This window comes from Silene latifolia, chromosome 2 (assembly GCF_048544455.1).
Source record: "Silene latifolia isolate original U9 population chromosome 2, ASM4854445v1, whole genome shotgun sequence".
In the NCBI taxonomy this organism is placed as follows: Eukaryota; Viridiplantae; Streptophyta; class Magnoliopsida; order Caryophyllales; family Caryophyllaceae; genus Silene; species Silene latifolia.
This window is the reverse complement of record NC_133527.1, coordinates 9,360,750-9,432,838: the sequence shown is the minus strand read 5'-3', so window position 1 is coordinate 9,432,838 and position 72,089 is coordinate 9,360,750. Positions and strand designations below refer to the sequence as shown.

Sequence of the window (72,089 nt, the reverse complement as noted above, 5' to 3'; positions counted from 1 at the left end):
TACGGTTTTGTGTGCTTTTGGTGAGGATTTTTAACTGTTCTTGGCTACGTATTTAGAGGAGAGTATGGAAGGATCTTGAGGTCGAGTCGAATGTCGGGTTTAAATTGTGCTCTGTTTCGTGCCAAAATAATGACGGGAATTGAGCTAAAACAAACGACTTTTACAAAACTTGACATTATGAAATAAATCAAATGAAACAACAACAAAACACATTTATTTATTCAAGATGGTCATTTTAAAAGATAAAAAATGATGTTTCAAAAGTAAATTCAAAGGAATAAATTCTAAATCAATTTAATTAATCAAATGAAAATACTTATTTATTCCGAATATCAATTCGAACCGCTCTCCATGAACCTCCTAGTCGATTTTTGAACCTCTCACACACGTATGAGTCCGATCATCATTTGCTGTTGGTCGGGAGATATAAATACAAGTACCATGTTTTATTCATATTTTATGACTTAGATAATTTTCCACCTTGGTTTAATTTAATCGTATTATGTTACAAAAAGTCCGGGTTGCTACGAATTTATTTGTATATATCATGATGTAAAGGTGTTGTACAACAATTTATTTGAGGTTTGTACTTCATGAGTTCATGTCAATAATGGCATTACTACGAGAAACAAAGTATAATTATCAACAGCAAGTATTTATATGTATATATTATCATTTACATTTGAACATTATAATGTCTTATTGTACAAAATAAATAAAAAAATTCAACAATCTATTTCCATATTATAATCCTATTAGTAAAAGAGATAAAAATATATATTTGTTTCACAATGAAGACTAATCCAAAGCAAGGTTTAGGAATTAATGGGGAAACTCCGAAGCAGAAGGGTCTCAATAGTAATACCGGGTCCAAACCCCATAAGGACACCGTACTCCAATCCATCACCGGTAGTATTTTTTCCTTCCTTAATCGACCTCTTCCTTGTTTCATCCATCACAAAAAACACGGTTGCAGTCGACATATTCCCAAACTCACTTAGCACGTGTCGACTCAAGTCGAACTTATCTTTGTCAAGTCCGAGTTTTTCTTCTACTTGGTCTAGGATGGCAGGCCCACCAGGGTGAACTACCCAAAACACGGAGTTCCAATCATTAATGCCAAGTGGACTAAGGGATTTAATCACGGGTAGTTCGACTTTATTGGCAATAAGACTCGGGTTATCCCTAGCTAAGACTAAGGATACCCCAACTTGTTTAAGTTGTCCTCCGATAGCCCTCTCAGTGTCTGGAATAGTGGATTGTATTGCCGAGACCAATTCAAAAATGGGCCGCTCGCCAGCGGCCCAATCTGGCTCCGAACCAACTATAGCTGCACCCGCACCATCACCAAATAGGGCTTGTCCAATCATCGAGCCAATATCAGTTTGGGTGGGCCCACGAAAAAAGGCCAAAGTCATATCAGCGCAAACAACTAAAACTCGAGCTCCTCTGTTGTTTTCTGCGATGTCTTTGGCCAAACGAAGGACTGTACCTCCCGCATAGCACCCGAGCTGGAAGAGCATGAAACGTTGCACGTGTGGGCCGAGGCCCAATAACTTGGCAAACTGGTAGTCATACCCGGGCATGATTGCTCCGGATAAAGTTGAGAAGATGACGTGGGTGATTTTTGATATGGGTTGGCCCCACTCTTTGATCGCTTCTAAGGCGGCTTCTTTTGCCAATTTAGGTACTTCAATTGCGAGTATGTCTTGGCGTGCGTCCATAGTAAAGGCGTTATAGTTCACCAGTTCCGGGTTTTTCTTCAAAAACTCTTCGGTTTGGTAAAAATATCGCTTTTTGATTGTTGTTTTTTCGCCTGTTATTATAGCTTGTTTAATTAGTGTTATATGATCAAAAGTATAACAAGGTAAATGTAGTAGCTCCAAATACAATAAAAAATATTGTTTTTTGATTGGCATATGCTAGTCAAAACTATCAATTAAATCTGATCAAAAGTAATACCAAGGTAAATGTAGTAGCTCCAAAAAAAACGAAGATCATATTTGGAGCTACTACATTTACCTTGTTGTACTTGTGATCATATAACACTAATTAAACAAGCTACAATAACAGGCGAATAAATTAACAACAATCAAAAAGCGATATTTTTGTACAAAATCTGTTGATTGGCATATACTAGCCAAAACTATCAATTAAATGTCGTTTATATTTTGTTTATCTAATTTGTTTATGCTATTAATAATTTATTGAGTACCAAATTTGGCTTAAAGTTCAGATATTTTTCAATAAGAAATATTTAGAAATACGGTGTAAATGGCGTCTTGAAGTTGAAATTAAGTACCTTTTTTTTTCATGTTATTTCACTTTTGGAGGCCAAACTTAGAAACGCTTAATCAAAGTTATATTGAATGCTAGAAGAATTATGTATATTTATATTATTATTCAAAAACCCTTCACAAAAGAGATTTTAACGAAATAAAAGTTATATACACATACACTTGAAAAAATCAACCCACTCGAAACTGACTCAAAGCTAAAATTGCAAAACCGGAACATGACTCGCTCGAATCCGACCTAAAACCACACTGCTCGAAACTGACCAGGTCAGAAATGAGTTGAAAATTCGAGATAGCTAGTTTGAAATCGCATTTAATATTATCTATAATAAAAGAAAATATGAACAATAGATTTTGCAAATCACTTTTCGAGTGAAATTTACCAATATAATCGTTTTTAATTACTAATCCGACTCGATTCAAATGATCGGATACAAACAATTGTGCCCGGAAATGACCAAACAACTATACACCGAACATGTCCAAAATCCGATATGATCCTATAAAGCCCAATCTAATCCAAATATATACTCCATAATAATGTAATACAGATAAAATGACCTACTCAAAATAACTCAACTAACCGCGAACCATTAATCCCGTTTACCAAGTCTTACACATAGGTGTGGTGAAAACGTGTAGTGAAAAACTCAATCATCACTCAACATAGAGAGCGCATGTTCTAAAAATCTATGCGACGAAGTCTCGATGACCGATTGACCGTTGCTCAACGACTTTTACCAGAAAAACCTAATTTCTCTATTCTCTAATCAGTACTTATAATTACAATTAATAATTTGTTGACTTTTTGTACCTACCACCAAACTCAAATATTGTGATCATGGATAAATAACACGTGTAGCAAGCACGTGAGATATTTCCATTTTATGTTGTCCGTATTCTCCATGAAATCATTGTTCAAAAATGTTTTTAACATTTTTCAATTTTCGTATGGGTAAACTAATTTAGTTGGTAATGTCAAAAATAGTGGTATTCCGTATTTATTTATAACCGGGTTATGAAACCTGTTACATTATAACTGTCCTTATACCGATTTTTTTGCCAAAATACGTGCTTTTCACTAATTATTTAACGAATGGGTCGAGTTTGAAATTAATTACCCAAAATGGGTCAACGTCATACCCGAAGCTAGGTTTGTATCTAAGTCGCCATCTCGGTCAGCGACCATGCCCAAAGTGAAACCAAACCTGAGTTTTGCTGTTAATATCATTCAGATTCAAATCGCCATCTCGGCTGGCGAACTCGCCAAGCACCTTGGCAACTAAAAAAGTCCAGTATTTGAGCCAACTTTATTTTGATGAAATTTTGAATGTCTCAGATGCAAATCGCCATGGGGGCTGGCGACTGAATTTTTTTTTTTTTTTTTTTGAGTACTGATACAGTGGGAAGGGAAGGGGATCCCAAATATGACTTCGAACATAATCACCAACTGACCTGGCGACTTGAACCATTTACATTAGCTTCGTCTACACCGAGCCTACGTGGACCCATTTTCGAATTAATTTGAGATTCATATCGTTAAATAATTAGTGAAAAACGCCCATTTTAAAAACGGATTCCCTTATACCTCTCTTTACACACAAAAAAAAAAATCTATTTACCATTTCCCCGTAGATGTGTTATTGTGTTTGTGTAAACAAATCACACATACGGTATTGTTTTAGTTTGCGCTCGTATCAATTTAAACCCGTCTCATTCTAACTTCCTTGTACACCAGTCTCAAATGAGACTTTACGTTACCATAATCTTATCACAAATCAATATCGAAAGCAAAAAAAAAAAAAAACAAAAAAAAAACTTATTGTAAAGCATAATAATGTTGTTATAAGAGTAGTAAAACGAACGTACATATATGGTTAAACTTGATTTTGAGACCGGGCATAGTATTTTCGCCGTTCGCGTCCGCTATGCAAAAACAAAAATCAGGATAATCTTTTTGTAAAATTAGATTAGGAGGGTTGGCAGTTCCTAAGGCTAAGATGGTTGCTAAACCTTTGGGTTTTTGAGAGATTTTGTTTCCATTAATTGATCCCATCTTTTTGTGTTTTATTATTATGAGGAATGTTTGCCACAATTTTGATGAAATGGAACAAGGGTTTATATATATATACACTTACGTTTTAATAAGTCGTACCTTATCTTTCAGTTGTTTTTTATAAAAAAACTATTTCGTCCATTTTCTTTAGTCTTCTATTTTGAATTTTCGTCTTTCTCTTACACCAATTCTTCTATTCTTCTATGCAAGGGTTTCATATAACAGTGATTATGCTTGGTAGAGTTTCCATCTGTCTAAGTTTAACCCGACCCGTTTTTAAGAGTCACGAGCAGTAAATATTGACCCACGACCCGATCCATTCAAAATCGAAATGATCCGTTAATTTATGGTTGATACGCAATTCGATCTGCTTGAATTGATGAGGTTGTTGCGGTGCCAACCCAAGTAGCACATTGAAGGAGAAGAAGGAGTTCTACCTAGTTTATAAGAGATCAACCACTCCTTTAGTATTTTGGGAAGGAGCCCCAAAACAAATCCGTGCGGGATCGGCCCAATAAAGCGTGATAGATTTTATAAAGGGAGGGTTCATAAAGGTAATTGTATTATTGATTTATTGTGTCGATCTCATGAGAATACATGACGATATATATAATAGACGACGATACTCTAAACCCTAGACGGTAGCCGTCGTAACTCATAACCTAACCCTAATGATAGTCGGCCCTAATGGGCCTAATATCCTAATACATACCCTCCCGCAATCGTAAAGGCAGTACATAGTACTAACTTTACGATTGGAGAATTACAATAAAATCAAGATAAAATTAAAATAAGAAAAATCAATCTTCATCGACTTCTTCGTCTTCATTATCCATCTCCGTCTTCGCAAGGTTGGTAAAATAAACGAGTATTAAGACTCGTTAGAAATTTCTTCGAACAAGAACGTAAAGTTTTTCGGACTTGTCGAATATCAAATAATTTGTTAGGAACACTAATCGGACCTAAACAAATTTCAGTAAAACGGAAAATTATTCGTTAATTTCAATATTTGGAGAACGCTAAGTTTTTCGAACGCCAAATAAATTTAAACCACCATCATGGTGATTATAAGTGCGTAACTCGCCAGTCAATTTCATACCACCTTAAACGAATTTGAAATTTTTTAATCAAAATTCAAAATAAATTATTTTTGAAATCGTTCGATGCCACGATCAGGGATACTCTAGCCATGATAAACAATTGGCTAAAATCAAGATGAGAAGTAGAAGAAGACACCAAGGTATCGTCAAATTAGGGGATTTTTTTTTTTTTTTTTAAAGCTAAACGAATTGTTGTCAAATCCTGCCGGTGAGCGCCATAAGTTTTCGCTCACCGGCAAGAATGCGGAAGCGGTTTTCTAGAGTCCTCAAGAAAGAGGCTCTGATACCATGATAGATTTTATAAAGGGAGGGTTCATAAAGGTAATTGTATTATTGATTTATTGTGTCGATCTCATGAGAATACATGACGATATATATAATAGACGACGATACTCTAAACCCTAGACGGTAGCCGTCGTAACTCATAACCTAACCCTAATGATAGTCGGCCCTAATGGGCCTAATATCCTAATAAAGCGGACAATATTATACTAATATGACGGTGTGGTGGATGTCGTTGTCCCAACAAGTGGTATCAGAGCCGATGGTTCGGCCGAGTCCAGTGTGTGGTGGAGCCCAAGGTAGTAGATTGTCGCGCCCTCAGTGTGATCTCGCGATTGGAGATCTGTGAATGCCTTGTGTCGAAAGTCTTCCTGATAATGTGGTGATCGATTGTATGGTGGAGCCCAAGGTAGTGGATTTCCTTTGCCAATATGGATGAGCGCCCTCGGTGTGACCTCGCGATTGGAAATCTTTGGATCTTCCTGATAATGTAGTGATTAGGCGGCGGGTCCTGTTGGGTGATAACGGCGGTGCAAGATGGACAAATAATGGAGAAGATAGAAGAGGAGTTCTATCCTACCTAGTTATAAGAGACCCACCACTCCTTTAGTATCAGGCCTTTTGGGAAGGAACTCAAAAACAATTCCGTGCGGGCTCGGCTTAACACGGACAATATCATATTAATGTGACGGTGTGGTGGATGCAGCAGTCCCAAAAGAGGCAATTATTAGTTTATATCAAATGTAAATATTAAACATACGAAAATGAAAAAAAATGACTTAATATTAGTATCCATTTCAACTTAATTTTACAAATCATAAATATCATTATATAATATTAATATTTAAAATTCTACTTAAAATAATAATTAGAAATTATTAGTTGTAATACTTTATATTTCAAATTCAATTAAAAAATCAATATAAGTGATTTAAATAATGAATATGATTAAATAATAAAATAGATCATAAAGTAAATTAATTTTTGTAATTTATTTAATATAAGTGTTGTAAATAATATGATTAAATATTAAATTTGATTATATTTTTAACAAATATTTTCATTTGTTGCTATTATTAATACTAATTGTCTACCAAATAGGAACTAAAAGGTTAATTGTGTTTTTGATGTTGATCAGGAGTATCCCCTACTGACAGTTGGAGCATTCTTTTTCGAGGTACTGAAAATCAATTTAATGGGTTGACATCTTCCAAGTTTAGCTTTTTTATTCATAAAAGTCAGAAATCGAACCCCTAACCACTTAGTTAAAAGATAAGAGATCTTACCACTTACACTAGCCAATTTTAATTATTAAAGGGTAATCATAACTCATCTTTGAAATAGATGGAGGGTAAAGAATGACCGTGTATATTTGTTGGACTAATTGACTTATTCCTTCAATCTACGCAAATTCCCCCTTGTGACGAGTACTATTCCGTCACAAACATTGTTTACATTTGCGACGGGCTAAATGTGACCAGTTTATGAGAAAATGTGCCATTTTTTATAGGTGACATTTTATGAACAGTACTTGAGTGGTTACATTTAATCAAAAAGTGGTCACATTTGCCCGTCGCAAATTGTGACCGTCACAAGGGAGAATTGTTGTTCAATCTATTTACAAAACCATTTGATGTAAAACCACTTGGTATTTTAAATCAATCAATTTACGTGGTAAAGTTGACTTTATTTTGAATTAATCAATTTATCTCTTGAATGGTAGTTACCAAAAAAAAAAAAAAAAAAAAATCTGAGTGCAGGCGTTCAACCCAAAACTTTATCACAAATTATAGTGTACGACAGTCTCACACCGTGAGATGATCCATTTTTGTAGAATAAACATATATTTAAAACTAATAAATAATTTGTCTTTTTACATAATAGGATTATCTTATAATGTAAAACCGTCTTACCCTATAAGGCCCTGTTCTTTCGGTTGAAACGAGCTAAATTGAATTGAATGGAGTTGAACTGAATTGAATTAAACTGAATGGAGCTCAGCTGAAGTAAATCGAGTTAAAGTAAGAGTTAATTTAGTGAAAAAATAAGCTGAACAGAACTGACTGAAGCTGAACTAAGCCGAACATAATAGAATTGGGCTGAACTAAAAGTAGCTGAAATTAAGGCAGGAAGAACCGGACCTAATTACTGAAACCTTATCGACATAGTTAGTCCTTGTTGTCAAAATACAATAGCCACTTAATGAATTTGATCCTTAAATTCAAATGTGTTACGTGTGAGGTGGCTTACAATGTGAAATCGTAAATTACATAAATAACTTATTTTCTGAGTAGTTTATTGACTTACAAGTTTATTAACGTATTCAGTTTAACAAAATAGTAAGAACAGAAATAAGTCAAATAGTACTATAGAAGGCAAGTCTAAGTTTTAGATTAGCTAGTAGACTTGCTTAACCTTCAACCGTTCAACGTGCTATTTTTCAAACTCCATGATACGATTACGTACATAGTACTCCTATTATCCTAAAATTCAAGTTAAAATTCATATCCTTTTAGGCACCAAAAGTCCAAAACCAAGAAAGAACTAAGAAAGAGGAATAAAAGCCGAGAGGTTGGAAAAAGACAAGAGGATAGTTTTGTTTGCCTTTGGTAGTTTTAGGTTGTAGTTGTATTTGCTACCTAGGTTTAGTATAGCCCATAACGGACACGTAGTGATAGTAGTGTGATATGGCCTTCTCTAAAATGTAGAATACGGGAATCGTTATTTTTAAATTTGATAAAAACATATATTTTATAATTGAAAAGTACAATTTTTTTAAAAAGTATTTTATATTAAATTTAAATAAAAATTCAAATTATGAATGGTAGTATATGCTAAATAATTAAAAAAAGGATATTCTACAGTGTACCCTCGAGTTTTTCGATTTTCTACGGTGTACCCCTATAATTTTGAAATTTTATGGTGTACCCCTGAACTCTACACAATAATCTATACCATGACCTTATTTTTTGTCTTTAATATGCAAGTTTCTTAATTGACTTATTAAATCGTTTATTTAACATTCCAATTACTCGATAACCTAATCATCTACTTTTTAATTCGTTGGTTACCCATTAACCCACCAAACAGTATACGAATTTAACTGAAAATTCTCCAAATCTCCATTATCATTTCATGAATCATAACTAAGATTCTTAATAGTAGTTTGTGCTTATTAAAAGTGATTTGTGATACTTTTCACATAGCATGATGATACAAACATTCACGAGTTAGAATAAAGGTCAAATTACGGTTGTTTGATAGTGATAAAGTTAACGGAGAGTTAAATAAGGTCATGATAGAGAAATAAGTAAGAAATTTAGGGGTACGCCATAGAATTTCAAAATTGTAGGGATACACCGTAGAAAACCAAAAAATTCGAAGATTAAAAATAACTCATATTTCATCATGTATAGACATAAATCATGTATGTAAAAGATAAACATGATTTATCATGCGAAAAGTCTTTAAATTACATTGTATGATACTGTCTTCGAGTGTTTGAAAAGCGTCCACACTTTAAAAATATTTCAGAGTAATACCGTGCGTGTCTGACACGGTATCAGATACATACACACTAAATAATAAAAGTGTCCGTGCTACCTAATATAGGCATCACCCCATAGCACCCTAGCATTACCCATGATAAAATAGGTCAAATGAGTACTTTTGTGTCTAACAAGGTGTTACAAAATGATTATCAATTTTAATATGACTTGTTCATAATTAGAAAGCATTAAGTTTTTCCCTCCAAAAAAAGAAAAGAAATCATTAAAGTTTATCTTGAATCAAAGGTTAGTATAAAAGTCATTATAAAGACCAAATCAAAATTGCAAATTTGCCATCCATCAAGATCATACATTAGTTATTGTCCACTATCCATAGTAATCCGTCAGCACCGAAAATGAGCTGCATTCTTTGCCCATGCAAATTTTAAGTAGTTGGTATGAAGTTTTATGTTCCATCCATATTCTCAGATTACTATCCACACAAGTTTTTTTTTTTTTTTTTTTTTTTTTTTGGTTGGGATGCTGACAATAATGGTACAAACTTAATTAATTAGACCTGTTAAACAGGTCGTTCAATTCGATTTCGGATCAGGTTAAATCGGTTCAATTTAAATTGGGTTGATCCTAGGTTCGGTCGATTCAATTTGATTTTGATCGGGTTCATTTCGGTTAGCAACTTTAATTGGTTTTTGCTATTTCGAGTCAAGTACGGTTTGGACCGGGTCAATATCAATTTGTTGAGTTTCAGGTCATAGTTTTCTTGAGCTAAGGGTAAGAAATAAAATTAGTTTAATAATGTGTTTAATAATGTATCTTATACTTTTCAATTTGAATAATGTACTTAATAGATAAAAAAATTAATGGAAAAAAAAAACCTACGGAGTAAAATATAAGTGTTTTTATGAGAAAATAAATATTTCTAATCCAGGTCAATCGGTTCAGTTCTTATCAGTTTAGATATATTCAGATTCGGGTATTATTCTGTCATTATTGAATTAAGTTTGGTTTTGGTACGATTCAGATTGAGTCGGGTTTCAGGTACTATTGATTACTCATATCGGATGTTCGTTCGATTATCAATTGAGATATTTTCAGTCGATTTTTCAGATTCGGTTTATTTTGCCAAGTCTATACAAAATAAAGCAACAAACCATGTACAATAATGTTCATCCTTTCGACTCAAGTTTTTTACTCCCACCAACGCAGATTATATTTCAGAATTTCTTATTTTAGATAGCTCAGGTTAAGACTTTTTTTGGTAAAACTAAAAAAAAAGGTAGTTAAGACTTTTTCATAATTTATTCAATTGTAAGTATTTATATTACAATATAAATTGACCAATGTCTTATTGTAAAAAATTAAATAATTCAACAATCTATTTCCAAAGAATAATCCTATTAGTGATTCAGATAAAAATATACGGAGTACTACGTATTTATTTGACGACCAAGATTATTGATACGAAGTGAGGATTATGAATCAATGGGGAAACTGCGAAGCACAACGGTCTCAATAGTTATACCGGGTCCTAACCCAATAAGGACACCATACTCCAATCCTTCACCAGTACTACTCTTTCCTTCCTTGATCGACCTCTTCCTTGTTTCATCCATCACAAAAAACACGGTTGCACTCGACATATTCCCAAACTCACTTAACACATGTCGACTGGAGCGGAACTTATTCGTGTCAAGCCCGAGTTTTTTTTCTACTTGGTCTAGGATGGCAGGCCCACCAGGGTGAACTACCCAAAACACGGAATTCCAATCAGTAATACCAAGTGGACTAAGGGCTTCAATCACGGGTATTTCGACCTTATTAGCAATAAGACTCGGGTTATCCTTAGCTAAAACTAAGGATACCCCAACTTGTTTAAGTTGTCCTCCGATAGCCCTTTCAGTGTCTGGAATAGTGGATTGTGATGCCGAGACCAATTCAAAAATGGGCTGCTCACCCGCATACCAATCTGGGTCTGAACCAACTATAGCAGCACCCGCACCATCACCAAATAGGGCTTGTCCAATCATCGAGCCAATGTCAGTTCGGGTGGGCCCACGAAAAAACGCCAAGGTCATATCAGCACACACTACTAAAACTCGAGCTCTTTTGTTGTTCTCCACGATGTCTTTTGCCAAACGAAGGGCCGTTCCCCCGGAGTAGCACCCGAGCTGGAAAAGCATGAAACGTTGCACGTGTGGGCCGAGGCCCAGTAACTTGGCAAGCTGATAGTCGTACCCGGGCATGATTGCTCCGGACAAAGTTGAGAAGATAATGTGGGTGATTTTCGATATGGGTTGGCCCCACTCTTTGATCGCTTTCAAGGCGGCTTCTTTTGCCAATTTAGGTACTTCGATTGAAAGTATCTCTTGGCGTGCGTCCATTGTAAAGGCGTCGTAGTTCACTAGTTCTGGGTTTTTCTTCAAAAACTCTTCTGTTTGGTAAAAATATCGCTTTTTGATCGTCGTTTTTTCACCTGTTGAAGCATGTTTAATTAGTGTTATATATAGGATCAAAAATACATCAAGGTAAATGTAGTAGCTATGAATACAATGATCCCTAGATCGCGCAAAATGAAATTGAGTAATTATTAGCAATGTTTTCACAAATTTTAGTATAAAACGGTCTCACATCGTTAGAGGATTTATTTTTTTGTAAAAAAGCTGGTTCATTTATTGCTAATAAACGGTTATTTTTTTACCCAATAACCACTAGAATGCTTTATAGACCGTTGCTCAACAACTTATACCAGAAAAACCGAATTCCTCTAACCGTTAACTTTGTACCCACCAAACTCAATAACACGTGAAGCAAGCACGTGAGATCGATATTTCCATTTATGTTGTTCATATTCATATTCCTCTATGAAATCATTGTAAAAAAGTCTCAAATTTTCCAATTGGCAAATTCTCATTTTTAACGGAAAATTATACTCGTACCCTTTTCATGATAAAAACTAAAAAGTAACCATTATTCGATAAATAAGAATTTAAAAATGGTTACGGAGTACTTTTTACACTAAAATGGTCACATTCTGCCATCATAATTATAACCGCCACAGGTTAACATAATTTTATCACAAATCATTATCGAAAGCAAGAAAAATAAAAATAAACTTATTTGCAAAGCATAATAAGTTTATTAAAAGAGTAAGACGAACATACATATATGGTTAAACTTGATTTTGAGATCAGGCATAGTATTTTCGCCGTTAGCGTCTGCTACACAAAAACAAAAATCAGGATAATCTTCTTGTAAAATTTGATTAGGAGGGTTGGCCGTTCCTAAAGCTAAGATGTTTGCTAAACCTTTGGGTTTTTGAGAGATTTTGATTCCACTAAGAGATCCCATCTTTTTTTTTTTATTATGAGGAATGTTTGCTACAAGTTTGATGAAATGGAACAAGGGTTTATATGTATATATATACACTCGCGTTTTAATAGTCGTACGTACCTATTCTTTCAATTTTTAATAAAAAAATTGATTGCATTTCTTTAGTATGCTTCTTGGAATTTTCGTGTCTTTCTTTACTCTAATTAATTAATTCGTGTTCTTCTATTCTTCCATGCAACGGTTGCACGCGCATAATATTACACAAATTTTTAATTAAGGCGGGTATATACGTCTTAAGCTTAAAACTAGTCAAGTGTTATATTCGTCTTAAGGAAGACATGTTGTAAATATTACTGCAAACGATAATTATTGTATAAACGTAAATAATCTCACTAAAATAACTTGGTACCTATAGTAAAAAAAAGTTAATATTTTGGTTATTATTAATTATTCATTATATTAGTTTTGATTATGAAAAAGAGGATTAAAGTTGGTAGTGTTTATCAATTTACCCATGTTTTATTGGAGGCTTAGTTAGTTACTCTACCATAAAATCAGTTTGTTATTTTTGTTATTTGATAAACCTACACATATATTAACTCTGTCTCAGTCAATATTTTACACTTACTTTATTCACCCGTCACAAAATAAATCAACTGCAAACTATTCACCGGAACATATGGAGTAAGTATTTAAGTCATTTTAATAAGTAAATAAAAGCCTAATTGTAACTTATCCTATTGAAATAGATGGAGTGTAAAGAATGACCGTGTATTTGTTGGACTAATTGACATTAGTTTAAAATTATTTGGTACATTGAATATATCAATTTACATGGTAAACTTGACTTTAGTTTAAAATTTTAAATATATGAATTCCTCTTTGGAATGTAGCAGCCCAAAAAAGTGAAAACAAAATATTTGATCCGTAGGTAGTTGTTAAACCCAACAACTTTCTGGACAGTCAATTCTTGTTGTAGTTGTTGGGTATCAAATTACAATAAACACTTCATCAACTTTATCCTTATATTCAAATGTGTCACGTGTGAGGTGGCTTTATAATGTGAAAACGTAAATTACATCAATAATAACTTATTAATAAAACAATACAAAACAATTGCATATAAGTTGTATTCTGTGTACTAAAACTGTAGAAACCCAGAGAATCAGATGATGAAAAGATGTTTGATGATAAAGATGAAGATGAAGATAAGAGCTGAAGAAGAAGAAGAAGAACTGTAAATTTGATTTAGACATAGAACAATGTAATTGATTGTATTGATATATTGTATTTCTTTTTTTTTTTTTTTTTTTGACAACAATAAACCTTTTTATATTTAAAAGACTAGCAAATTACAACGAGTTTAGCCTGTAGCCAGGCTTACAGACCAGAAAGGCTGAAGTACAAACAAAGAACGGATCTTAAAGACAGAGTGCCGTACAGTAATTGGTACTGGCAACAAGTTTGCCAGAACGGTGGATAATTTTCTACTTGTAACCCGGAAAGTAACATGGCTATAGTTCTTCTGTTCAGCATAGCACATAGCTAGAACAAGTAATCGTGCAGTAGCAACAAACGATGATCCTGCCCGTACAGTCTTAGAAATTGAACATCCCAAGGCCGAATCAAGTAAAACACCAGTGAAACATTGTGAGGACCGTAGTCGGTGTGTAGAGATCAAAATGCAAACACCCTGCTCTTGTTGTACTGAAGTAAAGCCTGCATTTTTAATAAAAGGAAGGCGCACAACATGTGTTTGAAACGAAGACGGTATTTCAGAGAATATAATTTTCTAATCTTACAATGATCCCGTCTGTTAGTATTTATAACAAACATAAGGGCCTCCAACTGATTCTATACTACAGTTAGTTAGCCTTAACTATAGTCAGGTAATGAGTTAGTTTCTAACTAACTCATAACTAACTTTCCTATTCATCTAATATACCCCCTTAAGCTGGACTATTTGAGAACAACAGACCAAGCTTAGAGGAAAGAAAAGCATGCTGAGCCGCACCTAATGGCTTTGTCATAATGTCAGCCAATTGCAGTCCAGTCCTGATGTGTTTAGTAATCAAAAACCCTTGCTGCTGTTTATCCCTGACAAAATGGCAGTCGATGCTTAAGTGCTTGGTCCGCTCATGGAAGACAGGGTTTTCAGAAATGTGTAGAGCAGCTTTGTTGTCACAGTAAAGGCTGATAGGCTGAGGCACATTGACTCCCAAATCTTTTAATAAAGCATGTAACCAAACCATCTCAGAAGTAGTGTATGATAAACTGCGATATTCTGACTCTGCAGAACTCTTACTAACTGTGACTTGCTTCTTAGTCTTCCAAAAGACTAAAGACTGTCCTAGCAAGATACAATACCCACTAAGAGACTTACAAGAGAAGGCGCATTGACCCCAATCAGCATCACTAAAAGCAGTGAGCTGAAAGTCTGGTTGTGCTGCATAAAACAAGCCTGCACTGACAGTCCCTCTTAAGTATTTTACCACATGTAAGGCTGCCTGCAAATGGGGTAATCTTGGTTGATTCACAAATTGACTGAGATGTTGTATGCTATAAGAGATATCTGGTCTTGACATGTTGAGATATAGCAGCCTTCCTATCAACCGTCTATATTGCTCAGGATTGTCAAGAAGAACTCCCTGATCTGTGGACAGTTTCAAACCCTGATACATAGGAAATTTTACTGATGTACAATTTTCCATTTGTAAGTCTTGCAAAATGTCCATGATATACTTTCTCTGATTAATCATCAGACCATCCTTTGTCCTTGATTCTCTAAGCCAAGAAAATATCTTACTTCTCCTAGATCCTTAATAGAATAGGCACTGTGCAATGCTGTTTTAACTTTGTTGATTTCTGAAGTAGATGTTCCAGTGAGTAGCACATCGTCTACATAAACCAAGGCAACAGTAAAGGACTGAGTTGTTGCATCTGTTTTGGTAAATAAAGAATAATCATGCCGTGATTGCTCATATCCATGCCCTTGAAGGAATCTTGTCAACTCTTTATTCCATTGTCTTGAAGCTTGCTTCAAGCCATATAGAGACCTTCTTAATCTACAAACCATCGCTTGTCCTATATCATAACCATCAGGACGCTTCATGTAAACCTCTTCATCCAAAAAACCATGTAAAAAAGCATTATTGATGTCAAGCTGAAATAGTGGCCATTTCTTTGCAGCTGCAAGTGCAAGGAGTGTCCTAACTGTTGTGAACTTAGCCACAGGAGAGAAGGTGTGCTTATAATCCTTGTCCTTCACTTGATTAAAACCTTTAGCCACTAAACGAGCTTTAAATCTCTCAACAGACCCATCAGGTTTATACTTGATTTTGTATACCCACTTTGATCCAATAGCTTTATATCCTGCTGGCAATGCAACAATGTCCCACGTCTTATTCTCCTCTAATGCAGAAACTTCCTTTTGCATTGCCTCAACCCACCTTGGATCTTTCTTTGCTTGCTTATAGGTATAGGGTTATGGCTCTTGGATCACATTAAATAGAGAGGCTACATAGTCTGGTGAGTAAGCTTCCATATCTTGTAAAACCTCAGTATGGAAAGCTGATACTTGAACTGATCCTGCAGATGACTGGCCAGGAATTTTGCATTGATAGCCCTGCAACCAAGTACTTAGTTGCTTGGGCCTTGTTGATCTTCGAATTGGAACTTCAGCAGTTTGCTCAGCAGAAGGAGTTGATGATATTAAACCATCAGTTGAAGCCTGGTGTGGCTCCTCTGATGTAATGACTGGCTCTTCAGTAGACTCATGAGGTCTACTACCATGTAGAAACCCAGAGAATCAGATGATGAAAAGATGTTTGATGATAAAGATGAAGATGAAGATAAGAGCTGAAGAAGAAGAAGAAGAACTGTAAATTTGATTAAGACATAGAACAATGTAATTGATTGTATTGATATATTGTATTTCAGAGAATATAATTTTCTAATCTTACAATGATCTTGTCTGTTAGTATTTATAACAAACATAAGGGCCTCCAACTGATTCTATACTACAGTTAGTTAGCCTTAACTATAGTCAGGTAATGAGTTAGTTTCTAACTAACTCATAACTAACTTTCCTATTCATCTAATAAAAACGTACAGTTAGAACAGAAAATAGAAGTAAAGTAGGAGCAATTAGATTAGCTTTAGCACTTATGCTATGTTCGACAAGATGAATATGCAATCTTATTCGACCAAAATTACACCTATTTTATTTTTTGTAAATTTTTGGCAAATAGCTTATTTATTTTCCTTTTTTAACTCTTCAATTTATTATATTTAATAATTATAATGTCTATTTATGTTATTTTGCCAAAAAGCAGCTACTTTTAAGATAGTGTGACAACATTTTTTTTTATATAATTAGCTAGGTTATCAGCTCTTTATTTCAGTCACCTTATTAACTACATTTTTAGGTTTTAGTTTATTTTTATAATTTTCAGCTAATTTTTTAGGTTCCGACTACATTTTCACCTAGTTTCATCAAATAGAGCCTTAACCTTAACGTGTTGTATTCCAAACTCCATGATATATATATGATACATGTATATTCATTCACTAGTTTTTCTCATTTGGGTGCGATAAGCTAAAATAGATGGAAAATCATCGCCATCATCATTATTAATGTTAAAACTTAGCTTATTTTTGACTAACTAACGATTTTGCAGTATAGATTAGGACATACGATGCTCCTCGACTTTTCTGCTCCTCACATTCAGGTGAGTGTATTGCTAGTAGTTGTGGTACTTAAAATACAGTAATGTATGTGTCTCGTTAGTTATATAGGATCTTCTATGTTGATATTTTGTTTTCTCGTTAACTTTGTTGTGTTGAACCAGCTTCTCTTGGCAATATGCCCAATGGGAGATGAGCAAATCTGAGGCTGCCAAGTAGTCTTGTCTCTTCGGCCTTTTTTTTTTTTAACAATTAGTCAGTTTACATATCGATTTATATTTTTGTATAGGTTAGTCGTCTAAGTAAATTTGACACATTATGTAGATGAAATTTTTTTGTAATTGGCTTTGGATAACCGATTGATTGTATACAAATATTTTTTGTTGATTATGGAATCATTTTGCATTGTCATGATGTGTACGACTAATATGGGCAACAACGTAATATTTTTTTTTTTTATAAAAAATAATAATTATAGACATCGGATTTTTGCAAAAAAACTGATGTCCATGGATCAAATAGACATCGGTTTTCCTAAAAATCCGATGTCCATTAATCAAATAGACATCGGTTTTCCTAAAAATCCGATGTGCAAATTTTAATGGACATCGGTTTAAAATCCGATGTCCATTAATCCACAATGGACATGACCAAACTCTACATCGGTTGTGTATCCGATGTCCATATAGCGAAAAGTCCGATGTCCATCACAAGTTTTATAGTAGTGAGGGGTGAAGGTAAGTGATGGGAAGCCCTTTGTTCGGACACCCATACCCGCCTGCACATTAGCGGCCTCTACTAAGTCAATCAATGGTCTTTCAATGGAGGGCATAACTACTATAGGGATGTAATGCAAAACATCATTTTAAATTGTGGCATGTGAAATAAAAGAGAGAGATAAAGGGAAGAGGGCCGAGATAAGGATTACAACCCAGGCACAAGCCGAATCAAGGACTCGATATAGAAAAGATACGATAATTAAACTATGTCTGATTCGAAATAAGCTATAATAGATGACGCTTTACGACCCGATCTACATACAGTTAGACTAGTAATGACATGCATATAATCATAAGTCGAGCTATAATGTGACAAGCATTATATTACTTACTAGTTACTACGATCATAACTCAATGTCGTTCATTCATCTTCGTCTCAAATTAGGGTTTTGAAAAGTGATTTTGGAAAACAAAGAAAAGCTTTAGTGAAGATATTTGACCCTTATGAGAATTGACCCGGGTGAAAGATTCAATAACGATAACAACAATAAAGAATAACAACAATGATATCAATGGCAACAATGACAACGATACAAACAACGATAACAACACTAAACATTAATAACAAAGAAAAACGAGAGGAGTTGAGATCGGATCTCGGATGTAAATTGGGATCGACTTAGGTGGAGTCGAGATCGGATCTCGGATGTAAATTGTTGATTATGGGCGTTTTTGATAATAACTTGAACGACTTTAAACCACTTTGAAAACTGCTTTCACTAGGCACATTGAGGTAAGATTTTCAAAGGTTTAGGGACACAACTTTGACTCAAAATTCGTATAACTTTGTGAATGGTATTGCAAAGTAGAGGACCCAGCTTTTAATGGTGGTTATATAGTTTAGTATAGATGGTCGATTGGCCATGAATTGTGGCGGGTCAGTGTGGTTATACTGGAAAACTAGGTAAACAACGCATGACACGGGGTGTTTGTAGGCTGTTTCTGGCACAGTTGGGACATGATTCTAGGTATTCAATGAGATAATAATATGTTCTACACTAAGGTGGATCTATTAGTAGTGTTTATTATTGTACAGGGAGATACTAAGGCAGGTCGATAATGGTGGTAAGGGTGGCTGGTCGTGACAGTGGCTCGGTTTTGTGAAGGTTGTTCTATGCTACGATTTTGTGTGCTTTTTTGTGAGGATTTTTAAGTGTTCTTGCCTAGGGATTTATGTGTGTATGTAGGATGAGGTAGGGGAGTATTTATAGGAGAGTATGGAAGGATCTTGAGGTAAGTATAAGTATCGAAAGAGGGAGAGATAAGGAAAGATCCAATCTTCGGTTTTTATGCAAGTGTGAGCAGCTGTTTTGGAGACCATATTTGGTTGTGATATTTAGATAGTTTATGGAGATGGATTTGTTGAGGATAAAGGTGGGAGTGTTTATAATGCTTTAGAAGCTTGGTTTGTTGGGTTTGAGTCATGGGAGACGGGTTGATGGGTTAGCGAACATGGTGCGTTAGAGCTGTTTGTAACGAGGTGGGTTGTTTGTATGGCCCTTGTTCTTGAAAAAGGCTAGGTTTTATGAATGGTTTTGGGTTGTATTTTGCATGGGGATTTAGGTCATTGGCAGATTGAAGGTCGAGTCGAATGTCGGGTTTAAATTGGGCTCGGTTTCGTGCCAAAACAATGACGAGAATTGAGTTAAAAACGAACGACTTTTACAAAACTTGACATTATGAAATAAATCAAATGAAACAACTATAAAACACATTTATTAATCCAAGATGGTCATTTTAAAACATAAAAAAATGATTTTTTAATAATAAATTCAAAGGAATAAATTCTAAATCAATTTTTAATTAATATAAACCACTTAAAACATATAAAATGTGATTAGAAAATACTTCTTTAATCCGAATATCAATTTAAACTGACGATACAAGCTTTAATAGTACCCAATATAGCTCCAAAAGAAATAACATTACTACGAGTAACAAAGTATAATTATCAACAGCAAGTATTTATATGTATATATTATCATTTACATTTGAACAATATCTTATTGTACAAAATAAATAAAAAATTCAACAATCTATTTCCATATAATAATCCTATTAGTAAAAGAGATAAAAATATATATTTGTTTCACAATGAAGACTAATACAAAGCGAGGATTAGGAATTAATGGGGAAACTCCGAAGCACAAGGGTCTCAATAGTAATACCGGGGCCAAACCCCATAAGCACACCGTACTCCAATCCATCACCGGTAGTATCCTTTCCTTCCTTAATCGACCTCTTCCTTGTTTCATCCATCACAAAAAACACGGTTGCACTCGACATATTCCCAAACTCACTTAGCACGTGTCGACTCAAGTTGAATTTATCCTTGTCAAGTCCGAGTTTTTCTTCTACTTGGTCTAGGATGGCAGGCCCACCAGGGTGAACTACTCAAAAAACGGAATTCCAATCATTAATGCCAAGTGGACTAAGGGATTCAATCATGGGTAATTCGACTTTATTGGCAATAAGACTCGGGTTATCCCTAGCTAAGACTAATGATACCCCAACTTGTTTAAGTTGTCCTCCGATAGCCCACTCAGTGTCTGGAATAGTGGATTGTATTGCAGAGACCAATTCAAAAATGGGCCGCTCACCAGCGGCCCAATCTGGGTCCGAACCAACTATAGAAGCACCCGCACCATCCCCAAATAGGGCTTGTCCAATCATCGAGCCAATGTCAGTTCGGGTGGGCCCACGAAAAAAGGCCAAAATCATATCAGCGCAAACAACTAAAACTCGAGCTCCTTTGTTGTTTTCTGCGATGTCTTTGGCCAAACGAAGGATTGTACCTCTCGCATAGCACCCGAGCTGGAAGAGCATGAAACGTTGCACATGTGGGCCGAGGCCCAGTAACTTGGCAAACTGGTAGTCATACCCGGGCATGATTGCTCCCGACAAACTTGTGAAGATAATGTGAGTGATTTTCGATATGGGTTGGCCCCACTCCTTGATCGCTTCTAAGGCTGCTTCTTTTGCCAATTTAGGTACTTCAATTGCGAGTATGTCTTGGCGTGTGTCCATAGTAAAGGCGTTATAGTTCACCAGTTCCGGGGTTTTCTTCAAAAACTCTTCTGTTTGGTAAAAATATCGCTTTTTGATTGTTGTTTTTTCGTCTGTTATTATAGCTTGTTTAATTAGTGTTATATGATCAAAAGTATAACAAGGTAAATGTAGTAGCTTCAAATACAATAAAAAATATCGCTTTTTGATTGGCATATTCTAGTCAAAACTAATAATTAAATCTGATCAAAAGTAATAACAAGGTAAATGTTGTAGCTCCAAAAAAAACCGAAGATCATATTTGGAGCTACTACATTTACTTTGTTGTACTTTTGATCATATAACACTAATTAAACAAGCTACAATAATAGGCGAATAAATTAACAACAATCAAAAAGCGATATTTTTGTACAAAATTTGTTGATTGGAATATGTGAAATGATGGAATCCGCCATTGATGAAGGTAATGTAAGCTTGAACAAAACAGAGTATGAGAAATGAAGAGAGAGAAAACAAAAGATAAAAAAAGTTTGTTATGATATTGATCAGTTAGAATGAGTTTGTTACAACTGTTTATATACAAGTGAATATGCCAGCTCATCTAAGTATGTACAAATACTAACTATGTTCATATTCCCCCCCTCAATATGGACTGTCAGTAAAGCCAAGTCCAAGCTTGGAAGCCAAAAAATGATGCTGATGTGACCCCAAGGGTTTGGTCATAAGATCAGCCAATTGCAGACGACCTGTCCTAACATGCATAGGTTGCAATAAACCCTCCTGAAACTTTTCACGAACAAAGTGACAATCAATATTCAAGTGCTTCGTCCTTTTGTGAAAAACAGGATTTTCAGAAATGTGAAGAGCAGCTTTGTTGTCACAAAGTAATGGCAGAGGAAGCATAGGTCATGATCAGTAGATCTTTCAATAACGCAACTAGCCAAACTAACTCACTAGTAACATGGGACATACTTCGTACTCGTCAAAGCCAGCGCTCTTGCTAACCGTCTTGTTTCTTCGTTTTCCAAGAGATCGAGATGATCCCAAAAGTACACAAAAGCCACTTAGAGACCTGCAGGATAAACTACATGTGCCCCAATCTGCATCACTATATGCAGTGAGATTTAAAGAATTAGTGGCCGGATAAAATAAACCAGCATTAATGGTTCCTCTAAGGTATTTGACCATATGAATGGCAGCTTGAAGATGAGGTTCTCGTGGTTGACTAAGGAAGCGCCTCAGGTGTTGTACAAAGATAGGAAATATCTGGCCTGGTAAGATTCAAATAAAGTAAACGGCCAACTAGTCTTTCAGATCGCTCAGTGTCAAGGAGTGTACCAAAGTGTCGTGGAAAGCTTGATCCCTTAGGTAATGGGAAAGCGATATGGTACAATCCTCCATCTTCATATCCTTGATAATATCCAATGTGTACTTTCGTTGGTTAAGCATGATTCCAGTAGAATTTCGAGCCACTTCAAGACCCAAAAAATATCTCATTGTACCAAGGTCCTTGATAGTGAACTTCTGATCAAGCTGCTGTTTGGTGTGAACCAGGCCATGGGAATCATCTCCTGTGATGATTATGTCATCAACATAAACCAGAGCTATCAAGAAAGCACCAGAGGACTGTCTGATAAAAAGAGAATAATCTTGCCTTGATTGAGTGAAACCCAAATCTTTTAAAAAACGTGGCAGCTCAATGTTCCATTGACGTGAGGCCTGCTTAAGCCCATAGATAGACTTGTGGATCTTGCAAACCAACCCATCAGTAGCCTTATGATAGCCTGCAGGTGGCTTCATATAGACTTTTTCCTCAAGATGCCCATGGAGGAAGGCATTATTAATGTCCAATTGGTGCAAAGGCCAACCTTTAGCTGCAGCAAGAGCTAAGACTGTTCTAACAGTGGTGAATTTTGCAACTGGGGAAAAAGTATGTTTGTAATCCTTGTCTTTCACCTGATTAAAGCCTTTGGCAACTAATCTTGCCTTGTAACGTTCAATACTACCATCTGCTCTATGCTTAACTTTGTACACCTATTTAGACCCAATAGCTTTATGGCCAGGTGGTAGATGAACCAATTCCCATCTCTTATTCCTCTCTAATGCCTGTATTTCTTGATGCATAGCTTCAACCCATTGTGGTGCAGTACGTGCTTGCTCATAGGTTGAAGGTTCTAAAGTATTAAAGACATTATTCAGGGATGCTACATAACCCTCCTCATAGTCTGAAAGAGTGTGAAGAACCTTAGCATTAAAAGACATTGAGGAAGTCTTGCTGTCAGTGGTTGCAGGATTGATAGTGGTGAGTATATTTTTGGGATAGTCATAGTGATAAATAGTATTTTAGTCACTTTTTACCCCGCATTAATATCTTATTCGACTCGATTTTGTGTGCTTATATGATTAAATAGCTCATTTAATTAACTAATTTATAATATTAGTCGTATTAGTTATATTTATTAATTAGTCGGATCTCTATACAATATTAATATTATTATTATTTTATTAATACAATGTGTAGGTGAGACAAAATAATGAAACGGAAGCACGAGCCAAGTTGAGTTGAAACGGGATTGAGACGGGTCAAAGAGCAAGCATGTGAATCAAATAAAAACCAAAGAAATGGTCAAAGTCGACCATTTGACAAAGTCAACCCCAACCCCCGCATCATCAACAACAACACGCAACTACTACTCCTTTAACTCCACCATTTCCATGTTACCAACAAACACCATCATCACAAACTCCTACCTCCATTAATCTATCAACATTACCATACCTCCAATTCTTCCTCTCGTCCTTGATCGCAATGCATCTTCACTCACGCCTTCAACATCACCATTAAACCTCATCTCCTTCATCCATTCTCACCATTTCAATTCCAATTTAATCTTCATTTAACCACTCCACCATCGTCATTCTTCATCACCATTATTCATAATCACCTGCATCTCCAATCACCATTTCCACTCCGTCATTCACCATAACTATAAGAAGAACAACAATGACCACGGCATCCACCATAATCGCCATCATCTCCGATCACCATTCTCAATTAGACCACCACCGTGGTCTCTCGAGGCAGCAGCGACTCCGGGTTGAAACCCGCACCGCAAATCCATACATCACCATCCCTGAAATAACAAGAGCAAGACCAACGGCCCATCACTTGATCGAACAATCGTCAATATTGAACTCGGAATCAAAACCGGGTCAATTAGATACAAATGCATCAAAGGTACTCCCGGGCACCGTCTCACGGCCAACCGGCTCTCAACTCGCAACAAGCAAATTGCATTCCCAGTAGGGTCACCGACCGTCGACACCCCCACCTACCGGGAGAACCATCAAATATTCACCAAGTTTCCAGAAAGTTCCCAGCCGGTGCCATGACCGGCGGCCGGTGGACCGGCTCCCAGCCCCCTTCGCTGTGGGTTTCACGCGTGTTATGCCCCATTTGTCTTGTTTAGTGATTTTTGTATAAACCAACTAATCCCCTTTCCCTCTTGGCTGGGGGTTTTCAATTGTTTAGGCGTCGTCTTCTGTGAGATTTATTAGAAGAGATTATTATATTATTATTAATATTAGTATTATTAATTAATAGGCTAGTAGTATAAAATACACAGGAGAACAATTAGAAAAGGGGGGACACACCACTATTAACACAATTACTTTACCTTAGAAATTAGACTAGTTCATCTTATTCTCTCTCAATATTTGTAGAACCCTAAATATTTCCCTTTCAATATTTCTTCAATAAAATTTGTAATCATTCCTTAATTAGTTTAATTAATCTCTTGTTTATCCAAGTTCTTCATTCCATCAATTCAAGTTCCCATGTTATTGGTATAATTCTTTACTCTTATTTCTCTCTTTAATTTCAATAGTTTACATTTGCCTTCTTTTAAGTTTTGTTTAATTGTTTATGTTTGAATTCTCCTCTTTTGTTGTCTAATTGATGTTATTCTCTCTCTTGTTCATCTTTTCTTTGTTTTCCATTGTTGTTGCTCTCAAAGATTGAATCTTTGAGTTGCTATTGTTAAAGTTTGTGTCTTTTTGCATTAATCTCTTTCCATCTTAGATTAATTTGTCTTTCCTCATAATTTTGTTGATTAATTGCATGATTAGTAGTAGAATTTATTCTCCCACCATGTTCATGATTAAAGAATCCATCTTTATTGTCTCTTTTGTCTTAAGAAACATGATTAGTGAGTAATCTTCTACTAGGACTCGGTTTGACCCGACATGAGTAATTTCACTAATTGAATCTCATAAAGGCTAATTATTTGGGGAAATTGGTGAGGGTAGTTTAGGGGAATGACTTGACTTATGGACCGATTTTTGGGTAGTGTCGATTTATGACCCTTGTCCACCAACGAGAGTTGGTTAGGTTGTGATTTGGATACCCGGAATTCGACCATATTGCTAACCTAGGTTGAGACCGAAAGGGAGAACCGGGTAGGGCACCTCTAAATTAGCGTTTGAAATCGACCCTTGAGAGAGGGAGTGGGATGACCCGGAAAACGATGGGTACTTAATGACCTTGACCGATTTCTTGACCTCCTCGGAATTGTGCACGATTTTGGGGTTGTTGAGTGTTGAGTTAAGGATTCCGACCTTCGAACCCGAGAGGGGGGTTGGTGGGTAGTGCTAGTGTTCTACTTCGAACCCGAGAGGGGGGTCTTAGGCGAATCCATTTGGCGCCGTTGCCGGGGAGCAAAGGCTAGATATTAGTTGTTTTGTTCTAGTTTAGACTAGGTCTTTCTTTGTTACTAATCCCTTTGTTGAGTAAGTGGAAGGTATTTTAGAAGAACCGGGTAATCTTGAGTTCTTTGAGAATCCATTTGGAATTCCCAAAGAAGCAACAATGGTCGCGGTTCCTATGAGAGATAATTTGGCTCCGAAGAAGGTGGTGAACCCAAGTATTGTCAAGCCACCTATTCAAGCCAATAACTTTGATGTGAAGGCTACTTTGTTGCAACTAGTCCAAGGAAACCAATTCGGAGGGGGAGCCACCGAAAACCCCAATGAACATCTTAATGAATTCTTGGATAGTTGTGACATGTTTAAAGCAAATGGAGTGTCGGAGGATGCAATCCGCCTTAGGCTCTTTCCTTATTCTTTGAGGGGGAGTGCTAAGGAATGGTTGAAGAGTTGTGAGCCCGATTCATTTAGAACTTGGAATGATGTCTCCAAGGCCTTCTTGAACAAGTACTTTCCACCACAAAGGACCGCAAGAATCAAGAGTGAGCTTCAAGGCTTCACCCAACATGATGATGAGACCCTTTATGAGGCGTGGGAAAGATACAAAGGACTCCAAAGGTTGTGTCCTCATCATGGGATAGGAGAAGATGAGTTGATCAACAACTTTTATGAGGGGTTGAGCAATGAAATGAAAATGAACCTAGATTCCGGCTCGGGAAAAGGGGCATTAGATAAAATTGATCACAAGACGGCCAAAGAGCTTATTGAGGAAATGGCTTCCCGAACTTTTCATTGGAATAATGATAGGCACAAGAGGAAGGGAAAGACAACCGTTGAGTCGGCCAACAATGTTGAGGTTAAAGGGTTGATAGAAGAACTCAAGCAACAAATTGCTTTGTTGAACTCAAGCAACACCTCAAGAAACTCTTCATCAAATTGGTCACAAGTGTATTGTTGTGAGATTTGTGGAGATCAAGGGCATCCACCAAATGAATGTCCTTTTATGATGGGAGAGGCAAATTCTATGGAGCAAGTGAATGGAGTGTGGGAATCAATTCCGGCTAGACAATCATTCAACAACAATGGATACCATCCCGGAATGAGAGTCCACCCAAATTTTTCCCATGACTCACAAAATGCCCAAAACCCCATTTTCCAACAAAATCCACAATTTACACCAAATTTCCAAACCCAAAATCAAAATCCCACCTTCCAACCAAGACCACAATTCCAACCACTAAATCAACCAACCAACCCACCATTTCAACAAAATTCCCAACCGTTTCAACAATCCACCCAACCAAAGTCAAATGTGGAGCTCATGATAGAGCAATTAATGAGTTCTCAAACCCAATTCATCACTCATTCCAACCAAAGGCAAGAGGAGGCCACATCCTCTATCAACCAACTAAGGACTCAAATGCAAGCCTCCCAAAGAGTGACGGATAATCAAATCTCTCAATTGGCTTCTCAAATAAGTCAATTTCAAGCCTCAAATGGAAAGTTTCCGGGTAAAACCGAGGAGAACCCAAAGACCATTAATGCTATACATTTGAGGAGTGGCAGAGAGTTGGAAGACCGGGTGTTCATAAAGAGGAAAAAGAGTCGCAAACCGGAAGTTGTAGTTGAGCCACCAAAGGTGGTTGAAGATGATCTTGTGGAAGTTGTTGTGGAGACTCCCATGCTTGTTGATGAGTCCACCAAGGTTGTTGATGAACCTACCAAAATTGTTGAAAAACCCAAGGAACATGTTGTGAGACCATATGTGCCACCAATCCCTTTCCCTCAAAGGTTGGCAAGAGCAAAGCTTGAGCAAAAGTATGGAAAATTCATGCACATGATGAAAGGTGTGAACATCACCATGCCTTTTATTGATGCCATCAAGGAGATACCCGCATATGGAAAATTCTTGAAGGAGTTGATTTCCAACAAAAATTCATTGGGTCCAAGTACCATGGTCAATTTATCACAAGAATGTAGTGCTATCCTATTGCACAAGATGCCACCAAAGCTTGAAGATCCGGGTAATTTTTCCATACCATGCACAATTGGGACCGTTCATATTGAGAGAGCCTTGTGTGACTTGGGGGCAAGCATTAGCCTCATGCCTCTCAATATCTTCAAGAAATTGAAGGGTTTTGAACTTTCACCTACAAGAGTATCTTTGCAACTTGCGGATAGATCGGTGAGGTACCCAATTGGCCTTGTGGAAGATGTACCACTCAAAGTGGGAAAGCTTGTGATACCTTGTGACTTCTATGTTATGGATATTCCCGAGGATTCTAAAATTCCAATCATCCTAGGACGCCCTTGCCTTGCTACGGGGGGTGTCTTGATTGATGTGAAGAATGGCAAACTATCTCTTCAAGTTGGTGATGACAAGATAGAATTCTCCTTGGAAAACTCCATGAAATCTCCTTCTATGAGCAACTCTTGTTGTAGGGTGGATATGGTGCAAGATAACTTGGATGAACCTAATTTAGAGCCTTCATTTTTGGACCCATTGGAAGCTTGCTCAACAAATGAGATTGGAAATGAAGGTGATCTTATGTTGAGAGTTGATATGAAAGAAGTTTTGGGTGAATATGATTCAAGAAAAGATGAATTTGAAGACCAAATTGATGATGAGATTGAATCATATTTGAGCTCTCCGGATTCTTTTGGTCTAAGCTCTTTAGAAGATGCACCTTGGTTGGATAACTCTTCAAGTGATTGGGAAGCTCAAATTGATGCCTTGGAGGCGGCTCTCAATGGAAATGGTTCGGTTGTAAAGGAGAGTCAAGGAAATTGGGATATGAATAATAGCATTATGAACCTCAATGTTGAGAAATTGACTCCTCCACCTCTTATTCTTTACCATTCCCCTTCCTTTGATGACAATGAGGAAATTTCCTCACTCGATGAGATTTATGAGATGCCGATCCCTTCACATCCTAGCTACTTCTTCAAGAAGAAGGGTCCAAACCATCAAAAGGACCCAAGAAATGATGCAAAGAAGAGTAAAAGGAAGAATGGCAAGAAGTGTTGGAGAAGAGGTCGGGTGAGGATTACTATGGCATGGCACTACTTGTGTCTAGTTGAAGGTTTTGATAGAGCATTTGACCGTCTCCTCCGTGCCTTAAGTGACATGGATCATGCTACTTGGAGTTTCAAACAACAAAATTTTGCATGAGAGGTTTGGTGGAGTCCCTTAAGAACCACCATATTGTTAGTATTCTTTTCCCTTGCTTTATTTATGCTTTGCTTGCATTTGCATTTGCATTTACTTTACTTAACCGAATAGGAGTTAATCTAAATTAGCTCTCTTTGCATTCATGTAGTGTAGTTTGCATTGTCCTTTAAATTTAGCATATAGAATAGTTCATGCATTACATTCATTAACCAAAAACCACTAAAAATTTGAAAAATTCAAAAAAATCAAAAACATGTATTTCATTTCCAAATTTCCTCCACACATTTATTTCCATTCGAAATATGTAAATAAATAAGTGTGGGGAGGAAATTCCATCATTTAAAAATACCAAAAACATGTTATTTATTTTCAAATATTCAAAAAAATCAAAAACATGTTCTTACATTTTGGAAATTTCAAAAAAATCAACAAAAATATGTTATTTATTCCTCTTTTTCTCTCCCTATGCTTTGTTCCATTGAGGACAATGTAAATTTCAAGTGTGGGGAGGGAAATATCCACTTTGTGCATATTGTTTATATTTGTATATATAGTTGTTAATTTGAGAAAATTACAAAAATCCCTAAAAAATTGAAAATTTTCAAAATTTTCAAAAAAAAAAAAATAAAAAAATTGCATTGTTTATATTATATATATTGCATTTGTTCTAACCAATTTGATTGACAACACATGCAAGCATCGGAGAAGACGCTTGGTAAAATTCTTCCAATTCTTTCTCCTTTATCCTTCCTTTTCTTTTTGTATATATAAGCATGGAGGAGGACGGGATATGTGATGTGGGTGTTCCTTTTGGGAACCGTTTTGGATATGTGTGTGTTGTTGATGTGTTGTTAGGACTAGAACTTGTATGCATTTAGATTAGACATGAATATATGTGTTCACTCTTGCATTCACGTAGTTTGTTCATATGTTTAGTTGCATTTCATACACGTTGCATCTCGTATGTAAATAGTTGCATCGATGGTCTAAATGTGGAGGGCATATGTTGCCAATGATGATAATTTGTTTTGCCCGTGTCATTTCCCTCTTGATAGCTCGTGCCTTTTGATGACACATATTAGGGTTTTTGCTTGCAAAAACCCGGAAGTCTAGCTTAACAACCAAGTTGCGACCACCTTGTGAGACCGTATTAGGCCCTAGACTTGACCTATGACCGACATAGCTACTAAAATGTGAGGATAGAGCCTCCATAAGGCCGGTCCATCAAACCGGTCCCGTTTAGGTTATGAGAGTAGTTCTCCTTACGTGGTATGTTATGTCAAAACGCACAAGTATGGTGCTCATTCCTTACCGTAGAAGTGTAGATGTGCATATTGAGACAATTTTGTTCAATAAAGTAACCTCACAATAGCCAAATAAGCTTTTGTTATGCCCTTGAGTCAATTATTTCCTTTTGTTAACCCATTTTGAGCCTAAGTCTTATCGTTTCTATTGCCAACAAAATAACTACATCCCATAAACAACTCACCTTGGTTGAGTAGTTCGTCATTGTGGTTCTTTTGTGGAGCATATTTGGGTTGAAATTTTGACTCTCCTTGAGGTGTATGATCTTAATGCCACGTGAGTGAAATGCAACTTTGGCTACTTTTGCAAGAATAAGAGGTGAACAAGTCAAAAAATGCAAGAAAGAAAATCAAATAGAAAAGAAAAAAAATGAAAAAGAAAATCAAATAGAAAAGAAAAAAATGAAGAAGAAAAACAAATAGAAAAAGAGAAAAATGAAATGAAAAACAAAAAGAAAAGAATGTTGTATTTGTGTTCAATAAAAGGTGGATGGATTTGCAATTGAGTCATATTTTGAAAAGAATGAAATGAATGGTTAGAAATGACAATCTTTGCCATATTTTGTGAAAGAATTCTTTTGCATTGGTACGGTTTAGTGAATTGGTTGGATGTGGCGACTACTCAATCCGATAGCCTCACATGTCATAAAACGGTGCTTGCACCGATCCCTTTTCACCTAACCCAAGCCCCATTACAACCCGGTTGTCTCTCTTGTATGTGCATCATTTGACATTTCTCTTGCGGATATTGGATATAGTACCATATTAGATTGCGGGCATGCTTCGCAAGTCGAGTTAGGAGAGTGATTTTGGCTACATTTTGTCACAAAAATCACCCCGTTCTTTCATTTGAGTGACTAGTGAAACCCGTGAGAGTCAGGCTTTGGTCTCTTTTTGGTCAAAGGTTTGATATGGAGTCGAATCTTGCGTGTGTCGTGTCATTCTTGGGAGTATAGCTACGTACTTCCCCTTTCCCGCCTAGAATTTGTTTCTTAGGCACCCCGTGTTGTCAATGTAGGTTGCTTGAGCTAGAATTAGGGAGTCGACACCTTGGTAAGACCCGGAGACGATATCCTCTACTAATGACTCTCTTTATTCGATTTTTGAAAGTAAAACGGCCGCTTAGATGAGGAAAGCGGTTTGACTTTTTGTGATGCATCTTATATGTTGAATCGTGCTTAAATGATGGATGTGTCAAAATTTTCCGCAAGCCCCCACTTGCCTTGCATCGAAATGCATACCTCATTGTGTTTTGGTGTGAGTTGAAGGGACGGAGAAGGCCCGTTAACTGCCTCTCATCGGATATTACTAGTTAGGCTAGTTCTTTTATATTACGGGTCTTAGTTTATTTAATGAGCTTACTCGAGGACGAGTAAGGGCTAAGTGTGGGGAGGTTTGATAAATAGTATTTTAGTCACTTTTTACCCCGCATTAATATCTTATTCGACTCGATTTTGTGTGCTTATATGATTAAATAGCTCATTTAATTAACTAATTTATAATATTAGTCGTATTAGTTATATTTATTAATTAGTCGGATCTCTATACAATATTAATATTATTATTATTTTATTAATACAATGTGTAGGTGAGACAAAATAATGAAACGGAAGCACGAGCCAAGTTGAGTTGAAACGGGATTGAGACGGGTCAAAGAGCAAGCATGTGAATCAAATAAAAACCAAAGAAATGGTCAAAGCTGACCATTTGACAAAGTCAACCCCAACCCCCTGCATCATCAACAACAACACGCAACTACTACTCCTTTAACTCCACCATTTCCATGTTACCAACAAACACCATCATCACAAACTCCTACCTCCATTAATCTATCAACATTACCATACCTCCAATTCTTCCTCTGTCCTTGACTGCAATGCATCTTCACTCACGCCTTCAACATCACCATTAAACCTCATCTCCTTCATCCATTCTCACCATTTCAATTCCAATTTAATCTTCATTTAACCACTCCACCATCGTCATTCTTCATCACCATTATTCATAATCACCTGCATCTCCAATCACCATTTCCACTCCGTCATTCACCATAACCGGCAGCAGCAACAACAGCCACGGCATCCACCATAACTGCCATCATCTCCGATCACCATTCTCAATTAGACCACCACCGTGGTCTCTCGAGGCAGCAGCTCTGGGTTCGAAACCCGGCACCTGCAAATCCATACATCACCATCCTGAAATAACAAGAGCAGCACCAACGGCCCATCACTTCAGTCGAACAATCGTCAATATTGAACTCGGAATCAAAACCGGGTCAATTAGATACAAATGCATCAAAGGTACTCCCAGTACCGGGCACGTCTGTCACGGCCAACCGCTCTCAACTCGCAACAAGCAAATTGCATTCCCAGTAGGGTCACCGACCGTCGACACCCCCACGGCTGGGAGAACCATCAAATATTCACCAAGTTTCAGAAAGTTCCCAGCCGGTGCCATGACCGGCGGCGGTGGACCGGCTCCCACCCCCCTTTTGTGGGTTTCACGCGTGTTATGCCCCATTTGTCTTGTTTAGTGATTTTTGTATAAACCAACTAATCCCCTTTCCCTCTTGTCGGGGGTTTTCAATTGTTTAGGCGTCGTCTTGTGAGATTTATTAGAAGAGATTATTATATTATTATTAATATTAGTATTATTAATTAATAGGCTAGTAGTATAAAATACACAGGAGAACAATTAGAAAAGGGGGGACACACCACTATTAACACAATTACTTTACCTTAGAAATTAGACTAGTTCATCTTATTCTCTCTCAATATTTGTAGAACCCTAAATATTTCCCTTTCAATATTTCTTCAATAAAATTTGTAATCATTCCTTAATTAGTTTAATTAATCTCTTGTTTATCCAAGTTCTTCATTCCATCAATTCAAGTTCCCATGTTATTGGTATAATTCTTTACTCTTATTTCTCTCTTTAATTTCAATAGTTTACATTTGCCTTCTTTTAAGTTTTGTTTAATTGTTTATGTTTGAATTCTCCTCTTTTGTTGTCTAATTGATGTTATTCTCTCTCTTGTTCATCTTTTCTTTGTTTTCCATTGTTGTTGCTCTCAAAGATTGAATCTTTGAGTTGCTATTGTTAAAGTTTGTGTCTTTTTGCATTAATCTCTTTCCATCTTAGATTAATTTGTCTTTCCTCATAATTTTGTTGATTAATTGCATGATTAGTAGTAGAATTTATTCTCCCACCATGTTCATGATTAAAGAATCCATCTTTATTGTCTCTTTTGTCTTAAGAAACATGATTAGTGAGTAATCTTCTACTAGGACTCGGTTTAACCCGACATGAGTAATTTCACTAATTGAATCTCATAAAGGCTAATTATTTGGGGAAATTGGTGAGGGTAGTTTAGGGGAATGACTTGACTTATGGACCGATTTTTGGGTAGTGTCGATTTATGACCCTTGTCCACCAACGAGAGTTGGTTAGGTTGTGATTTGGATACCCGGAATTCGACCATATTGCTAACCTAGGTTGAGACCGAAAGGGAGAACCGGGTAGGGCACCTCTAAATTAGCGTTTGAAATCGACCCTTGAGAGAGGGAGTGGGATGACCCGGAAAACGATGGGTACTTAATGACCTTGACCGATTTCTTGACCTCCTCGGAATTGTGCATGATTTTGGGGTTGTTGAGTGTTGAGTTAAGGATTCCGACCTTCGAACCCGAGAGGGGGGTTGGTGGGTAGTGCTAGTGTCCTACTTCGAACCCGAGAGGGGGGTCTTAGGCGAATTAGAGCCATCTCCTCCTTACTTGTCTACCCGAGTGATTAGCCTAGGGAATTAGTATGTGGAATTACGAATTGTTGTGGGAGAACCGAGTTCTAGGCCTTTTATTCATTTGATTTACAACTTTATTCCTCTCTTACTCATTTATCATCTTTAGTTAATTTGCATTTTATTTTATTTAGTTTAGTTGTTTAGTTTTAAACCTCATCCAAATATTTCCGACTTAGCTAAACAAAGATTTAAAACAATTAGTAATCACCCATGCTCCCTGTGGATTCGACCTCGACTACCCTACTACATTAGTTGAGTTATTTGTTTGATCGGGGGAGTGCGACAAACCCCGCTTATCACATAGCCATTTAACCTAACAGAAAGCTGTCTAGGTCTGACTGATTGTCGACGAGGTGGCTCAGTATGTGGATGAGAAGTTGGACTGTGAGAGGAATGAGATGGACTGTTAGGAGAGGACAATTGAGTCCCTGAATGAGTATGTGGATGATTGAAGAAGAAGAGTCAGTAGATGACAAAGTTGAAGGAAAAGTAGATCTATATACTTACATACTCATATATGTTTTAATTTAATTTGTCATAAAATAAATTATTGATCTTATGCATGCAAACATTAAAACAAAATAAGGAAGAAACATTATTCTTACATTGTGATTTTCGGTTTATAGGGCACAAGAGAGATCACCTTTCTCTCTTGTTCTTGTGCTTTCCTTAGTGGAAGAACCAAGATCCAAGTATAGGATCTCTCCCAAATTATTATACTCAAAGCACACTCTAATTAAAATTAATATTATAGATACTAGTACAATATTAATCTTGCATGAAAATTGACCCAAAATAATTTTGGTCTTAGCTCCTAAAACCGGGTAGGAGAAAGGGAAGGAAGGAGAAAATAATTTTTATCTCTCTAAAAATTATTTGATGAGATGAATGAATAATGTCTAATACACAATGAAACAAGTAATGTGTTGGACAAATTATAGAGAAAACCCTTGGTCTTTTCTTTCGCCAAAACCGGGTAAGGGGGGAGGTTCTAAGGGCCAATGCATGAGCGTGTTGTTCTTAACAATGCAAACTAGGGTTGCATGGCTAGGCTATTAGTGAATGATTATGTTTTCCACTAATTTAAACAACACAATATTAGCCAAAACCTCCCCTTAATTTCGGTACATACATAAAATGGAATCCATTTTATTTTTGTCAATTTTGTATTATGTCACATGTCATATGTTACATAAATTAGTTATCTATTTTTAACATATTAAAAATCAACGTATTAATAAAAATACGTCATATACAAAAATCGACTTAGTAATTCATAATTACTTGTACCAAAATATTTTACCAAATTACAAATCACAATAAATTGTATTTATAATAATTCATTCAATTTTAATTGTTTCTTTAAACAATAATTTCATCTGAGTAATGATACAATTCGATTACTCAGACCGTATCTCATTTAATCAAATTTCAATGAGATACGTAAATTTTACTTCCAAAATCGTCCGTCAATTTTCAAGTAATTTAATTAACTCGTAACGTTATACGATTAATTAAATGATCAAATAAGAGTGTTGCCCTATAGGTATGACCAAGGGGGTCAACTGATCACCATCGTAGCACGACAGTAATGTCAAACTCTAGTCAGCCAATCATTACCTATATATGTTGACCGATTTGAGTAAAAATATTACTTCCCAATTGTATTCTTTATAATGAGACTTAAACATGTGATCATCATGATCAACAGTCGTGATCGCATTATTGTCGGAGGACACATATTCCAACAATCTCCCACTTGTCCTCGACAACTGTGCGTCACCAATTCTCTTGTCCTATTACTATCTCCCACTCAATGCAAGGTGTCTTTCAGGTCGTACTTGCAAGTGATCATATCGAGAGTGGTTTCCTCGATCTGGAGAATAACTGATTGACCGGATTTATCTATCATAGATACTTTCCGAGCGTGGCCACGCATTTCCAGTTCATTACTCCTCGAGTGGCCCTGAGATATTGTTATAACCCTGACTAGGGATGGACAATTCCTATCGCACTCATTCCCTTCGACTAGCCACAGCCATCATAACCCAAAATATGCCCATTTGACTCCATTTACGAAGGTCGTAGTAACACAAATCAAAGTTAATCTGAAACTGTGCCATCTTAGGCGAATAGTCTTTAGTCAAAAGAATCGACTCATTTGAATACTATAGAAGCTCTCGTCACGACCAGGCTATAAAAATTTGCCAGAACTCTATAAGCGGTCATTAGGCCCGACAAAATGTTTCTAATGATGCCTATGTGATCGACTAGTCAGTCATCTCACATGACTCTATGGCACTTGAACTTGCCATCAATCGCATCACACTCTAGTCACTTCGAGACGTCACCTCATGTAAGTAACTATGAGCAAATACAATGTTAATCCATGTTCACTTTAACGGGGTTCAATTGTCTCCACAACCCGTTTGGATATAACAATGTACAAGGTGAGTTAATAATAACTCAAACGACAAATGTCGACATCACACTCGGGTAGTCAATACCATATTACAACCTTGTGATGTATATCGTAAGTGTAAACACTTATTGATTGCAATAGAAGTTTAACATGCCATGTGTCCATGTGTTCAAACTTCTTATAATCGCATTTTCCTTTACATTCATGTTCTCTCTCATAGCATGAATCTTACCAAGTATACATCAAGGTTCCCAACCTCGGTTTTGGTTCTTTATCTTGAAAGAACTTCCTTATCGATTATCACATAACGAACGAATTTGTGGTGAATGATATAACTTGTACTGATCAAGTACTCCATCCACACACAATGCACTAGGTACATGTTTTGTAGAGTCTTGCAACAATTTGTCAAGTTTATTAGCCTAGCACTTCTTACAAGTCCTAGCTTAGTTAGGAAAGATTAGTTTTGAGTAACTTCTTATTCAACTAAGTATCTTTCCAAAACTTCTTATTTCTCCTTCTAGCTTGAAAGGTTAAGGATTCTCATGAATCCGTACAAGTGCTCGGATTTTCTACAATATGTGCAACCTCTTGACACATAACAGGGCATTTTATCAAACACCGAAATCGCTCATCGGATTCTTCTTGAGAATTCATGACGTTTCTATTGTGGCTTACCAATGAATCATCATGCTCTTATGCATATGATTCACCATTGGACATGTGCATGATTATTCTAATGGCGGAAACATTAGTAACTTTTAATCATGTCATCAACTATATTTAGGTTCAAGGAACGACCATGACTGCTAATGGCAATTCCATTTCATTTAGATGAATAACCTATGTTTCGAAATTGATTACTAAATTGAACACATTTCAAAATTTGGAATGTATGTTGCTTTGCAAAGTCATTAATATGAAACCATATATGTTCCCATCATATCCTTTCAAAATTCCTATTTTGAAGAGGTCTCATTTTAACCTTATGGAAAGAGATTTTAAATCTCTAACACACTCATGTCATAATGATGTGTGGCAATGTCATTTATTAAATATAAGTAATATCTAGATCACGTCCTTCGAAATACCCTTTCGGAAGGACGTTTAACCATTTCATAATGAGGTTAAGTAATGACATCTGCGTGGTTTAAAACTTTGGCTATTGAAGATATCGGTATATCAATCCTTGCAACCTCTAGTCATAAATATCGCTTATTACTAGGATGTTACATTGATTCATTTAGGCTCTTAAGTAAATCTCAAGGTTGAAACTATTGGTCAAAAATTCATAAACTTAGTCAAAACTCTAGTTGCAAACCAAGTCACCATTATCCAAAATACAAACCATTATCCAAAATACATTTCCATGTCGAAGACGGAAACTTAAGGTTCTAAAATCCATAACATGAATAAAATAAGACAATAAAAAAAGCAAAGCTCCATGAAAGCTATTCCTAGCTTCTTGATGGTATCTTATGCTTGCTTTTCCTTTCCCTTGTCTTTGCTTGGTGGAGGCTCTATTTACAATAAAAAGGGAGATACATTATCACAACTTTGTATCATAATACCATAGTTGAATTAGAAACATAAAAGAAAGGATAGTCATTTACCTACTGGAGTAATCTTTCCAGCTTTAATATCACCAAGGTATTTGGAACAATTTCTTTTCCAATGTCCCATACCATTACAATAATGGCATTTATCAAGAGGAGCCTTCTTGATTTTTGAAGTGCTAGCTTCACAAGTCCTAGCTTTGGTGAATGTGGGAGCTTGCTTCTTACCTTTCCTCCCATTCTTCTTGAACTTCCCCTTACTCTTAGTGCTTATGTTAAGCACATCCTTTGGAGGGTTCACATTTAACCCCATGTCCCTCTCGGCTTGCACAAGTAACTTGTGCAATTCTTCAAGAGACACATCCTTGTCTTGCATGTTAAAATTCACCCGGAATTGAACATACGCTTTGACTTTGGACAAGGAGTGTAGAATCCTATCTACAATGAGTTCTTTGGGGATTTCAACCTTTTGAATCTTCAAGGTCTCGACAAGCTCCATAAGTTTGAGCACATGAGGGCTAACCTTTTGGCCCTTTTTGAAGTCGAGATCAAAGAATGCCGCGGCCGCCTCATATTGGACGATCCGCGGAGTTTGTGAAAACATTGTCACAAGTTTGGAGTAAATCTCATTAGCATTGCCCATTTTAAAGGCTCTCCTTTGGAGGTCCGCCTCCATCGCAAATATCAAGACATTTTTCATTGCGGCGGACTCCTTTTGGTAAGCCTCATATGCTTTCCTAGTGGCAGCGGTGGACCTAGTAGTAGGTTCGGGTGGAGAGGCCTCGGTAAGGTAACGAAGTTTGTCGTCACCTTGGGCGGCTAATTTGAGTTGGGCGTCCCAATCGGAGAAATTTGACCCATTCTTTTCAAGTTTACATCGATTCATGAAGGATCGGAGCGAAGATGTATTAGCGAGAGGCGTGGCATTAGGGGTTGGTGTTGCCATTTGTTATGAGAAAAGAAGTGGACTACAAAACAAAATAGAAGGAGTAAAACAAATGTCGTTTTAATAATAATACTCGTAAAAATTATAATTTAAACAAGTTTTATGCATTTTTCTAGTGACCTCTACCCAACTAGATAAATGATTCCAAGACCCAAATTCATATCGACTTAGGCACGGTAGGGCCGATTCATCCTTTATCAATATAACTCGGTGGATTAACGTTTAATCGATTCTACTTTTAGAACTCTTGGTCGATAAAATTACTCTAATAATTATCTATAGCCCAAAACACATCCGACAAGGGCACGGTATGGCCGATGAAACCCTTATCGAAAAACTTTTGTTGAGTTCAATCCAAATTTCGAATAAATGTGTCCATGATCCAAATCCACATCAACTCGGGCACGGTAGGGCCGATTCATCCTTTATTAACATGAATTCGGTGGATAGACATTTATCACCCACTTCCCCTATGTCAAGTTTTGTACCCCGGTAGGGCCGAGTGCACTCCCTCGCGAAATAGGTTTTCATGGTTTCTACTATTTGGTAAGGCTATGTCTCAATTAATTGTTTTAGCGAGAGGTCATGTCAATTTATTATCTATCACGTTTAAGTGAACTAAAGCGGTGAACTACGATAATTCTAATTGACACGGTCGATAAAATGAGGATGCATGTTTTAGTTATGGCGATTTAGCGATGCATGCGACATATAAATAAAATGCAAACATAAAAATAAATCCTAGTATGGCCTTCCTAAAATAGAAAAACTATTTAACTATTACAAATTCGGAAACCAACTCCATTGGTCCCTTGAACTTCGGTTGTGGCACGCATCTCGAGGTAACACCGTCTTTATGTATCGCCATCTTGAAGAAATCCGTCTTTGGGAACTCCGGAATAAATAAAATTATTTAATAAATTACATAATTTCCTATTATACATTTGTAACTAAAATAAAATAAATCTATTAAATTACAAAACGGTGATACGAGATCACAATAAATTACAACCGAATCGATATTCCCATACATTTCGGGTAATACTAATTAAAAACTAAGGCCATACTAAGTAAAATTACATAATTCAAAAATTACATAAATTAAAATTATGACAATCATAAAGAAAATGCAGCATTATAATATGTATGAACATGCCCAATTTTATGCTAAATCGCCTTTAATTAGTCAATATCGTATATTACTCGGTTTTTACGGATTTGCGCGATTTCAACATTTTATAATCACAAAAATTACATAAATTCATATTTATGCATAAGTTAATTACCCTAACCACTTAGGACTCAAAATTTAGGCTTCACTAATTATTTGACCATAATTAACTCATATTTCTAAAATTGTTCATTAATGGACCAAAAATTACAAAAATAAGCTATAAACTTCAAATAAATCACAAAATTTCAAATAAATTCAAAATTTGAAATTTAAACTCATGAACATTCTGGAAAAATACCATGACACTCATAATGTTCAAAACTTAGGTTAAAAATTTCGAATTTTTATCCGGAAAAACAATGTTGCGGTTTATCGGTTTTAACTAAAATAATCATAAAAACATGAGAAAAACTATATTCATTAACTTTTCAATTTTAAATCTGGAAAAATAATAAAATGAAACATTGGACGTTTTTCCTTAGTCATAGATTATGTTTTATTAATTTTTTTTACTAATAATGTCACTATTTATGCTATTTTTCTTCAGAAATCCATAAATCATGCAAAAAGACTTCACTATAGCCTATAATTTTATACACATCTTATAAAATTGCATGTGACAACATACTAAATTTCTATGATCAGATTCGAAATTTATCTCATATTAACCTATTTTTCACCTAAATCCGAATTTAATAATGAAAAATCCATTTTTCGAGCATAACATGTCCAAAAACTATGAAAATTTACAGGTTATCTCAAAATAATATATGTGACAACATATCAAAAAATCACTGGAAAATTCGAAGTATAGCTAATTTTAGACCGAAAATGACCTTTTTACTCATAAAATCATATTTAAATGCCATTATTGTATAATATGAACAATAAAAAATCCGTAAATTAACCAAAAATCCTAAAAACATTTTAGGACCAGAAATTTTATCATGCATTGATTAATTTCGTGATATATCATAATAACACAAATTATACAAGTTTTATATGTTATTCTTATAACTCAGAAAAACTTTTAACCGATTTGCATGCAAACAACCATGGCTCTTGATACCGATTGAAGGAAAAGTAGATCTATATACTTACATACTCATATATGTTTTAATTTAATTTGTCATTGATGGGGCATATTCTGTGCCGCTGACCAAGTCAACATATTGAACGAGGTCAAAGATATCCACAGCAAGCCAATGACTTGGACATCCCAGCCGATCGACCTTTCGGCTGCAAAGCATGGGTCTCGGCATGGCAACCTACCAGCCGGGGCACATACCCGCGTACTCATATCCAAGAACCCTCGGCATGGAGTCAACCAGGCTCGCCGGCCTGCCATGGGTCCCTCGGCCGAGGGTAGATCGGTCTTTCCACCTTTATGCCACTTGGCCCACTTGGCCACTACGTGACAAGAGGTGAAAGTCTATAAATACTCCTCAATCCTCATTGAGGAAGCGATCCAGAATCTAACCTAAGAACCACTTAAATTGGTATTATCTCTCTCATCTCTCTACAATACACGTAATCAAGTTACATACTACTTAATCACAAGTAAGTTCACCGACTTGAGCGTCGGAGTGAGTACGCTTGGCACAAAGCCAAGCCCTCGATTTTGCTCATTGTCGCAGAGAGGCCGAGCGGAGAGCGATCAAGGCTAGAAGAGGCATTATTCGACAAAGCTAGCGTGGTACACAAACACGCTTCGGAATTCATACCCGGAACAATTGGCGCCGTCTGTGGGGAAAACAGATACTAGAAGCTAGTCATTCCCAAACACAAAAAAAAAAAAAAAAACCCACCCAAAAAGCCAAGAAGATGTCAAAAGAACAAGAGGTGTTCGTAGAATCGAAGAGCCCCTCCACCCGGATGACACCGTCCACAGTGAGGTTGTGCGGCCCTCCACCACCGGATAATTCAACCGGAGTTCGGGATGCCAATAATGACAGATACGCCATTGTCCGCCGACCAGGTCACCGTCATGGGCGTGTGGTTGATGCAAAGCAAAAGCCGAAGCGACTCCTGGACCCGATTGTCGCCGCGCCGCTCACACCTGTCACACCGACAAGACAAGCGGCGGGACCCGTCCCGGAAGCTAGGGCCCAAAAGGTGACTCGAGAAACCGAACGAAGCACTAAGAGAGGCCGAGCCTACCAAGACGCGGGGAGCCCAGAGTGTCAGTGGTAGAACTAAGCCCTTCCCGCACTCGCGGAAGGACGATGTCGCCGCGACGCCCACGAGGCATGCCCCAGACGAGCGAAAGGAGTCCGACTCACCAGAGTCGGAGAAGGAGTCCGACTCACCAGAGTCGAAGAAGGAGTCCGACTCACCAGAGTCGAAGAAGGAGTCCGACTCACCAGAGTCGGAGAAGAAGCCCTTCCCGCCACGGGGAGAGGGTCCGGACTAGGGATGCGAGGAGCCGATCGCCGCGTGTCATTAGACACGTGGTCAGACAGCCCCTCAGTGCCTACGTCCTAGAGACCCAGGTGCCGCCAAAGCTAAAGCTACCGTCTATATCATACAAAGGAGAGGGCGACCCAACCGATCATGCCGAGGCTTTCGAATCTCACATGTCGGTGTGGGAGCAATCTGACGAGGTCTGGTGCCGAGTTTTCCCAACGACCTTGGTTGGAATGGCGCAAAGCTGGTACAAGGGACTGCCCGATGGGTCGGTATACTCCTATTCCGACCTAAGAGACGCGTTTTTGGCCCAGTACTCTACCAATAAAAGGAGAGCCGTCGAGACATCGGATCTCCCGACCATCGCAGCGAGGAGGGAGGCGAATCACTCCGAAGCTATGTGAAGAGGTTCGATGCCGGGTTCAGATTAGGGGAGCCGAACAGCGAACTAGCGGCCTTCGCAGACCGATGAAGGGCCTCCCGGAGGGGACTTGAAAAACGAGCTCATCAAGTGCGGTGGCTCGAGCCTTGAGTCCGCCAGAAATTGGCCGACCAAGCCATTAAGGTCGAAGACTATCACAAAATATGGATAGGCCACGGCGAGGCCGGGCACTCAGAAAGAAAGAGTCACCGGGAGGATAAGCCGGATGAAGGGCGCCGTGACAATAATAGGTCGCGGACCGACAGGCCCGCCAGAAGCGTAACCCGGCCGGACGCCGGGGAGTTGGTCCGTACTACCATAAGAAGTACAAGGATCACACCCCCCTGGTGGTATCGGCCGCCGAGGTCTTCTCCTAAGCGTAAACGAGGGCGAGAAGTGGGAAAGGCCCCCAAACCTAGGGGGACGGTGACACGAGCCGCATCTTTCGTGAGTACCACGGCCACACCGGTCACTTAACCAACGATCGCGGCATTTGAAGAATGCCATTGAAGAGCTGATCCGAAAAGGGAGCCTCGGCAAGTATATTGCCGAAGGCCAAAAGACTAACACCGGTGGCTCAGATAAAAAATCCGTCTTTCAACGGATAGGAACAATTCATGTTGTCATCGGGGGAAACGAGAACGGCGGATCCGCTCACGGGCACAAGCGGCACCTGAACGAGCTGTATCAGGCCGTCAACTTCGTGCCCACTACAGCGGCCCGCGCTTCCAACATCCCGAACATAACTATTGGGAAGAAGGACTACGAAGGAGTCATCGCCCCACATAGCGACCCGCTCGTAGTCCACTTGGACATAGCTAACCACCTGGTCATGAGATGCCTGATCGACACGGGTGCTTACACGAACATCATGTTCAGGGAGTGCTTTCTAGGGCTCGGCCTGAAAATTGCGAACCTTAGCCCATGCACCAACCCATTGTACAGCTTCTCCGGGGCAGGCTTGGTCCCCCTGGGGACTATCAAGTTACCAGTGATGTTCGGCCAGTCCGACGCGGCCAAGAATGTGATGTCCGAGTTCGTGGTCATCGACGGCTCATCCGCATACAACGTTCTCATCGGTCGTGTCACCCTGAGTGAGGTCGATGCTGTAATGTCCATCCGGCCCCGACACGATGTATGCCTCGGACCGCGGGGAGGTTCATAAACTCGTCTCAAAGAACGAAAAAGACGAGGTGGTCAACGTCCAAATATCGGCCAGAGGATGCAACATGCAATCCTTCAAAGTGGCAAAGAAAGAGGAAAAAGGGAAGAACCCGTCCTTAAGACAGGAGGACGAACCGATGAGCACCAACCACGTCGCCATGGTCGAAGGGGCTGAGACCGAACAGATAGAGATTGATCCAGGACGCACCGTGGATCGCTTCGGTGTCGGCCTGGAACCAAAATTCGGGCCGATCTCCTAGACCTGCCGAGAAGGAACAAAGACGTCTTTGCGTACTCACCGCCGAGATGCCAGTGTAAGCCGAGAAGTCATCGTTCACAAGCCGAACGTACTCCCCGGCTCGCCCCGTGAAGCGAGAGGGTGAGAAACTCCTCGGCCGAAAAGGAAGATGCCATCAAGGCCGAGGTTGATAAGTTGTTAGATGCAGGCTTTATCATCCCTTGTACATACCCCGAATGGCTAGCTAATGTTGTAATGGTTAAAAAGTCATCAGGGGGGTGGAGGATGTGTGTTGATTTTACGCAACTTAATAAAGCGTGCCCGAAAGATTGCTACCCCTTGCCTCGGATAGATAGCCTAATAGACGCAACGGCAGGCTACACAATGCCGAGCCTCGCTCGACGCCTTTTCAGGATACCATCGGTATTCATGGCGAGAGGAGGACATGCCTAAATGCGCATTCATCACCATACACGGCACCTACATGTACAAAATGATGCCGTTTGGTTTGAAAAATGCCGGCGCGACTTACACAAGACTAGTGGACAAAATATTCCAAAATCAAAAAGGGCGAAACATTGAGGCCTACGTCGACGATGCTATTGTCAAGAGCAAGTCCGACGGCGAGCACCTAGCCGATTTACACGAGACATTTTGTTCACTAAGGAAATACAAGATGAAGCTTAACCCAACAAAGTGCAACTTCGGTGTGTCCGGCGGCAAATTCCTCGGCGTTCTTGTTAGCGCCAGGGGAATTGATGCCAATCCAGAAAAAGTCCAAGCAATTCTCAAGCCACGGAGCCGAGGAACCGCAAAGAGGTTATGATCTTGACCAGGAAGGATGGCGGCCCTTGCCCGTTTTATCTCTCGGTCAGCCGACAAGAGCACCCCTTTCTTCAAAGTGTTGAAGGGGAATAAAGAATTTTCTTTGGGGGAGGAACAAAGCACTGACTTTCAAACAATCGAAGGCCCACCGCAAACTCTCCCGACCCTGTCCGCACCGACGACGGGGGAGACGCTATATCTATATTTAGCAAGTAACCTCGGCCACGGTCGGTCGTGATCGTCGAGAAGAAAACAAGCAAAGAAGACCCAATCTACTTTATCACCATACACTGTTGCCCGCCGAGAGAAACTACCCGCTGATTGAAAAAGACCTTTGCCGTGGTTATTGCCGCAAGGAAGTTGAAACCCTACTTCGACGCACATCCCATGACGGTCTTAACCGACCAGCCGTTGGAAAAAGCATTGGAAAAATTCGAACAGTCAGGCAGGCTTATCAAATGGGCAAGTGAAGCTATCCGCTTCGGCATTCAATACAAACCGAGGCCTTCGATAAAGGGGCATTTGGCCGGGAGACTTCTTGGCCGAGTGCACGTATCGGGAAGAATCGTCCCGGCATGTGGGAGGTATATACCGATGGATCCTCCACAGCGAACGGCTCAGAGCCGCATCCTTATCATCAGCCCCAAACGGGACGAGTTCGAGTACGCTTTGAAGTTTACCTTCTCGACCTCAAACAACGAATCCGAATATGAGGCGGTGATAACCGGAGTTGAGTTAGCAGAGCCGCCGGCGTAACACATCATTTTGAAAATGACTCTCTCTTGGTGACTAACCAATACGAAGGAGAGTACGAAGCTCGGGACGATGGGATGGTAAGATACCTGGAAAAGGTAAAAGCCGAGACCTCAAAATTGAAGTCATTCAAAATGCGACACATCCCTGTGTCCGAGAACAACCGGGCCGACGCTCTCTCAAAGCCGGCGTTCAACCATAAAGAATATCACCGAACCGTCTTTGGTGGACATCGAGAACGCTAAAAGCATTGACGAAACCATCGGCATGGTGTGCGACGTGGAAGCCGAGACGACATGGATGACTCCGATAAAAAGGTATAAACTGTCAAACGAATTACCAGGGGACCGCAACCTCTCGCAAAAGATAAAAAGGATCGCAGCAAGGTACTTGGTGTTTGAAGGAGAGTTATACAGGAGGTCCGTGACAAGGCCACTCCTGAAATGTGTCGGTCCTGCCGATGCAGAGCTAATCTTGTGTAAATACACGAAGGCATCTGTGGTCATCACATGGGGGCAAGAACACTAGCCCACAAAGCTCTCCGAGCCGGCTACTTCTGGCCCACCATGCTTGAAGATTCAAGAAACAAAACCAGAAAATGCAACAGCTGTCAGATGCACGCTCCGGTGATACACGCACCTTCCCGAGACCTGCATCCGGTGCTTAATCCCCTTTGATGGGGCATATTCTGTGCCGCTGACCAAGTCAACATATTGAACGAGGTCTCGGCATGGCAACCTACCAGCCGGGGCACATACCCGCGTACTCATATCCAAGAACCCTCGGCATGGAGTCAACCAGGCTCGCCGGCCTGCCATGGGTCCCTCGGCCGAGGGTAGATCAGTCTTTCCACCTGCTATGCCACTTGGCCCACTTGGCCACTACGTGACAAGAGGTGAAAGTCTATAAATACTCCTCAATCCTCATTGAGGAAGCGATCCAGAATCTAACCTAAGAACCACTTAAATTGGTATTATCTCTCTCATCTCTCTACAATACACGTAATCAAGTTACATACTACTTAATCACAGTAAGTTCACTGACTTGAGCGTCGGAGTGAGTACGCTTGGCATAAAGCCAAGCCCTCAGTTTGCTCATTGTCGCAGGAGAGGCCGAGCAGAGCAGTCAAGGCTAGAAGAGGCATTATTCGACAAAGCTAGCGTGGTACACAAACCTGCTTCGGAATTCATACCCGGAACACCCTTCCCTTTGCACAGTGGGGGATGGATCTACTAGGGCCATTTCCAACGGCATCCGGAGGAAGAAAGTTCCTAATCGTCGCCGTCGACTACTTCACCAAATGGGTTGAGGCCGTGGCGTGTCTCAAAAAAATCGCGGCGGCCGTAAGGAAGGTGATGCGGGAAAATGTCATAACTCGCTTTGGGTTACCCCAAGTCATGGTGTTCGACCATGGCCGAGAATTTTGGAGTGACACAATAATGAGCTGGTTGGAAGAACTCGGCATCAAATTTGCATACTCCTCCGTCTGCCACCCCCAGAGCAACGGACAGGCGGAGGCAGCCAATAAAACGATCCTCAACGGCTTGAAGAAGACAGTTGAAGACCTCAAGGGAAGATGGGCCGATGAGCTACCCGGCGTACTATGGTCCCTTCGGACCACGGAGAAAGAAGCAACGGGTGCAGATCCTTTTCACCTAGTCTACGGGTCCGGCGATCCCCGCCGATTGAAGCAACGGTGCCAACATTCGAACGGCCACTTTTAACCCGGATGAAAACGAGGAAGGCCTAAGAACCTCCCTGGACCTGGTCGAAGAAAGCCGAGATACAAGACGCCTTAACTTAGCAAAGATATCGAGCCGAATGAAAAGGGCCTACAACCGAAGAGTCCACAAAAGGGACTTAAAAGTAGGAGATCTGGTCCTAAGGAAGTCAGCTGCCACCAACAAAGGAAACATCCATGGCAAGTTGACGGCCAACTGGGAGGGTCCCTACAAGGTAGTTGAAGAAATGAGGCCGGGTACATACCGACTGACGGACATGGGAGATATACCTTTGATGAGCCATTGGAACACCGACAATCTCAGAAAATACTTTGTATAACAGCGGAGTTGCCCAAAACAAATTGTTGGCACCCCAATGCATATTCATATCTAATGAGGAATCATCCAAGTTTTTCATCGAAGTGTTAATCTACCCCAATCAGAAGGCATACTAACATATGTACACAGCAGACAGAGCCAAAACCTCGATCATCCCGGCCTTTAACGGGAGTGACGGGGGGACGAGCCGTTATGCTAACATACGTTCAACGGCGGTCAAAACGTAAACTCCGTTGCCCCGGTAACTGGCCGGGAAGAGACGAGTGAAACGCGACTGCCCTCGGCAAATTAAGACCGAGCTTAAAGACGTTAAACACAGTTGAGATACGCATTCTAACCGCTCGGCCAAGCCGAAGGTAAAACGAAAAAGCGCTCAATTAATTAACGCAACTGCTCTCGGCAAATTAAGACCGAGCTTAAAGACGTTAAACACAGTTGAGATACGCATTCTAACTGCCTCGGCTAAAGCCAAAGGTAAAAACGAAAAGCGCTCAATTAATTAACGCAAGAAGACAAGTGAAGGAATAAATCAAATGCCTCGGCCAAGCCAGAGGCAAAGCAAGCAGAATTCTCATTAAGAAAAAGATAACAAGTTACAAGAAGGAAAAACACAGACGACGGCCGTCCCCTTTGGGATAAGCCAAGACTCTACCTACCAAGGTCTTACAAAATACAAGGAAAAGTAAAGCAAAAGGTTACGGACTGGTTCTTTGAAGCGCCAAAAGGATGGCGGGGAGAAAAAGCTTAATAGTTGGCCCCGAATAGCCGAAGCTATCCGAGACGCCGGTGAGCCCGGTGACGACCGCCCGTCTCCCTATGCTCGTTGCGCTTGCCCTTACCGCCATCGCAGCGTTACCCTCGGTGAGCGGCTTAGATGCAACTGGGCGACCTTAGCATCCTCGGCTTTCTTGGGCACAGGCATCCTCACCGCCTTATCCGCCGCACTTTCGTAGCGACCTTCGCATCCTCGGCGGCCTTATCCGCCGCAGCGTTCTTAGTCGCCTTAGCATCCTCATTGCGCCTTCTTCTGCAAGGGCCGCCTTTGCGGCGGTCGCCTCCTCCTCCTTCTTGGCCCTCGCATCCTCGGCAGCCTTATCCGCCGCAGCCTTCTCTTTAGCCTCGAGCCTATCGTCGAACAGCTCGTCAAATTTTGTCCACAGAAAGGAGCCATCCGGATAGACCTCATCTATCACCTCCCTGAAAGCTTCTTCGGTCAGGTCCCTATACTGAGCACACATGCGAGGGAGAATCGTGCTTTGAAGTGTCTCAATATCCTTCTCCCTTTGGGCAAGGATAGCACTAGTCTCCCTATGCGACTCTGCTTGGAGCCGATACGCCCTTTTCGACTCCTCCCTTTGGGCGACAACAACGTCGTAGCCGCCCTTGTACCTGTCCCGCTCCTCCTTCAGCTTGGCGGCGGCAGAATCGGCAGCCTCAACTTTGGCCTTCTCGGCCAACAGCAGCTTCTCAATTGCCTCGACCCGCGCTTGTGCGGCAAGGAGGTCAAGCTTAGCCTTTCCGGCTACCCCCTTTGCGGCAACAACATCGAGCCTCAGCTGCTCTATCAACGGTCCCGTCTCGGCCAAGGCCTTTTCCAGCTCCCTAATACGAGAGCCGGCCAGATCGGACCAAATCCCAACCTTCTTGCTCAGCTTCGTACCCTCCGCTATGAGCCGGTCGTTGGATATCGATGCGAGTACGGAGTCGGTATTTTTTCCCGCCGTCTGCATAGGCCTCTTCTCAACTCGCCGCTCGGTAATTGGGACAGACTGCGCCGGTTGATCTACAAAAAATTCAACCAAAGAGTCCACATCAACGTTCATGGACATACCAGAGAGCCGGTCATCAGGTATATCTAATGAGCCGGCTAAATCTGAGCCGCAAGTTAGATCTGTACCGGAGGGCTTGCTCTTCTTGACCGGTTGACCCGTTTCCTCGGCGCTGGCATTAACATGAGCGACGGAAGCAGAAGCATCGGCGGCATGGGGAGATCTTTTCCTCTTACGCCTAAGCGGAGACCCCTCAGCATCGGAATCCTCTCCATCGACAATGTTAACGACCTCCACCTCTGGTTGAGGCGTAACTGAGGTTGGCACCGTCGCCGCCTTAGACTTGGCTTTTCGGACCGTGAGGCGAGGCAAGGCGCCTACCTTGGCACTGGGCCGCCGTCTCGTCCAAGCCCTTCAGAGGTCGAGAGGCGACGGACGGCGGTCATTCACATCGACCTTCGGATTCTTCTCCGTAACGTTTCCGTCTTTGTCCAGCCCCATCTTCTCTAGGAGTTGCTCAGACAGAACGGGACCAAAGTGCTCTGTAAAAGAAACAAAGTAAAACTTAGACAAAGGGACATTGTCAAGATACAAACAACGAAAAACATTAAAGCAGAAATGGGCCTCACACCGACCCCACTCACCCTGTGCTAGGGCCGGTATGAGGCCGACATAGCAAAGCGGCTCGTCCATCAAGATGATTTGCGTCGGGGGCAACCAAACCTTCGGCACCCCATCACCATCAACCTCGAAAAGCTTCAGTGCCTGCTTCTCGTCCTCATTAAGATAGACGCTCGCGGCTTCCATTTTATTCTTGCCCCTGGGGATCATCTTCTCACGCTCCCCTTTGCTCTCGCACCGCAAGTTGACGCGATGCTCAAAGGACCGAGGCAACAGATAATCATCTGGGACCTCGACATACACCCACCGTTCTTTCCAGCCCTTGCAGGAGGAGAGCTTAGGCACGGTGAGATAGCCTGGCTCAGTCTGGACGCTATACCACCCCCGGCCGCCTTGAACATTCATTCGAAGGAAATGCATCCGGCGGAATAAATTTACCGTTGGGATCACCCCCTAAAGCGACACACCACACAAAGCCGACTATAGTCCTAACGGCAGCGGGTGAAGCGCGCCACCGCAACGTTCATCGCTCTTTGTATTATGGTAGAGACGTAAATATTGAGAGGAAACCGGAGACCATACTCCAGGTGTCTCATATATACGCCGATGTGACCCGGGAGGGCAACAGAGACGGACCGATCCTCTCTAGGGATGACAATGTTGTACCCCTTGCCAAAAAAGAAGTGCTCTTCGAAAAATTCAGAGCCAGAGCAGCGGGCGAGCCCATCGGTCCAAGCACGATTGGGGCCGATGGTACAGACATCGTAATGATGCAAAACTGTCGCCCTCTCCGCACCAGAAGGATTCCTTTCCTCATCATCATCCACATCGTCATCATCCTCCCACTTTGCTCCGAACTCGGGGTCAACTTCGGGGAAGGAGACCTAGGGCCCTCGACCTTAACGGAATTGCGGCTACCGCCTCCTCCTCCTCAAAACGGGACGGGGAACCCCCCGGCGCACGGGTACTGGGACCGGCGTCAGTAGAAGACATGGTTCACAACAATTACTTAAACAAAACAAAAAGTTGAAAAGGTTTTTTGGTTTACCTTGAAGAAAAGTGCTACGCCGACGTAAAAATTCTGAAGATCGGAAGAGAGGGAAAGACTTGGAATTTTGGAAAGAAGAAAATTTTTAGAATGAATGAAATTGTTAACCAATTTCACTTCAAAGATCCGTATTTATAGGCAAAGGCCCATAAAGGAGGACCAATCAAAACGCAGCCCATGAAGCGTCAGCCAATCAACGAAGAGACACATGTCAGGCATGCGTACACGGAATGTCAATCGACGCAACAGTTGAATGTCAATCAAAGCAACAAGAACAAGCGTCTTCAACACGCCCCTTCATATCCCTTTGCCTATTCACCTTCCTCAGCAAAACTCCTAAAGTATCTATTCTCCGCCGGCAACACGACTAACCAAGCTAGACAAAGACGCCGGGGCAATCAAAATACACCGGCACTCTCAACCTTGGGTCCGCCGGCCAGCAACACCTTCTCTTCCACATTTTGATGTCCATTACACATCCATGTGGAGGGGGATACTGATACGGCCCGTTGTAAGTAAGCCGAGGGAGAAAAAGCCGTGGCAGAAAATTTTCACTTGCACAGAATATACACTCAGCATACATCGGAGCCCATACCACGGCATAGACTACGCTGGGGGCAAATTGATGGGGCATATTCTGTGCCGCTGACCAAGTCAACATATTGAACGAGGTCAAAGATATCCACAGCAAGCCAATGACTTGGACATCCCGGCCGATGCGACCTTTCGGCTGCAAAGATGGGTCTCGGCATGGCAACCTACCGGTAGGGGCACATACCCGCGTACTCATATCCAAGAACCCTCGGCATGGAGTCAACCAGGCTCGCCGGCCTGCCATGGGTCCCTCGGCCGAGGGTAGATCAGTCTTTCCACCTGCTATGCCACTTGGCCCACTTGGCCACTACGTGACAAGAGGTGAAAGTCTATAAATACTCCTCAATCCTCATTGAGGAAGCGATCCAGAATCTAACCTAAGAACCACTTAAATTGGTATTATCTCTCTCATCTCTCTACAATACACGTAATCAAGTTACATACTACTTAATCACAGTAAGTTCACTGACTTGAGCGTCGGAGTGAGTACGCTTGGCACAAAGCCAAGCCCTCAGTTTGCTCATTTTCGCAGGAGAGGCCGAGCAGAGCAGTCAAGGCTAGAAGAGGCATTATTCGACAAAGCTAGCGTGGTACACAAACCTGCTTCGGAATTCATACCCGGAACAGTCATAAAATAAATGATTGATCTTATGCATGCAAACATTAAAACAAAATAAGGAAGAAACATTATTCTTACATTGTGATTTTCGGTTTATAGGGCACAAGAGAGATCACCTTTCTCTCTTGTTCTTGTGCTTTCCTTAGTGGAAGAACCAAGACCCAAGTATAGGATCTCTCCCAAAGTATTATACCCAAAGCACACTCTAATTAAAATTAATATTATAGATACTAGTACAATATTAATCTTGCATGAAAATTGACCCAAAATAATTTTGGTCTTAACTCCTAAAACCGGGTAGGAGAAAGGGAAGGAAGGAGAAAATAATTTTTATCTCTCTAAAAATTATTTGATGAGATGAATGAATAATGTCTAATACACAATGAAACAAGTAATGTGTTGGACAAATTATAGAGAAAACCCTTGGTCTTTTCTTTTGCCAAAACCGGGTAAGGGAGGAGGTTCTTAGGGCCAATGCATGAGTGTGTTGTTCTTAACAATGCAAACTAGGGTTGCATGGCTAGGCTATTAGTGAATGATTATGTTTTTCACTAATTTAAACAACATAATATTAGCCAAAACCTCCCCTTAATTTCGGTACATACATAAAATGGAATCCATTTTATTTTTGTCAATTTTGTCTTATGTCACATGTCATATGTTACATAAATTAGTTATCTATTTTTAACATATTAAAAATCAACGTATTAATAAAAATACGTCATATACAAAAATCGACTTAGTAATTCATAATTACTTGTACCAAAATATTTTACCAAATTACAAATCACAATAAATTGTATTTATAATAATTCATTCAATTTTAATTGTTTCTTTAAACAATAATTTCATCTGAGTAATGATACAATTCGATTACTCAGACCGTATCTCATTTAATCAAACTTCAATGAGATACGTAAATTTTACTTCCAAAATCGTCGTCAATTTTCAAGTAATTTAATTAACTCGTAACGTTATACGATTAATTAAATGATCAAATAAGAATGTTGCCCTATAGGTATGACCAAGGGGGTCAACTGATCACCACCGTCGCACGACAGTAATGTCAAACTCTAGTCAGCCAATCATTACCGATATATGTTGACCAGTTGACAGTAAAAATATTACTTCCCAATTGTATTCTTTATAATGAGACTTAAACATGTGATCATCATGATCAACAGTCGTGATCGCATTATTGTCGGATGACACATATTCCAACAAAAGTATCATTACTGTGGTGTACAGGAGAAGTATGAATATTATGTGGGGAATCAGATAAGGTATTTATATTAGAACTGGACAATGGAGTAGGAGAGATTTGGGGAGATTGAAATTTTTGAAATTAAAACCAAGAAGATGTGGCAGGATTAACACACTCTGACACAACATTGTGATCAGAATGAACAACATCAGAATTATTCTTGAAAGGAAAAGTGTCTTCTCTAAAAATGACATCCCTGCTGACAAAATTTTATGAGTGACCAAATCATAAAGCTTGTACTCTTTCTCTCCATAAGGATACCCAATAAAAACACACCTTCTGGCTTTGGCCCCAAACTTGTCTCTATGAGTGATAGGCATAGAGGCATAACACAAAGAGCCAAAAACTCTTAACTCATCATAGGATGGTTTATCTTTGAACAAAACCTCAAATGGGGATTTCCATTGCAGTATATGGGTTGGCATTTTATTAATGAGATATGTAGCTGTTAAAATAGACTCTCCCCAAAATTTAATTGGCAACTCCCAAACATGTATCCTTAATGCCCTGGCGATTTCAATCAAGTGCATGTGCTTTCTTTCAACTCTCCCATTTTGCTGGGGCCTTCCAACAACACTTTTCTGATGAATGATACCCTTACCAACAAACAAGGCACCACAAGTGTCTTGAATAAATTCAGACCCATGGTCTGTTCTAATAACCTTGATACAGTTATTAAACTGATTTTGAACAAATTGCAGATAACCAAGAATGATGCCATATGCTTGTCGTTTGTTTTGCATCAAATAAGTCCAAGTACATCTTGAACAATCATCAACTATGGTCAAGAATTACTTAGCACCATTCAAACTAAGGGCTCTATAAGGACCCCAAAGATCCATGTGAACAAGATTAAAGCAATGAGATGCATGAGACAAACTTCTAGAAAAAGGAAGCATGTGATGTTTGGCCATAGCACAAGTATCACAAAAGAAATCTTTCATAGAAGTGTTATGAAAAGCTGTTACATGGCTAAGTTTATCCTTAGAAGTATGACCTAGCCTAGCATGAAACAGTTCAACACTAGTTTTATTTGCAGTATAAGAAAAACTAGACGCAACATCAGCAGTATGCCAATTCTTATGCTGCCAAAAAAACTCAGGAGACATGTGAAGTCTATAGAGTCCTCCTATCTTCTTAGCCACAGCACAATTGACCTTACTTGAAAGGTCCTGAAAATAACAAGCATTTTCAGTAAAATGAACTACAAGATTTGCAGTCTCAAGTAATTTACCAACAAAGAGTAAATTTACTTTAAAATCGGGAACAATAAGAACATTATGCAAGAGTAGCTGTGCAGTGAGTCTCAATTTTCCTGCTTTGTGAACAATTTTAACTGTCCCATCAGGTAAACCAATACGAATGGGATACTGAAGGAGTTTAATGTCAAATAAGAAGCACTCATGTGAAGTCATATGATCACTAGCCCCTGTGTCAATTATCCAACTATGGATATTACTGTGAGAATGAACAGTATTCACATGAGAAGAAGGTAAGATACCTGCAAAGTTGAGAGCAACATTAGCAGAATGTCCAGGTAAGGATTTCATAACCTGTTGATAAACAGACTGAACAATGCCTTGAACCAAAACTGGGTCAATACTAGAAGTAGAAGGAGATGCACCAGTTTGAGAAGATGAAAGGAAATCAGCATGAGGAACAGCATCAGAAGCAGATTGTTGTAGACCCTCATCAGAAGAATCAAGAGGAGAATATTCATCTTGAACAGTGTCTGCATTATAAGCTGCACGCCTATAAACGTTCCTGCCATTCTGAAAATAGGTGTTGGAAGGTATGTAAGACCCTGCAACACGTTTGCCCTTAGCCTGATTATGACTGAACTGAGCATTGCCAAACTGACCAGTACCAGAACCAGCACCAGATTTTCTGAGATCAAAACAATAGTCCCTGATATGACCTTTCTTGTCACAGTGAGTACAAGTCATCAGCCTGTGACAATTTTCAACAAGGTGACCTTGTTTCTTACAATTGGAACAAATCTTCAAAGTATCCTCAGAAGAATCATTCTCAGGCTTAGCCTTCTTGAAGTGGCCTTGCCTGGAATCAGCCTGTTGTCTAGCGAGGCATAAGCATTGGCTTCTGCTAGAACATCAACTGCATCAACTACCTGCTTCTGCTTTTCCACTTGTTGTAATAAAGCATAGGCCTTATTGAGAGGAGGAAGAGGCTCCATTGAGAGAACATGTGTCTTCACAGTCTCATACCCTCCATTTAGACCCATGAGAAACTGAATTAACTTGGTTTGAGTCTCTCTAACAAACAAACGCTTCAACAATTGGCATGCGCAAGTTGCCATAACTCCACAAGTACACATAGGAATGGGATCAACACTGTCTAAAGTCTCCCAAGTACGCTTCAACTTGCTGTAGTACTCTACCACTAGTAAATTTTCTTGAGAAATACCAGAAAGCTCCTTAAGTAACTGATAAATCTCAACACTATTCATCTGACCATATCTTTCCAACAAATCAGACCAAATCTCTCTAGCAGAAGTAGTATAATCCACTGTCTCCTTAATTTCTGGTGTTAATGAGTTAGATATCCATTTTAACACCATGTAATCACATATTTTCCATTGATGATGCTTAGAATCAGAAATAGGAGGCATTTTACAGGTTCCATCAACAAAACCGTCTTTGTTCTTAGCAATTAGAGTTAAGTAAGCTTCTCGTTTCCAAGACAAGAACTTAGTTCCATCAAATTTAGTAGAAACAAGTGAAAGAGAAGTAGATTCATTGTTACTCAAGAAAAGAGGATCATCAAAACAAGCATACGCATAAGTAGTCATAGCAACATATGTGTCAGAATCAATTGCCATAGAAAGATCGAGAAATTACCAGAAATAGCAATAATTGCACGAAAAAGACCAGATGTAATTGGAGAATAAATTTGCACGAAAAGATGCGCAACAATACACTGATGAAGAATTGCGGAAGCGATTAAGCAAGAAGAACGATTTTACCTCAACAATCGAAGAAATAATCGCGAAATAAACGCGAGGAAAAAAACTTGAGAAAGATCACAAAGAAACGAAGCAGAAATCCACCAGAATGATGATTAAAAGAAGTATAAGCCGAAGAATCGTGTTCCTTTAGCGACTGATACCATGTGAAATGATGGAATCCGCCATTGATGAAGGTAATGTAAGCTTGAACAAAACAGAGTATGAGAAATGAAGAGAGAGAAAACAAAAGGTAAATAAAGTTTGTTATGATATTGATCAGTTAGAATGAGTTTGTTACAACTGCTTATATACAAGTGAATATGCCAGCTCATCTAAGTATGTACAAATACTAACTATGTTCATAGAATATACTAGCCAAAACTATCAATTAAATGTCGTTTATAATTTGTTTGACTAATTTGTTTATGCTATTAATAATTTATTGAGTACCAAATTTGGCTTAAAGTTCAGATATTTTTCAATAAGAAATATTTAGAAATACGGTGTAAATGGCGTCTTGAAGTTGAAATTAAGTACCTTTTTTTTTCATGTTATTTCACTTTTGGAGGCCAAACTTAGAAACGCTTAATCAAAGTTATATTGAAAAATGCTAAAAGAATTATGTATATTTATATATATTATTATTCAAAAACCCTTTCACAAAAGAGATTTTAACGAAATAAAAGTTATATACACATAAACTTGAAAAAATCAACCCCACTCGAAACTGACTCAAAGCTAAAATTGCAAAACCGGAACATGACTCGCTCGAATCCGACCTAAAACCACAATGCCCGAAACTGACCAGGTCGGGAATGACTTGAGAATTTGAGATAGCTAGATTGAAATCACATTTAATATCTACAAATATTATTAAAAGGCTATCCTAAAATGACCAATTAAGTCCACGTAGACAATGCCACGTAGGATAAAAAAAGCCACGCAGACATTTGAAGCTCACGTCAGCCGCACAACCCAAATGTCACACACACATTCATACCCAATTACCCCGTCTCTTATCATCACTGTTCCTACCGACAACGACAATCCCCCTTTTTACGCTCATTTCGTCAACCGGCATTAATTTATTATTACATGGCATTAATATAATTCATTTATCTATAAATTAATTTAATTCACTTATCTATAAAATTAAAAGATATTATCTATATTCTTAAATGATTTTTGTATATTAAATATATTGTTTTCCAAAATTTTTGTAACCCTTAGAAATTTACATCAAAATTTCATAATTTATAATTAATATTGAAATTTTAATTGAAATTTTTGTGATAAAACACATTAATAAAATTTATAATTTATAATTAAAATTGAAAATTTTGTAATAAAACATGTTAATAAATTAATTAAAACTTATTAATTAAAACTCTTCATATTACTTACCACCCACCATTTTTATTAATATTTTTTCCTATTTAATTCATTTTTTTAATTAAACATGGTAATAAATTGATTAAGACTCTTCATAATACTTAACACCCACCAAATTAATTAAAAGTTTTTCCTATTTAATTAATTTTTATAATATAATACGTTAATAAATTGATTAAAACTCTTTATATTACTTAACAACTAACACCCATAATATTTTTGTGTGTTTATATTTTTTTGTGTGTTTATATTAATATTGCAGGAGAATGAATTGTAAACCATTGATCTCCTCTCATAATTTTTGTTATTTATTTACCTTATTTATTTAACCTTTATTTCCTTTATTCAATGAAATGACCTTTTAACTTTCCTTTCATCATTACTATATATGCTTCGTATTTATGTACCATATTTTTTATTTTTCTTTCATTCATAAAATTTTGAGAGAATTTGTAATAGAAATTTTCATATATATAACTATTATATTCACCCTAATTTTCAATTTTATTCAAAAAAATAGCACCTAAAGTATACATAAAAAAGTAAACTAATTGTTTCGTTTTTTATTTTTCTTATGTTTTATATTAATTTGTTATTATTTTTGTGTTTGTATTAATGTTGTAGGAGAATGAATTTCCAACTTTATTCAAAAAATTGATAGGTAAGGTATAGCTAAAGAACTAAATTAATTATTTCGCCTTTTATTTTTATTATGTTTTGAATTAATTAGAATCTTAATATTGCAGGAGAATGAATTTTCAACTTTATTCAAAAAATTGGTAGGTAAACTATACAATGAGAACTAAATTAATTGTTTCACTTTTTATTTTTAGTATGTTTTGAATTAATTAGAATTTTATTAGTTATTTTTTTGTGTGCGTTTGTATTAATATTATAGGAGGATGACATACTCACATATCAATAACAATGCACGAGATTCGAAATAATGGCTATGGATCTTCTTTACATATTTTTTTTTCTTGGTTTGGATGACTTTTTCATTTTTGTCGATTTTTCTTTTTTTCTACAATTAATGGTGTATTTGAAATATCGAATGGTAGCAAAAATCTTTAATAAGTTTTTGACACGTTGTTACATTATTGTCTTTCACTCTTTCCTACACTTTAGTCTCCTTTGTAACACTTATGTTCTATTTTTATTTTGTTAAACAGGTTACAAATCAAATTGTAGCCAAATTGTTAAAGTGTGATGCACATATGTTAATTTGATCTTATCACGGTGTTATAATATGCATAAATAGTAATTAGTTAGAAATCGATTCTTATTCTCCAATTCATTGTTCCAATTCCAATGCTTTCAAGCCTTTAAATCATTTTTTTGTTTTCTATCAAATATACTATTCTGTAACTCACAATATTTTGGATAAATATTTTTTTTTGAATGATTTGTTTATATTTTATTTTCTCCTGAATTAGGAAAGGCTAATATTTCGTATGAAGTATAATAGTATTGTTTTGATTATAATTTTTTATGAATGATCGAATATGAAGAAGCTATGTTTAGAATCGTATATGCATAAATCTCTATTTATTGCGTGATTCCGAGAAATGTCTAATTAGTTTTGCTCATCTTATACTATTAATTATAATTATTAGAGTTCGCCTATAAAGTTTTGATTCTTACTTTACTCTCTTACTTTTTGTCTCAAATCTAATCTTATATATACTACAGAGTATATTATTATAACACAAAATGTGATATTTTAAATATATGTAACATTTCCTTGGAATTATTTGGAATAGTTGTTAAAGTTGCTCACATAAAAGTTCACGACCGTTTCTTTGCAAGATAAACATAGGGCCAAGTACTTTAAAATGCACCAAAACGACAATAAAAACAATATCTCCATTCAAGCAATAAAGAGGCAAGTTTCAATGTTTGTTGGTGAAGAAAACCATTCATATTCTATAATCTTTAAGCCGGTCAAAACAATGGTTAAATAATAAAGAGACAATTGGTGAATCACTAATTAAAGAGGCAATTGAAGAACCATTAATTAAACAGGCAATTGAAGAATCATTAACAACTCAAACGAGAAAATTGAGAGTCGTTGATTTTCTTTCTATAAAATCTCATCAAAATACCAATTCATATTGTCTTATTTGATACCAGGTTGTCCAAACCAACATTATTCGTCCATACAAAAGTCAGTTTTTTTCTCTCTCTGTAATTTAGAGTATTTTATTGGAATTTTGTGTCTCCTTCTTCCTTTTCTTTTTGTTCATTTATTTATATTTAATAGCTTTAATTTGAGGTGCCAATTCAATTAATTAACTTGATAATTTAATTAATGATGTTATTATAGGAGGTATGTATATGTTAATGCGATCAATGCGATCCTAAAATGGATATGCATTGAACTTCGTGTAATTATTTTGCATACCCAATAAGAAATATTGGGTATGCAAAATAATTAAGTCAATCGAACAATCAATTGAGAAATTGATGGATCGATTGAAGAGAGTAAGATCGAAAAGTTGGTTTGAGAATTTGGTTTCGTATTTTGGATTTGGTTTCGGATTGTAACCTTTCACTAAAGTATTACTATTTAAATGTTGTTTCGTTATTGTCTGATGATTATCATTGCCTCGGGTAACCGAGATGGTAGCATCCTTATACCTGAGTGGTCCTGGTAAGGCACTTGGAGTATGGGGGTGTTACAAAATGGTATCAGAGCGACGATCCTGAAACCTGTAACCAATGAATCTAATGAACATAGGGAGTCAATTAAAATGAACCCGGGGTAAAGGTTGCAGGAGCTAATGCAAAGGCTTGGGAGACGTCCTAAAGTCGCGAACTTGCCCTACAATTTTGAACCGGTCACATGGGTGGTATATGTCAAGGTCGTATGTGATGCTTGTTAGCTTGTATGTGGATGTGATGATGTATGTTGTAATTGTGGGATGTTTGGAGTAGAAGGTTGAGATTGTGAATGACAGGTTGGTGAAACGTATAGAACTGTTGATTGAACAAGAAACATGTTGGATGTTTACTATGTGACGTTTGATAATATGATATAGTTGTTTTGTTGATCATATGAAAAGCTTGGTAGAAATGCATGCTTAACTATATTATAGGTTGAGTTTATAATGTTGCATACTATGTTGGGATATGTGAGATAACATGCGGGCAGTATATACGAGTCAGCATGACTCGATCGAGTAAGGGGGTACTCGATCGAGTAGGTGAGATACTCGGTCGAGTGGGTCTGACTCGATCGAGTGGGTATTTGACGTTTTTATAACCAAAATCATGGTTTTTGGGTACTCGATCGAGTACATAGGGCACTCGATCGAGTAGGGGGTCGCTCGATGCTACTCGGTCGAGTATGTTAGAGATCAGAAGGTCTGTTTGGGGTCTAATGTCGAGGCACTCGATCGAGTATGTTGGGCACTCGATCGAGTAGCCTCTACTCGATCGAGTAGGTTTAGGCACTCTATCAAGTGTGTTCTGGGTGGTTCGCTTTCGTGTTTTGAGGTTTTAGTGCGTATGTTTATATCTACCCTTTCTTATATAGTTGCAAGATGCCGCCCAAGAGAAACGCTTTGTATGCGAGAGCTGAGACCATGAACATAGATGATATCGTTAAGATGTTGGAGCATCAGGATGCTCTTACAGAGGCCTTAAAGAAAGTGGGAAAGGACAAGAAGGTTGATCACTCTAAGATCAGCCTTTATATAGCGAGGTTTAACCCAAAAGAGTACAAGGGAACCGGGGAACCAAACTTTCTTGACAACTGGCATCATGAGATGGAGAACATACTAGACCTGGTTCACTGTCCTGATAAGATGAGAGTAGAACAAGCTGCGTTCTACCTGAGGGAAGCAGCTGGCGAGTGGTGGGACAAGGTAAAGGTGAGTGCTAGGGAGATGTATGCGAACCAGGGCTTACCTGCTATACCTTGGGAAGAGTTTCGGAGAGCTATGAGGAAAGAGTATGTACCGGAACATGTGAGGAGTAAATTGAGAGACGAGTTTGATGGATTTAAGATGACATCTGATATGTCAGTTGCTGAGTATTACAAGCAGTTTAATGAGAAGTCCAGGTATGCTGAGGATATGGGTTAGAGTGAAGAGAATCTAGCGCTGAGGTTTGAGAGGGGGTTGACCCCTAAGATTATAGATAAGCTACCCGTGGGAATCCTTACTGATGTTAAGGAAGCTTATGAGAGGGCTGGGAGAGCTGAGAGGTTGGTGGAGATGGCTCAGGTGAGAGTGGGTGAGAAAAGAAAGGCTGAGAGTGAGGGTGGTGGCCAATCTAGTCACAAGAAAGGCAACCACAATCAAGCTAGAAGGTTTTCTTCTGGGTCAGGGTTCAGTGCTGGGACTTCCTTTGGGCGTGGCCGTGTGAGTAGTAGTGGTAGTTGGGGAATGACCTTCTATGGCTGTGGCGGTGTAGGCCACAAGAGACATGAGTGCACGAGTATGCCTGGAGCTTTTCAGGGATCGGCTCGGGGGAGCTATTCTCAGGGACCTGCACGAGTTATGCGAACAATAGACCGTCGGGTCATGGTCTAACCGGGAAGTCGAGCTATCGGGATGGAGGTAACCGCAATGGCGGTAATTCTTATCGAAACCAGCTACGAACAACAACAACAATCGGGGTCGGGTGCTAAGCCGACCACATCAGCCCAAGATCTTGTCAGAGAGGTGGACGGAAGACCGATGGAAAGTGTTCATGATGGATAAGAAAGCGGTGAGGATGATGCACATGTTATCACTGGTACTTTTCTTGTTAACGGTATTCATACCTTTGTTTTGTTTGATTCGAGGGCGTCTCAGTCGTTTGTATCTTCGAGTCATGTTAAACGGTTGGGTTTGAGGGTATATGAGTCTGTAAGTGAGAATGTTTTTATACCTTCGGGTGAGTCTGTATCATGTGGGAGGTTGTATGGAGATGTGCCTATGATAGTTGGGCAAGTTGATCTACCTGTAGACTTGCTAGAGTTTCCTTTTGACGGTTTTGAGATAATAGTCGGGATGGATTGGTTGGGAAAGTATAAAGCTAAGATAAACTATCATCAAAAGAAAGTGTCTTTGAGAGGTCCTAAGGGTGTTAGTGTGTCTTATCGTGGGTTTGTGGTCAAACCCAAAGTTAAGTTGATTGCAGCTGTGACATTGAAGTCTTATCTGAGAAAGGGATGCCCTTTGATCTTGTGCCATGTGAGAGATGACCGGATAGAGAGTCCGACAGTTAATCAGATACCAGTGGTGGGAGAGTTTGCAGATGTTTTTCTAGAGGAGATTCCGGGGTTGCCACCGAAGAGGGAGATAGATTTCACAGTTGAGTTGAAACCGGGGACAGGGCCAATCTCTAAGGCACCGTACCGGATGGGTCCTAAAGAGATGGAGGAGCTCAGGAAATAGTTAGATGATCTGATAGAGAAGGGATACATTAGACCTAGTGTATCGCCGTGGGGAGCACCAGTTCTTTTTGTGAATAAGAAAGATGGGAGTTTGAGGTTGTGCATAGATTACAGAGAGTTGAACCGAGTGATGGTGAAGAAGAAGTATCCTTTGCCAAGGATAGATGACCTGTTTGATCAGTTGAGTGGTGCATCAGTCTTTTCCAAGATTGATTTGAGATCGGGGTACCATCAGGTGAAGATTAGAGAGGTGGACATACCAAAGACATCTTTCACGTCGAGGTATGGCCATTATGAGTATGTGGTGATGCCGTTTGGGTTATCTAATGCACCTTATGTGTTTATGGATTTGATGAACAAAATCTTGAGACAGTTTTGGACAAGTTTGTGGTGGTGTTTATCGACGACATCTTAGTCTACTCCAAGACTAAGGAGGAGCATGAGGAGCATCTGAGGATTGTGTTGCGGACTTTGAGGGAGCGGGGAGTTATATGCTAAGTTGTCCAAGTGTGAGTTCGGTTAGAGAAAGTTGCTTTTCTGGGGCATGTGATCTCTAAGGAGGGAGTAGTTGTGGATCCGGCAAAGATTGAGGCAGTGACAAAGTGGGAAGCACCAAAGAATGTTCTTTGAGATCGGGAGTTTCTTGGGTTTAGTGGATACTACAGACGGTTCGTGAAAGATTTCTCCAAGATAGCTAGACCTATGACAGCTTTGATGAGGAAAGAGAACAGGTTTCGTTGGGATGAGAGTTGTGAGACGGCGTTCCAAACATTAAAGGAGCGTTTGACCACAGCTCCTATCTTAGCATTGCCTGAAGGGATCGAGAACTTTGAGGTTTATACAGATGCCTCAAAGAATGGGTTAGGATGTGTGTTGATGCAGAACGGTAAGGTGATTGCCTATGCTTCTAGGCAATTGAAGCGGTATGAGGAGAACTACCCTACACATGATCTAGAGTTGGGTGCAGTGGTGTTTGCTCTCAAGATTTGGGGACATTACCTTTATGGGGCAACCTTTAAGGTATTTTCGGATCACAAGAGTCTAAAGTACATCTTCACCCAAAAGGAGTTGAACATGAGACAGAGGAGGTGGATGGAGCTGATTGGCAATTATGACATGGATATTATCTACCATGAAGGGAAGGCCAATGTTGTTGCAGATGCTTTGAGTAGGAAGAGTGTATATTCTTTGTGTACAGCTCTATCTTTGATGAGGTTGAGAGATGAGGTGGGGAAGTTTGGGATACATATGATGCAGAGAGAGGATGCCGTGGGAGACTTGACAGTACAGCCTGATCTTTATGATGATATTCGAGGAAAACAGGCGTTGGATCCTAAGATGGTTGAGTGGAGAGCTGGAGTAGAGAAATGGACAGTGTCTCGATTCTCTATTCATACAGATGGTAGTTTGAGGTTCGATGGTAGGCGGTGTGTCCCTAATGATGAAGAGCTGAAAAAGACTATCATGATAGAGGCACATTGTACACCATATTCAGTACATCTAGGTGGTGACAAGCTGTACAAGGACTTGAAGAACACGTTTTGGTGGCCTGGGATGAAGAAAGAAACAGCTGAGTTTGTGGCCCGTTGTTTGACATGCCAGAGAGTTAAAGGGGAATAGCGACGACCACAAGGTAAGATTCAGTCTTTAGAGGTACCTGAGTGGAAGTGGGAATCCATTTCTATGGATTTTATCGTGGGTTTGCCAAAGAGTCAACAGGGTAACAACATGATATGGGTAATAGTGGATCGACTGACCAAGTCAGCTCACTTTGTACCAATGAAAGATACATGGACTAAAGCACAATTAGCTATGGCTTATCGGAAGAATGTGCTTAAGTTACATGGAGTCCCTAAGGACATAGTATCTGACAGAGATGCGAGATTTATCTCAAGGTTTTGGAAAGAGTTGCGGGAATCTTTGGGAACGACTTTGAAGATGAGTACATCATTTCATCCTGCGACAGATGGCCAGACTGAGAGGACAATCAAGACTCTTGAGGATATGTTACGAGCTTGTGTGATGGACTTTGGTGGTAGCTGGGAACAGAGGTTGGATTTGATAGAGTTTTCTTACAACAACAGCTATCACACTAGTATTGACATGGCACCGTTTGAGGCTTTATATGGGAGGAGGTGTAGGAGTCCGATATGTTGGGACGACAGTGCTGAGGCAGTGGTTCTAGGACCAGTGATGGTACATGAGATGGTTGAACAGATTAAGATGATCAGGGAACGGATGAGAGCAGCTCAGGATAGACAAAAGAGTTATGCAGATCTACATCGCCGGGATATAGAGTTTCAGGTTGGGGATAAGGTTCTTCTGCAAGTGTCTCCTATGCGTGGGGTTATGAGATTTGGGAAGAAAGGCAAGCTAAGTCAGAAGTTCATCGGGCCTTATGAGATCTTAGAGCGGGTTGGAGAGGTTGCATATCGTCTGGCTTTACCAGCTGCGTTAGAGAGAGTGCATAATGTGTTTCATGTATCTCAGCTGCGAAAGTATGTGAGTGACCCGTCACATGTGTTAGAGGCAGAGAGCATAGAGCTAGATGAGTCCTTATCATATCTTGAGGTACCTAAGCAGATTCTTGACCGGAAGGTTAGGAAGACTAGGAGTGGTGAGACAGTTTTGCTTAAGATTCTTTGGTCTAACCACGAGACTGAGGAAGCTACATGGGAGGCAGAGGAGGCTATGAGAGAGCGTTGCCCTTTCCTTTTTGATCAGGTATGTATGGTTACGGGGACGTAACCTTGTTTCTTTTAGGGGGGTAGGAGATGATCGCGAAGAGTTTTTAAGAGTTTTTATACCCTTTTTATGTTGTGTCGGTATGTTTGTTGTGGTTGAGTCGGGTTGAGTTTGGGTTAGTAACATGTTTTATGTTGAGTTTTGTTTTGGTTGTTGAGTCGGGAGTGTTGTGGTGTGTCTTTGTTTTGTTGTGGTTTGAACTTCGGGGACGAAGTTCTTTTTAAGGAGGGAAGACTATAATACTACGGATTTATGAGTCTCTGGGTACTCTATCGAGTAGGCCTTTCTCTGTCGAGTAAGGGTGTGTTGCGTCTTAAAAATAGTTTCTGACCTGTTGGTTACTCGATCGAGTAACGTTGATACTCGATCGAGTAAGGGGGCACTCGATCGAGTACCTCAGCTACTCGATCGAGTAGCGGTTTCTGACGGGGATGATTTCTCGGGTTTTGTTAATAATGCGATTAAGTATATAATTACTTCCGTCACTTTTCTTTAAACACTTTTAAAACCTAATTGCTTTCAAAAAGAGAAATCAAACTACGTTCTTCACATCAATCGCATTGTTGGCAAATCCTGGAGCTTGGAAGGTCGGATTTTACCTTTCTTTATACCGTTGTGATCCTTGTGTCGAGGGTAAGATCTACATACCGTTTTTATAGCATTTCGTTAAAGTTGGTTAAACCCTAATATGGGAATTTGGGGGTTTTGTTGTATTTTGTGATTGGTAGTGATTATATGTTTGTATGTTAGGAGGAGGATTCGTAGAGGAAGCTTTTTGATATCAGCTGTGAGACCGTATGATTGTGTTACTTTCCAGGTAGAGTTTCCCTACTCAGTATTAGTCCCATAATGCATTGTTGGTGTTGTGTAATTGTTGATTATTATCGTATTGGTATTATGATGGTTGTTGATTGATTGTTGTATAATGGTTGTGATTGTTTGTCTCTGGTTCTCGAGATGCATTCTCGGCTGAGTGGAGTCACTTGCGGGAGTGGCTTCACGCCCTAGTTTCGCCCTCCGTGGAATTCGCCACTGTAGGGGATGTGCACATTAATGGGACAGGGTTATCGCTCGGTATGATGAGCGGAGATTTGGTGGGTACGGCTGCGGTCCCCCACCGGCGCAGGGCGGGGTCCAAAGTGGACGATCGGTGACGGAGATGGATTGGAGTGGGTGTGATTGTGTGTGATTTGTTTGAGCTGTGTTGTTTCTTTCGATCTTGTTGGTTATATAAATTGTGTGATTAGTCGACCCGTTTAATGTTTTAAAAACGGTGGTGATCCATTCGGGGATGGTGAGCAGTTATTGAGCAGGTATGAGTCGAGTTACTGGGATAGCTGAGATCTGCCACCGTCAGATGATAGAAGTCTTCCGATGTAGCTTAGTAGTTTAATAAACATTTCAGTTAGCTGATTAGACAGTTGGTTTGAGAATTTGGTTTCGTATTTTGGATTTGGTTTCGGATTGTAACCTTTCACTAAATTATTACTATTTAAATATTGTTTTGTTATTGTCTGATGATTATCATTGCCTCAGATAACCGAGATGGTAGCATCCTTATACCTGAGTGGTCCTGGTAAGGCACTTGGAGTATGGGAGTGTTACAAAATGGTATCAGAGCGACGATCCTGAAACCTGTAACCAATGAATCTAATGAACATAGGGAGTCAATTAAAATGAACCCGGGGTAAAGGTTGTAGGAGCTAATGCAAAGGCTTGGGAGACGTCCTAAAGTCGCGAACTCGCCCTACAATTTTGAACCGGTCACATGGGGGGTATATGTCAAGGTCGTATGTGATGCTTGTTAGCTTGTATGTGGATGTGATGATGTATGTTGTAATTGTTGGATGTTTGGAGTAGAAGGTTGAGATTGTGAATGAAAGGTTGGTGAAACGTATAGAACTGTTGATTGAACAAGAACCATGTTGGATGTTTATTATGTGGCGTTTGATAATATGATATAGTTGTTTTGTTGATCATATGAAAAGCTTGGTAGAAATGCATGCTTAACTATATTATAGGTTGAGTTTATAATGTTGCATAGTGTGTTGGGATATGTGAGATAACATGCGGGTAGTATATACGAGTCAGCATGACTCGATCGAGTAAGGGGGTACTCGATCGAGTAGGTGAGATACTCAGTCGAGTGGGTCTGACTCGATCGAGTGGGTATTTGACGTTTTTACAACCAGAATCGTGGTTTTTGGGTACTCGATCGAGTACATAGGGCACTCGATCGAGTAGGGGGTCACTCGATCGAGTAGCTATGCTACTCGGCCGAGTATGTTAGAGATCAGAAGGTCTGTTTGGGGTCTGATGTCGAGGCACTCGATCGAGTAGCCTCTACTCGATCGAGTAGGTTTAGGCACTCGATCGAGTGTGTTCTGGGCGGTCCGCTTTCGTGTTTTGAGGTTTTAGTGCGTATGTTTATATCTACCCTTTCTTATATAGTTGCAAGATGCCGCCCAAAAGAAACGCTTTGTATGCGAGAGCTGAGACCATGAACATAGATGATATCGTTAAGATGTTGGAGCATCGGGATGCTTCTTACGAGGCCTTAAAGAAAGTGGGAAAGGACAAGGAGGTTGATCACCGTAAGATCGGCCTTTATATAGCGAGGTTTAACCCAAAACAAGACAAGGGAACCGGGAACCAAACCTTCTTGACAACCGGGATCGTGAGATGGAGAACATACTAGACCGGGTCCTTTGTCCGATAAGATGAGAGTAGAACAAGTCGCGTTCTACCCGAGGGAAGCGGTGGCGAGTGGTGGGATAAGGTGAAGGTAAGTGCTAGGGAGATGTATGCGAACCAGGGCTTACCTGCTATACCTTGGGAAGAGTTTCGGAGAGCTATGAGGAAAGAGTTTGTCAGGAACATGTGAGGAGTAAATTGAGAGAAGAGTTTGATGGGTTTAAGATGACATCTAATATGTCAGTTGCTGAGTACTACAAGCAGTTTAATGAGAAGTCAGGTACGTGTTTACAAAGTTCAACCCAAATTCGAACCAAATAAATATCGTTTCATGTTCATGTCTACCTAATATATAAAATGTGATTAAATTTCAACTCAAATCTATTAATTTCATGTTGGATGTATATCGTGTTTTTAGGTCGTGTTAGTATTATCAGAGCAAGTCCAATGGTGTAGCTTAGGGACTTGCTTGCAATTTCTTAAAATTGTTAGCTAGTTGCTACACCATTGGAGAAGATCTTATAGGATGGCTTGCCTCAAGCAACTAGCTTCATTAAGCTAGTTGCTTAAATTGGCCATTATACAAAACAATCAATAGGAAAATTAGTTCTATAAATTAGGTTTGATTTATTTTTAATTTTTGATTTACTGGAATTTATGATTCATGTCAAACTAATGTAAAAGGTAGCTAAACCATTGGAATAGTTTAGTTGCTTAAAATGATTGTACCTTAGTATATGATGTGGATTTATCAAGTTAGAAGGTATCCGCTTACCATTGGACTTGCTCTCATGTCTATCAAAAGCGCTAATGGGCTCGAGGTGTTGGCCTGTTGGGCTACACTTGCAGCATCCGAGCTAGATATATACAAAGTCAGATAAATAAAGCCATAAAGAAGCCCATCAAATTAGCCTCGAACAAAATCGGGCTTATATAGTTATATGGATGTGCACTATTGTGTGTTAGGCCGTGAGTTTGCAACTAATTGTAAGCTAGGTATGGACGCAAATTCTTAGACGGTCACTTTTTGTCTGAAACTTCAAGCGGACATATGCCAATTTTATGATTAAATGTAATCATAATGGTACAGCTAGTGTTACAACTTATGTTAACTAGTTTTTTAATAGGGTTTTGGCGGTAGAATGGTTATAAAATACCGTTTTATTATTTTAAACTAAAATGACCCGTTTGAAACAAGACCAACTGATGTATGTAATAATAGTCATAATGTAAGATGCATCATATTACATACCTAAGAAGTTTGAAAAATACATTTATCAAGTAAATTAGCTTTTTATTCATGATATATTTGAGTTAGTAATTTCATTTTACATAATATATGTATCTAAGGCCTCCGATTCTAATAGGATAACGGCTTCGTATGAGGCGTCATCTTGTTTTTAAAAGTAGCTTAGGGTTACAAAAATTGATGTGTGACATCGAGAGGTATGAATGTATGATATTTCCTCAATCTTAATGAAATATTTATATATGTTTATACACAAAGACCAAGATACAAAGAAAGGAGAATTAAAAAGAATAAAGTAGAGATTAAAATCCAAAACAGAAACATAAATTATTGTTTAAAACATTTAAAAAGCAAAGTGTAAACTAGTGACCGGGACAAAAGAACTATCAACTTATATCTATTTGGCTTTTCCAATTTCCTCTCCAATGGACCACCAGACAAACCCACCTAGCTGACGCTCAACGAAAATCATGATATTTTCCTTCCTTTTTGTGCGTAAATAAAAAGTTCCAATGGTTTAATAATTTTGTAGGGTTGAATAAGACTATAAAAGTATCCTTAGGATAATTTTCGTTCGAAAAGATCTTGAAGGCGATTTAATAATTAGACATATCCCTCCTAATTTTTTTTTTTTTTTTTTTTTTTTCGTTTGTAAAAGTCAAGATCAAATTCCTAACCATTTTTTAGGTATAGTAGAGGGGTGAATCCCGAAAATAAAAGAAACTAATTATCGATTATACGAAAGTAGCAACCCTAAGAATGTATAGTTGTATACCTAAAGGAACTTCTTATATGTAAATACAGACATACAGTACACACTATGCCAAAATTTTATAACTTACATGTTCATAAACATAGATGGCCTATCATATACCAAAATAAAAAGCAAAAGATCTATATTTGGTGTTTTTGGAAAAGAATGATTGGAAAACCATAGCATACGTTATACAAAAGGAGTGATAATGCCACGCGGAAATCAACCACTCCACCTAGTGGCGGAGCCAGAATTTAATTTTAAGGGGGCGATTTTTTTTTAGGGGCTAATAAGATAAGGTGCACCCGAAAAATTTCGAATTTTTTTTACTAAGACTTCGAAAATTACATGGGGGTAGACTCCACCTAATATATGTAAGGGTAGGATTAAAATAACTTAACATTTTAAGACATGAATAGATTAGCACAAACATTTTACGAGTGATGTTATGAATACCCTACCAGAGTAATAAAATATAAAATATACTTTACACTTTATTCTAGACAATGATAGTGTCTCCACAACCCCTCAATTCTACATGTCTTGGTCCCTATATATCTTTTTAACAATTGCCCATTATATTGGATACCATAGACTTAAAACCATCATGTCAATGTCCATCCAAATTTTCCAATTCTCCCTCTTTTCTCTACTTATCATCCTAAGCTTCAACCCCTTGAGCTTAAGCAATGGCGCCTTCTCAAGAAGCATTTCAAAAGAAGAGATGAGAATAAAATCTCAAAATACCCTAACCCATCTCCACTTTTTTTTCCATGACTATGTTGTCGGGCCTAGGCGAACTGCAGTCAGGATTGCCCAGGCCAAGACAACTGACAAGGACCCCAATACGTTTGGGGCCCTTGTTATGATAGACGACCCGTTATCCATTGGACCGGATAATAGCTCCTATGTCGTAGGGTATGCCTAAGGAATGTATGGGTTTGCAGATCAAACAACCGCCGGGTTATTGATGGTTATGAACTTTGTGTTCACTGAT

At 38.9% G+C, this 72,089-nt stretch overlaps 2 protein-coding genes, 1 non-coding gene and 1 pseudogene across 3 annotated transcripts; 1 reads left to right on the top strand and 3 right to left on the bottom strand.

The window, feature by feature from the left end:
• Window positions 1-815: 815 nt before the first annotated feature.
• Window positions 816-4,353, bottom strand: LOC141628268 (chalcone synthase-like). Its single transcript, XM_074441433.1, has 2 exons — window positions 4,167-4,353; window positions 816-1,816 (listed from the first exon to the last, which is right to left on the bottom strand). Exons 1-2 carry the CDS (start codon window positions 4,351-4,353, stop codon window positions 816-818), a joined length of 1,188 nt encoding a protein of 395 aa, XP_074297534.1.
• Window positions 4,354-10,716: 6,363 nt separating this feature from the next.
• LOC141628264 (chalcone synthase-like) lies at window positions 10,717-12,592 on the bottom strand. Its single transcript, XM_074441429.1, has 2 exons — window positions 12,406-12,592; window positions 10,717-11,717 (listed from the first exon to the last, which is right to left on the bottom strand). Exons 1-2 carry the CDS (start codon window positions 12,590-12,592, stop codon window positions 10,717-10,719), a joined length of 1,188 nt encoding a protein of 395 aa, XP_074297530.1.
• A 13,689-nt stretch (window positions 12,593-26,281) lies between these two features.
• LOC141644805 (small nucleolar RNA R71) lies at window positions 26,282-26,388 on the bottom strand. The gene has a single exon (XR_012544412.1). It is a non-coding gene; the product is annotated as a small nucleolar RNA R71 (small nucleolar RNA).
• Window positions 26,389-71,664: 45,276 nt separating this feature from the next.
• The window catches only part of LOC141628257 (dirigent protein 22-like), a 753-nt pseudogene continuing 328 nt past the window's right edge, over window positions 71,665-72,089 (top strand).

Excerpts from the sequence above, each read along its gene's own strand:
- LOC141628268 (XM_074441433.1), bottom strand. The coding sequence starts at position 4,353 with ATGGGATCAATTAATGGAAACAAAATCTCTCAAAAACCCAAAGGTTTA. Across the intron at positions 1,817-4,166 it reads AATCAAGTTTAACCATATAT|GCGAAAAAACAACAATCAAA; the intron begins GTACGTTCGTTT and ends CTATAATAACAG.
- LOC141628264 (XM_074441429.1), bottom strand. The coding sequence starts at position 12,592 with ATGGGATCTCTTAGTGGAATCAAAATCTCTCAAAAACCCAAAGGTTTA. Across the intron at positions 11,718-12,405 it reads AATCAAGTTTAACCATATAT|GTGAAAAAACGACGATCAAA; the intron begins GTATGTTCGTCT and ends ATGCTTCAACAG.